The sequence below is a fragment of the Onychomys torridus genome, chromosome 8 (genome assembly GCF_903995425.1).
Source record: "Onychomys torridus chromosome 8, mOncTor1.1, whole genome shotgun sequence".
In the NCBI taxonomy this organism is placed as follows: Eukaryota; Metazoa; Chordata; class Mammalia; order Rodentia; family Cricetidae; genus Onychomys; species Onychomys torridus.
In genome coordinates, this window is record NC_050450.1 from 32,767,613 (window position 1) to 32,839,701 (window position 72,089).

General features: G+C 41.9%; 1 protein-coding gene and 2 pseudogenes across 1 annotated transcript; 2 read left to right on the plus strand and 1 right to left on the minus strand.

Moving 5' to 3' along the window:
* Nucleotides 1-21,739: 21,739 nt before the first annotated feature.
* Ublcp1 (ubiquitin like domain containing CTD phosphatase 1) lies at nucleotides 21,740-38,895 on the minus strand. Its single transcript, XM_036197024.1, has 11 exons — nucleotides 38,828-38,895; nucleotides 35,646-35,843; nucleotides 34,906-34,997; nucleotides 34,486-34,571; nucleotides 34,292-34,407; nucleotides 32,659-32,757; nucleotides 30,391-30,428; nucleotides 29,852-29,950; nucleotides 27,228-27,344; nucleotides 24,455-24,582; nucleotides 21,740-22,811 (listed from the first exon to the last, which is right to left on the minus strand). Exons 2-11 carry the CDS (start codon nucleotides 35,797-35,799, stop codon nucleotides 22,784-22,786), a joined length of 957 nt encoding a protein of 318 aa, XP_036052917.1. The 5' UTR covers nucleotides 35,800-35,843; nucleotides 38,828-38,895; the 3' UTR covers nucleotides 21,740-22,783.
* Nucleotides 38,896-53,403: 14,508 nt separating this feature from the next.
* On the plus strand, nucleotides 53,404-54,515 carry LOC118588628 (annotated as a pseudogene).
* Nucleotides 54,516-71,978: 17,463 nt separating this feature from the next.
* Nucleotides 71,979-72,089, plus strand: part of LOC118588629 — a 10,511-nt pseudogene continuing 10,400 nt past the window's right edge.

The window sequence follows — 72,089 nt, forward strand, 5'->3', positions numbered from 1 at the left end:
TCTCGGTGTTTTGCAGCATTCCTATCTCTGCCTCCATCTTAGATCTCAAGGCATCTCCTTGTATTCCAGCCTACATCCAAATTTCTACTTCTAATGAGGATACCAGGAGTACTGGATTAGGAGCATACCCTACTGCCACAGGACTACTTCATAATTATGTCTGCAGAAGCCTGATTCTAGCACTTGTGAAGACACCATTTTGCACTTCCTACATACAAATTTTATAAAAACATGTTCTGATCCTAACAGCTAGGCATTATGGCTTTTAATACTTTATTTTCATACTCACACCAGGTTATCAAGTAAAGATCTTTCTCTTTAACCTTTCAGTTTTAGTTTGAGGCTTTAAAATATTTGTTGTTATTACTGCTACCAAATTTTCCCTAATGTTAACATAATTGCACTATAATAATCTTCACCACTATTTAATATTCACACAATATTATTACCTTATTCTTACATCTTAATTCAGATCTGCCCCGACTAATGTCCTTATGGTGGTGTAGGACTGACTCCAGAATCGAATGTATTTAGTTTCCTATCATCACCTCAATCTAGGAAAGTTCCTTAGCCTTCCTTACTCACACATTGCCCTGATATTGTTGCGGTAGTGTCCGCACTACCACCACCCATTCACCATGTCCAAGCGAGGGGCTGTGGATCGAAAAACAGAGACAAAAGACAGCAGTCATTGTGCCAGGGGATGCCTTTATTAAAGAAGGGAGGGAACCTTAAATACAGGCATACAGCACAATGGAAGAACCTCTGGAGGGCAGAAGTTCGCTACTGAATGTTCTACATTCTTGCATCTAAGCTGTTTACACCAAATGCAGGATACACAGACAAAGAACATCAGTGAGCATAGGGAGGACACTAAGGTCAAGGTCGGCAAGCAGGGCGCAGTTACCCAACTTGGGAGTTCCAGGGCCCTACAGATATGTTTGAAGAGCAGTGGCTATTTATCATTATCTCTCAGATTTGTCTGCTGATCCCTCCCTCTCCCTCTCCCTCCCCCCCCAATAATCCCACACTGGTAATCTTACTTATTTATTTATCCACTTCTTTTTTCTGTATAGTTGGGGAGGGAGCTGTGCATGCCCCAGGAAGATGGAGAGGTCAGAGAACATGTTCCGGCAGAAGTCAGTTTCCTCCATGTGAATCCAGGGCATTTTACTTAGATTTTCAGGCTTGGTATAAGCACATTTAGCCCGTGGAGCCAGTCCTCAGGCCTTCACACCAGCCATCTTGTGCCCATCTCAGTGAAACCTATCAGGGGGTGACATTGTCAGGGTTGGTGATGTTAACATTGGCCACATGGTTTAGGTGTTTCCTTTAGGGATTCTCCACTGTGCAGTTACTCATTTTTCCCTGTGGGATGAATATACCTTCTGAAGATGCACCATGAGACTGTGTGAGACCCTGCTTCTAGGCTCACATTCACACACAACAGTTTGTCACACGTGGCTAATATTTGCTTGCAAGAATCATTGTCTAACACTTCCTATTTCCAGCTGTTATCAACCTGCATCCCATTGCAATTTGTATTATAATATGTAGGAAGAATACATACTCTTCCTATTATTATTGTTTTTGTTATTATTATTATTATTATTATTATTATTATTATTATTATTAGTTTTAACTAAAACCTCTCTCTAACTTTATACACTATCAGAGGACATTTTGTGGGCTCCCTAGGACTCAATCCTTGAGTCTTCCCACTTCTGAAATATCCTCCACACACTACACAAAGGGAAAAAAAAAATCCTTCTTTATTTTGCATTTAAACCTCATGACTTCCCATTAACAGAATCTTTGAAGGCCAAGTGTGCCAAATGCTTCTCCAGGCAAAGAGGATGTTTAAATTATTCAAGAGAACTGTTTTTATACAACTGGATGTACACATAAAAATTAATGCTAATTACATACAATTTCCAGCTATTCATTAAAACAAACCCCAAGGCATTCCAAAAGTCCTTCGTTAGTTAGCCTAATGTTATTCTAGGTGCTTGAAAACAAATCGGCCTTAAAAGGGAAACCCTGAGCTGTGCTTTGCAAAAATCACGTATCTACATTAGCCATGAGCAATTGTGCTCCTGTTGCCTAGATCCCCTTATCTCTTTCTCCTAGTCATCCATTCCATAGCCTTGTATGGAGAACCTACTGTGTGCCAGACAGTTCTCTAAATGCTGTCAAAAGCTGTAAGCAAAATAAAGCCCCAGACCTACAACTCCAGCTTCCAGTTTCATGGGAAGAGATGTCTGTAGTGGCTGCTTGGTAAAAAAAAATATCAAGCACAAAGGCACAGCAAGGTGATGGGGGAGGGAAAACTGCCATTTGGATAACACGGACAAGCAAGACGCCTTGGATGAGGTAGAAGAGATGGTGTGCAACAGAGGCCTGAAGAAGGAACCGGAAGTGCTGTGGCTTTAGGGGAAGGATAATCAGGAGAAGGGAGAGCCAGTTCAGGCCCCTTGCCAGGCAGTGATAAACAGCACTGGAAAATGGGCAGGGTGAGGGCGGGATTGTCCCTTGACAGCCCACTCAGCTTCTTTTGGCTAAGTTTTAAACTTCCTTCCTCCACTTGGTTTTTCTTAATAGTTTTTAATGTATTTCCTTGTCTAGAACATCACTAAATATGATATAGCTAGAGATAAGTGGAGAGTGATGAATATAATACTGCTTTATCTATATTTCTTTCATAGTATTCTTTAAATCATTATATTACATTTATTTGTGCACGAACACAGGTCAAGGGGCAACCTTCAGGAGTCAGTTCTCTTTTTTACCACAGGGATCAAACACAGGTCATTAGGTTTAACAGTAAGTTCCTTTACTTGATGAACCATCTCACTGAACCCTCTTTCTCTCATTCTGGGTTTGCTGACAATCCCACCACCCTCTTACCATTCTGCTTCACATTCCGAGCTGGACAAGCTGCTAAGAAAACCGAGATAGCTTTCCTGTGAATAACTGAATCCCAAGGTAAGAAAACTACAACCACATATGCTGACCTTCACAGACAGACACCAGCGCTTGACCTGGGTAAGATAGTAAAGTACACTTGGGTTAGTCTAAGAGAATGTAAAATGCCTCACTAATAATGCTTCCTATAATAATATGATTATAACATAATGCATATTATAATCGTATCTTTTTAATATTAAGTTAAAGTATTATTCACTTTTATTTCACTTTCCTGGTAAATGTAGGTACAAAATAATTTTAAAGTTATATATGATTCATATTTGTTGTTCACTTTGTACTTCTTTTGGACAGCATTAATCTATGCCAAAGTACTGATAGTGTTATGTCAGTTGTTTTTAATTTCTTCTTTGGGCATCTATAGTATTTTCAAGTATTATTTAAGATTATAAAGGAAGGGAAAATCAAAAGGATTTAACTGGGTATGTAAATTCTACTAAGGGGGCTGCAGAAGTGGCTCAGTGGGTCAGGTGCTTGCCGCACAAGCATGAGATGGTTTGGTGGTTAAGAGTATTACTTACTGCTCTTAAGAGGACCTGGGCGTGCACGTGGTGCATAGAGATGAGCAGTAACACATACATAAATGTAAATAAAAACAAATACATAATTTTCAAATTTGGAAGACACTTCCTGGAGCTGTTCAGCCAAGAAGAGACTGTCACCTGTCAAAAAGTTTACAAATTGAAAACAGTTTTCAATTAGCCATGATTCTAAAACTGATGCCCACCTCCAAATGACTGCTTAATTCAATTAAATTGAACAGAGATTGTACCCATCTCTTGAATCCCTACATAATGAACTCCAACCTATTTTAGGACTTTTTTTTTTTCAAACAGATAGCTGAGTCTCAGCCAATAAAGGCACCCATGCTTCAGGCTATCACACACACCCAGACCTTCAGTCTATACCCAAATAAGGCCAAAGTCCAGCTGCAGGGAGCTAAGCTCCTATGCCCCCACCCCCACCCCCACCTGCTTTCCTGTCCTTAAACTTTCCTTGTGCAAGCTGCAGCATAGTCACTGAAAGTCGCTAGGGCTGAGGGCTGCCTGGCTGGTGAATCGTTCTTCAGGAGCAACTAGTATCCATCAAACGTAATGTGTCTAAAGTTTCAGCAGCACCCATAGACCCCAAAGGTCAGCCAGCATGGAAAAAATAGCAGCAGTGGTGACAGAATTTGTAAGTGCATTGATGTGCCTTGGCCTGTAAGCCATGGCCCCACAGATCTCAGGGCTGACGCCGTAGGAAACCCAATGTGTGATGGGAAACCCAGTGTATAATGGGCTTTGACTTTCTTAGGTGATGCTGGAGTACACACTGTGGTCTTCTTTAATGCAGCCTTCAGTTTTGTAGAGCCTTGTCCATATATAAAGCAGGAGGGCTAAGCTTGTTGGGACAGGCATGGACCAGCCTGCTTTGCAGAGTGATGTTTTGAAGCCAACTGTACACATTCAATCGTGCAGAAACGTTACTGTATTGAAGAGGTTAGAATTCAGAACATCTGATTCAGCAATCGTGCTTAATTACTGTTGATTCTGGTGAGCAGAAAAGAATCCACCTCTGCTATTTAGGCAGTCAGCAATTTCTGCCAAAAGAATTGATGGTCCAAGAAGGCAGAGTATGAGGAAGGAAGGAAAAATCAAAAGGATTTAACTGGGTATGTAAATTCTACTAAGGGGGCCGGCAGAAGTGGCTCAGTGGGTCAGGTGCTTGCCGCACAAGCATGAGGACCTGAGTTCGGATCCCAGCCAGCCTGTGGAGAGCTACAGAGAGACCCTGCCTCAAACAAGTTAGAAGGCAAGGATTGACTCTCGAGGTTGTCTTCTGACTTTCTTGTGCTCTCGAGTGCCTACACACACACACACACACACACACACACACACACACACACACACACCAATAACAACAAAAATTTTAGCACTTTCCAGGGAAAAATCTAATGCCTTAAAATGATTTTTTTCTCTCTATGTAATTGTATTTTGAAATTTAAACCAGAGTAATTCTAATTCCACTAGGTAAGAAAATTATTAATTCCTAATTCTCCACAGACAAATATACACAAAAAAAAGCAAATCTATGAGTTTGTATTTAGCCCAAGATTCACAAGAAGAAAACATTTTACTTCTAAATAATAGAAAAATTACTCAAAATAGAAAAATCCTTACGTTTTATTTTACACTTCCAATTAAAAATTGAAACTGTCATTAAGTGCTACAATTTAAACTCAAAGCTATATTTTTAAGATTAATTTTTTGGTGGTGTGTGTGTATGTGTGTGTGCGCGCGCGCGCGCGAGCGCGCAAATATATGCCATGTGGGTGTACTCACAGAGGCCAGAAGAGGGTTGGATCCTCTGGAGCTGAAATTACAGGCAATTGTGAGCTGCCCATTGTGAGTGCTGAGAATTGAACTCTGGTCCCCTGGAGGAACAGTATGTGCTGTTAACTGCTGAGCCATCTCTCCAGCACTTAGTAAGAATCTTTGTAACAAACAATAGACATTAATTAATGTACTTTCTTGGGAGATATATGTAGAAAATGAGCAGTTCTCAAGAAGAAATCCCTTAGATGTATGCCTTGGTCTCTTTGGTACTGATATCACAGAATGACACAGACTTGGTAGTTCATAATGAACAGAAACTTGTCTCATCACTGTAAGGATTGCAAAGTCCAAGATCGAAGGCTCCATCTGGCAAGGTCCTTCTTGCCATATCATAACTCAGAGGCAGGCATCATCTGGTTGCAAGCAAGAAGGGGCTGAACTGGCTTTTATGATAAACCTACTCCCTCAATAAAAGTACTAGTAGAGGCAGAGACTGAGAACAACAGGTCTCACAGGTCCCTGCTCTCAAGCCCCCGTAGCATTTGGCCATTAGTTCTTCAAGACAGGGGCTTTGACAGACACATTGGAACCATAGCAACATGGCTTAAGTTTCATCCATTGTATGAATCAGGGTGTGGGGAAGATTTGATTTTTTGACACGATGGCGAGGAAAAGTGCCTGAAGCAAGGATAAAGTTTATTGCAGAAGTCAAGACATTCTCCATTGAGAAGCATTTTGTGTGATTATTTTATTTGACTCATTTGTTGGTACAGAAGTTAGAAATAAAGGTCTCTCACATACATGCTAGGTAAGTGTTGTATCTACCACTGAGCTATATCAGCTCTTCTGGTCACCCTGCTTTCTGGTACAGAGAAAGAGCCACCTTAAATATTGGTTCCTTTATTCACACAGGCAACTCCTACCATGTTTTTAGAATTTCTTTGTCATTCATCTAGTCAGCTCATAACCAGATGTGGTAACACATACCTGTAATAGCGCCATTCTGTAGGTTGAGGCAGAAGGATCAGATGTTCAAGGTTATCCTCATCCACATAGCAAGTTTGAGGCCAGCCTGAGCTATGTGAGACCGTTTTCCAAAGAAAAAATGGAAAAAAAGCTAAAAGTAATCCTTATGCCAAAGAGGTTTCACTATTAATGAATGGGAAGTAGTGTTTGTACTGGACAAGTAAGTTTTAAAATGTCAAACAATTTTTCTTCTGTGTGTGTGTGTGTGTGTGTGTGTGTGTGTGTGTGTGTGTGTGTGTTTGCATTTGCATGTTATGGTCCCCCACATTCTCACCCCTATTCAGTCATTCAGCCTAAAGGAATGGATCACTCAGAGTAAAGCAGAGAATAAAAAAATCAGAAAAGCCGGTGGTGGTGGTGCATGCCTTTAATTCCAGTACTCAGGAGGCAGAGGCAGGCAGATCTTTGTGAGTTCGAGGCCAGCCTGGTCTACAGAGTGAGTTCCAGGAAAGGCACAAAGCTACACAGAGAAACCCTGTCTCGGAAAACAAAAAAACAAAAACAAAAACAAAAACAAAACAAAAAAATCAGAAGAAAAAAAACAAACTAATTTTTGCATTTTGAATATCGGAAGCAAGGCAGTGGGTTTGAGTAGGTTTTGTGATTCAAGCAGAGCTTCCTGTCCATCTCCAACCAATGAAATTAAATTCTTCTGGTACTGAAGGACAGGGAATACAGGAGGAAAAGTAATCCTGGCTGTTAGTGTTGTGACTTGACTATAAAATGTCCCCTACAGGCTCCTGTGTCCCAACATTTGATCTCTAACTGATGGCACTATTTGGGAAGATTGTGGAACCTTTAAGAGGTAGAGCCTTGTTGGGGAAGTGGGTCACTGGGGATGGGCCTTAAGGCTTTATATCTCTGCCCCACTTCCTGTTTAGTCCTGGGTTCTATAAGAAAGTAATCTGAGCAAGCCTTGAAAAAGAAATCAGTAAGCAGCACTCCTCTGTAGCCTCTGCCTCAGCTGCTGCCTCCAGGTTCCTGCCCTGTTTGAGTTCCTGTCTTGGTTTCCCTCAACAGACTGTGACTTGGGATACACAAACCAAATAAACCCTTTCCTCCTTAAGTTGCTTTTGGTCATGGTGTTTTACCAAAGCAACAGTGATCCTGACTCAGACATATGGGAATAGAAATGTGTAAGGATGTTAAGTTCTTGACATCTATGCATGGAAATAGCCAGCCCAGTGTCTTCACTCCAAAACCCACGTTTACCAGGGTTATACCCTACCCTCCTGTTCCCAGACAGTACTTTTGTTTTAGGTCTCAGCTGTACTCTAATAACCAACTCAACTGAGTTCTCCAGATCAGTCACACAGAGGGACTTTCTCTGAGTTGGATCACATAGCATATCACAGTGTCTTTTCACATATACAGATCTGTCTTGGAAAACAGTGGCCATGTGGGTTCATCTTGGACACATGTAAAACATGGAATACCTAAGAGATATGTGATTCTTCCTACACTTGCTATACACACAGAGGAGCTGCATATATTGGCTCCTTAATGACCTGGGAGGCTGTAGGACAACTGTGCTTCACTTTCCACTTGCTGCTAGGTGGCATCAGTTGTAACACCTGTCATTGTCCTAGAAACCAGAAGGGACAGTCATGTAGTCTCGAGCTCCCAGAACTCTCTGGGAGCATCATTGTAAGAGAAATATTGGGGCATTTAGATACGGTGCTGTGCATGCCTACTCTTCTTTTATGAAGGCATTTGTAAATGATGTGCATCAATTTAATATAACACTAAAAGCAGGAGGCATTTAGGAGCTGGATGAAAATATCTATCATGCATTACAGAGACCGAAAACTCCGGTAGCAAACCCATCCAACACCTTCACATCAAGACCCGGAATTTGCAAATTTCTTCTTTTATGATAAGCTGTCATGAAAATATTTTTCTTATTTCAGTATCTCTCCCTGTAAAGGTAGATTGAAAAATCAGGGAGCAGGAATGCAATGGGGTGGAAATAATACATCTGTTGTGTTTGTCATTGCTCACATCATAGTTGGAAACACTTAAAGAAGGCAAGTGGTAAAAACAAATTGACATTGAACCAGTATGGCTTGTTTGTTACCTAGTCATATGCTGGGTGGAGGTGAACAGCTCAATACTAAAGGCACTTGCTGCACAAGCCTGGTGAATTCAGTTTGATCCCCAGAACCTGCATGAAAGTAGAAGGCATAAGCCAACTCCTCTGACCTCTACAATTGCATGTGTGTCCTAACACATGAATCATTCTCTCTCTCTCTCTCTCTCTCTCTCTCTCTCTCTCTCTCTCTCTCTCACTCACACACACACACACACACACACACACACACACCACTAACAACACTAATAATTATTTTTAAAAAATGAAAAAAAAAAAAAACCAGTCACATGTTAACTTGCATTTCCCAAGACCTACCAAGTTTGGAACCTTTCTGTATACTTGGGAAGAACACAAAGAAATAGACAGACGGTGTCTAACTTTGGGAGGTTACTCAAGCACAGAGAGTGAGATGGTTAATATTGTCAATTTGACAGGATCTGGAATCACCATGGAAACAAATTCATGGAAATATCTGTGGTGGATTATCTGGAATAGGTTAACGGATACACTTTAAATATGGGTGGGATACACTTTAAATATGGGTGGCACCATTCCCTTGGCTGGGACCCTGTTCTAAATTCAAATTGAATAAGAACATGCCTTGCTTTCTGCTTGCTAACTACAGGCACAAAGTGAGCAGGTGCCTCAAGCCCTGCTGCATACTTTCCCAGCATGGTGGGTTTTGTCTTCTGGAGCTGTGAGCCAAAATAAATCCCTCTCCTTAAGTCCTTTTGTCACAACAATGAGACAAGCAACCAATCAGAGCCACTAAGACCCATCTGATCATCCTCTTTTATTTGCAATGGCAAAACTTATTTAAAAGAAAATATCACAGATGAAAAGCTGATCTTGGTGTTTTGAAGTTAAGTGTATCTGAGAAAAGAATGCATTGTAGATGTAACCGTCTTGTTAAATAAGAAACACAGAGCCAATTGCAGAGTTAAAAGCCAAGAGGTCAGAGCAAGAGCTGAGAGCTGAAAACCTTACCCTCCACTGCTGCTCTGTCTTTCCTCTCCGCAAGAGACCTACTTCCTGTGTCCTGTCTTTTATATAGACTTTCTGTTCTGCCTTCTCATTGGTTGTAAACCCAGCCACATGACCTCCTTGTCACTGCCTGTCTGTACAGACCTCCAGGTCTTCTATGGTTGGTATTGAGATTAAAGGCGTGTGTCTCCATGTTGGCTGTATCCTTGAACTCACAGAGATCCTGCCTAGCTCTGCCTCCCAAGTGCTGGGATTAAAGGCATGTACCACCACCGCCCAGCTTCTGCTATGGCTTGCTCTGACCCCAAGGCAACTTTATTAGTATACAAATAAAATCACATTTCAGTACAAATAAAATATCAATGCAATGGATGGTTTAAATTGAATCCTAAGAAGTTCATTGACGTAACACCAAATCTAACAAATACTTTCTCACACATTATGACATATGCGTATACATAATATTCATGATGTCTTAGGCCAAACCTACAGTTTCTAATATTCTAAATATTTGTGGTGGTTCTGTGTGTTGTATAGGAGCTTGTCAATGCTGGTGTGCGTGTGTATGTGCATGTGTGAGGTATAGTGTTTGTTAACGCTGGTATGTGTAGGGGGCTGGTGCATGCTGAAACCCAACAATGACATTGGGAGTTTTCACTCAGTCACCCTCCATCTTTACTTTTTGAGATAGCGTCTCTCACTAAATCTCATGCACATAAATATTGCTAGGCAGGCTGGCCAACGAGCTCCAAGGTTCCAACTGTTTCCACTCCAGCCTACTCCCAGCCCTGGGATCACAGGTGCTGCTCACTGTCACATGTGGCTTTTATGTAAAGACTGGTGATCACAACCCAGATTCTCAAACTGGAGAGATGGCTGTTCTTCCAGAGGTCCTGAGTTCAATTCCCAGCAACCATGTGGTGGCTCACAACCATCTCTATTGAGATCTGGTGCCCTCTTCTGGCCTGCAGGGACATAATTAGGCAGAAAACTATATACATAATAAACAACCCAGATCCTCATACAATGCAGAAGACATTTTACTAACCAAGTTACCGCCCAACCTCTAGCAGAACATCTGTTTACCTATGTAGCTAGCTATCAATTCATCCCAATAGAAATTCCCTACTAGTGGTCAAATTTTTTGTGGCTCAGGATTAATTCTATAATGTCATGTCTGGGATAAATAATCTAAATAATTCAGTTAACAAAACATTAGTAGTTACAGTGGCTATTATTTACCATAACATGGACATTTTTGTTTTATTATTATAAGAATAATAAACTAGTTAGATTAGTGATAAGAAAACAAAGACTGAAGTTCACATCAGCGCTAATTTGGAAAATTATATATTTAAAAATAAAACGTCCAAAGTCTTAAGATATAATAAAGAAATGCCGCATATGGACCAGTGAGATGGGTAAAGACATTTGTCGCCTAGCCTGATGACCTAAGTTTGATCATGGGGCTCCACACGCTAAAATCAGAGAACAAACACTCAAACACACACACACACACACACACACACACACACACACACACACACAAATAAATAAATAAATAAATAAACAAATGTAACAAAAAAGAGCTCACATTTATGTCAAAGAAACTCAATCAAAAAGAACACTTCTGCCAGGTGGTGGTGGCACAGGCCTGTAATCCCAGCACTCGGGAGGCAGAGGCAGGTGGATCTCTGTGAGTTCAAGACCAGCCTGGTCTGCAGGGCTAGTCCAGGACAGGCTCCAAAGCTACAGAGAAACCCTGTCTAGAAAAACCAAAAGAAAAAAACAAAACAAAACAAAACAAATCCACTTCCTATATATCAAAGAGATACACAGTTTCTGCTGCTTTCTTCCCTGTTTTGTTGTTGTTGTTTGTTTTGTTTTGTTTTTTTCTTCCTGGCTGTCTTGGAATTCTCTTTGTAGACCAGGCTGGCCTCAAACTCACAGAGATCTGCCTGCTTCGGACTCCCAGGTGCTGGGATCAAAGGCGTGCACCACCATGCTGGGTCCTATTGCTACGTTTTCAATCTATCATATTTTGCATGATCTCATAATTTTGAAAACATTAAGATGGCTCATTCTTGTGAATAAATGTCATTGGAACACACATGTATTAAGAAAAAAGCCTGGAAGGATATTGCTATGGAGCTTCTACTCTGAGCATAACCTCTGGCCTCTTGACTACACCACCTGTTCCTGCCCTCGAGAAACCATCAAGACCAGGCTTGTGGACTGTTGACATTTCTAATAGAAGGAGGAGTGAGGAGACTCATCATATTCTCACCTTAGACTCTAGCTACTGCTCCCAGGCTTTTGTATGCAATTGTGCCCCGACCCCAGGTCCCAGAAGGTCTTGGAGTATACAGGCAGGAGCAGGGGAGATTAACTGAAGGAGGCTCCATGGATGCAGCCATGGATGGAGCTCCATGGATGTGGAAGCCAACATCCATGATGGGTGAATGCCCTCCAGTGCAGCTGTCCTGAGTTCTCCAATGCTCCCACAGTAGCCCTTCACCTGTGGTCTGTGAGTATGCCCAATTAACCCATTGGTTCTCTACCTTCCAGCTTCAGTGGACTCTTGCTGTGGTTGTTGTCGGGACTGTATGAGGAGTGGATAGACATCGTCTAGGCTCCCCGAGGGAGGAATTCTCACAATATATATACATCACACTGCCAACCCTGACCACAATGCAACTACGCCCTGGATACCTTGAGAGTACATGCAGTTTTTAAAAGTTATCTGTATTTCTTAAGCAAATAAAATGGCCCATAAAAGAAAAATAATCATGCTTAGTATAAACAATTTGGAGGACCAATACATTTAGAGATTAAGTCCATCAGAGAACAAACATGGACACTCTTAAAGCTGAATAAAAAGTCTGTATTGACATTTGGCCACTGCAAGGGGAGCTTGCCCAAATCATGCAGCCCAGAGCCTCACAGTTCTTTGTCTTTTATGCACAAAAACAATATCCTGGTTGACACACTTCAGTCAGCAGGAACAGGTTAGTGAGAATTGAAACTACAGAAACCAAAATGTAAGGTTAGTATGTCTAGGGACTTTCCTGGATCTTGGAACTATGGACTAAGTCTTTGATGGAGTAGGTCTTTGTTCCTGCTTCGGCAGGTACTGAGACCTGTGTGCTGGGTTCTAGGGTCAGAATGGTGCCTCCAACATGACATCAGTAGTGCTAAGGTCTGGGCCCTGTCACAAATACATGATGCCTCAAAGCAGTGCTTTATGATGTCCGGGAGTTTGAAGTGAAGAACCCTGGAGGAGTTTGAGAGGCATGGCCATACACCCTCTGTCTTCTACAGCCCCCATTTCTCCTCTGAAGAAGGGCATAGCTACAATAATTCATTTCCTTTGGAAGAGGAAGCGTCACGGAGACTAGAACTTGGCTTCATCAAAGCAAGCCATGAAACTCAGAGAAGTCCCTCTGTGATCTGCCAATCCTAGAAGCAGATCATAAGGCTCTCACTCCAGAGGGACCCTGCCCATATTCAGGGGCAGAGATATTACATGGAGAGGTGAGATGAATCTCAGCAAACAGCCTTGATGTGTTCACTCCAGTTCATTTCCATTAGATCATGGCTCACCTCTTTTTTTGCATTCCTTTTTTTTTTAAATTAAATTCTTTCATTTATTTTACATATCAACCAGTTTTCCCTCCCTCCTCTCCTTCCATTCCCTCCTTCCACCTTCCATCTACCCTACCCCCATCTACTTCTCCATCTCCATTCAGAAAGGGGAAGGCCTTCAGTGGGTGTCAACAAAGCATGGCACACCAAGCTGAGGCAGGACCAAGCTCCTCCCGCTGCATCAAGGCTGGGTGAGGTAATCCAGGATGGGGAATAGGTTCCCAAAAGCCAGCTCATGCTCCAGGGAGAGGTCTTGACCCCACTGCTAGGAGCCCCACCAACAGACCAAGCTACACAACTAACCCACACATGCAGAAGGCCTAGGTCAGTCCCATGCAGGCTCCCTAGCTGTCAGTCCAGAGTCCATGAGTTCCCACAAGCTCAGTTCACATAGCTTACCTCTTAGCCAATCATATTTCTACAAAGTTGTTCATTCTGTCATTTTTTTATACGTTTTCCCTGAGTCATTGAGTCTTTATTTCTGAAAGTTCCTGGCCATGTAAAATGTTAATTCATTTACACTCATAAAGTCTCACCAGCATGATTGCCTAAACACGACCTGAGCAAAGGACCACACCAGTAGACACGCTAACATATGTGGTGGGAAGCACAGGAGGCCTCAGCCCTAGTGAAGAAATACAGGAAACGAAGGGATGCTGAGAGCAGGGAAGAACACACCAAGTGTTCAATAGCAACAATCAGCCCTGAAAATACACATACAAGAAACAGTATATGGACTGAGCAGATTGTACTTATGTATTAGTGTGTGTGTTTGTGTGTGTGTCTGTGTCTGTTTGTGTGTGTATAAAACAAAAATTCATGAATAAAGAGACTATGAATTTGAAAGAGGGCAAGATGGTATATAAGATTTGGGTTTGGAGAGAGGAGAGGGAAGAGGGCAATGTAATAAATAAATATTACTCTCGCTGTTCTCTTTTGTTACAGAAGGGTCAGCTGCTGACTTTGAGATGAGTAAGGAGAAAGTATTACAGATTTTCACCCCTACAAGATCTTTATAGCCTTCAGTCTGCTGGGCATTCATGACTCTGTCATCCTAGCACGTGGGAGGCTGAGACAGGAGGATGGTTCAATGCCAGCCGACTACACAGTGAGGTCCTGCTCAAAACGAAAATTGTTAGTTATAAGAAGCAATTTAAAGAGGACAGGTTTTATTTTGGGCTCAGAGTTCTTAAGGATTCAGCCCATCATGACGGCCAGGGCTGGTGGTAGGCATATGAGATGACCAGTCACACAGCTCAGCAGTGAAGAAACAGAAACTGAAGTGGGGTAGAGCTTAGAAACCTCAAGGCCACCAGGCATCAGATGTCTCCTGCATCCTGCATGCACATATCATACACACACACAAGCAAACACTCAAACACACAAAATAAATATAAATATTTTCAAAGAGAAACGTTTATAATCCACATTCTTTTAAACATGTTATAACTTCTTCAAATTGAGCACTGCACTACTTTTTTCTTCTGTGGATATTTGAACTTATTTTTTATATTTGCTTTGACTAAAATTTCATAAACTTTATAGTAATTTATGACCTGAAGGCTCTGATTGTAATGAAGCACCTTTGAGTGTATTTGTAAGAGGTGAGCACCAGGGATGCTGAAGAGAGGGATCTTGAGGATTGGGGGTTAGCAGGATAATTGAGGCAGGATTAAGGGACACACTGTAGCTTCCATTAGCGTCTAGGCAGCACCAGTAAGATCAGTAAGAGAGGACGCATGCACAGTGCTCTGTGAACTGGCTGCTTGTTTCTCATCTTCTCATTCACGAATCACCTGGAGAGCAACATTCTGGCTTCAGTATTTTCATGGGAAGAAATAGCAGGGGACTTCTTTCTGAATTTGCTTTGTGACATGATGTCCGAACTCTGGGCAGAATGCTGATAGAGGTGGCAGATGGCTTTTCATTGTGGGGAAATGATGAGACTCTTTACATGCTGACTTGGATACACTGAGCTTTCTGCTCTCCACACTGAATCTCTTACAGAGTGAGGATCATGGGTAGAAATGTATGTCCCGTGCACATTCACGGCCACTTGCTTCTATAGCAGGGATCTCACCATCTTGTCGCACTGGATACTTGGCACCTCGCTCCATCGTGGTAGCTCAGTAGTAGTTGAGAAACTAAATAGTAGCATGAAGAAATGCACTGCCCTCTGCTTATACTGAAAGGCTTTCATCTTGGCATTTTAAAAAATGGTACTATTGATCAAGCTCAAAGCCTTGTACACACTAATCAAGGATTCGACACCTGACCTAAACCCCAGCTTGGTTCTAGTTTTCAAATCTGTTCTCTACACAAGAGCTGGAACTATTTTTTTAATTTTTAAAATTTTATTTAATTTTTTTTCATTCAATATACTTTGAACATATTCTTTCCTCTCCCTCAGCTTCTTCCAGATCCTCCCTGTCCACCCAACTTCATATTCTCCCTCTCTCTCTCTCTCTCTCTCTCTCTCTCAAAAAAAAAAATGAAAATCAAAACAGAAAAAAATTAAAGAAAAAAAAAAGCAGCAAAAAAAAAAAAAATCCACTAAAAACCATGGAGTCTGTTTGTGTTGGACAACTACTTCTGGGCAAAGGGCTTGCCCTTGAGTATGGCTGGTATATCCAGGGATACTCCATTGGAGAAAAATGATTTTCCCTTTCCCAGTTGGTGTCAACTGCAAATAGCTTCTTAGTTAGGGGTGGGACCCTGTGTCCACTTCCCCTCTCAGTGTTGGGATCTTGACTGGTTTGAACTTTGGCAGGTCTTATGCAAATTGTCACAGCCTCTGTATGTTCAGAATAATTTTTAAGGCCTTTTTAAAGATTTATTTTGATTTGCATGTATGTGTGCATCTGTGTATGAGTATGTGCACATGAAAGCAGATGCCTGCCAAGGCCAGAAGCATTAAATTCCCTGGAGTTGGAGTTACATGTGATTGTTAGCTGCCCAAAGTGGGATGGGTGGGAAGTGGACATTATGGGGATGGAGAGATAGCTCAGAGGTTAAGAGTACATACTGCTCTTGTAGAGGACTCAAATTTGGTTCCCAGCATCCATGTCAGGCAAATCAGAACCACCTGTAAATCCAATTCCAAGGTATCTGATGCCCTCTTCTGGCTTCCTCAGGCACCTACACTCTGGTGCACACACCACACGCGCGCGCGCGCGCGCGCACACACACACACACACACACACACACACACACACACAAATGTAAATCATTTTAATCCTCTTAAAAAACCAGGCTAATATTTGCAATGTATATGCCTAATCAATATTTTTCCTTTTAAAAGTACCTACACTCTTGGTGATGAGAATTCCAAGCATGATACGGCTTGGCTGGGGATGTAGGAGGTCAGGGGTAAAGAGAAGCCCCCAGTTCCATCCATACATAGCACTGGAAAAATAGAGAGAATGGCACAGCTCAGTAACAGATATGTGACCTGAACAACACGTAATAACATCTGACATTCAAGTCACTCCAGCCTCTGTGGCCCCCTTTGATCTTTGCCACAGCCTATGAGGACAGAGTAGTTTTCCTTTGAGTAGTCTGTAAGGAGCAAAGAGAAGTGAAGAGTGGAAGTAACTTGCTCAAGGACCTCCTGCCAGTAAAGAAGGATCCCTTCCTGACCAAACACGTGCACTTCCTTCTCAAAGCCTTGCTAGGAAACTTAGTAATTCTCCTTACAGATGATACAGCACAGAAGTGGCAGCAGCCAGAAGTGTGGGAACCAAGGGAGACTTGGATTCACTTAGAAATTGAACAGAATTTTCTCTGGGAGATGGTACAAAGGATAAAGTACTTGCTGCCCAGGCATGAGGATGCAAGTTCAGATGCCCAGTACCACTCAATGCCTTATGGGCATAGTGACCTGCCTTTAACTCCAGTGGTCTGAAGGCAGAGACAGAGGGTCCTCAGAGCAACTCACTGGCTAGGCTAGTCTGTGTCTAGGAGCTCTGAGTTTGACTGAAAAACAGTGTCTCTGTAAAAATACAATAATCAAGGAAGACATCCAATATTGACCTCCAGCCTACACACACACACACACACACACACACACACACACACACACACAGCACATGTGTGAGAGCAAACAAGCATTCATACCACAAGCACATATGCAAAAATAATTGTGTACCTCATTCTAATGGTCTACATACTTCTGAAAAATTACCAGTTTAATCTTTAGTATCTGGGTCTAGGGAGATGGCTCATCGGTTAAGAGCACCTGACTGCTGCCCTTCCAGAGGTTCTGAGTTCAATTCCCAATACCCACATGGTGGCTCACAACCATCTGTAATGGAATCACATTCAGATTCCGTCTGGTGTACATGAAGACAGACAAATCACAAACATAAAATACATGGATAATCTTTAGTACCCAAGTTACACACACTGGTTTGACAGGTTCTTGTTGTAGACATGTAGACTTAAAGGAATTTCTCTGATGCTTAGTAACTTTTGGTTTAGGCTTTGTATTATTATTTTTTTTTTTTTCCTGAGACAAGGTTTCTCTGTGTAACAGCCCTGGCTGTCCTGGAACTCACTCTGTAGACCACGATGGCCTCAAACTCAGAGATCCACTTGCCTCTGCCTCCCTGAGTGCTGGGTTTAAAGGCGTGCACCACCACCCGCATTCTTACTATTTATTAACCATGTTAAAAAAACCATAGGTCCCAGACAGCATAATACTGTATGTATACCATGATCCTGTAGAAAACAAGGATGTGACTTGCTTCAAGGTATGGTTGAAGGGAAGGTTTGTAGTTGGAAGTTCCAGCCAGGACATAAGACAAATTCCAACTACAAAGGTTTTTTTATTGTAGATATGAGGGAAGAAAAAGTACAGCCAGAGGCATCTGGAAAAGTCCAGAGCCAGGAGAGAAAGTAATAAACTGAACATGGTCAGAACACTGGACTGGGCCATGAGAGGAGAAAGAGAGAAGAAGAGAGGGAGGAAAAGGAAGACAAAAGAGAGGGCATGGCAGAAATGGCCAGGTTATATGGGAACAAGAAGCTGGGGGAAGCTGGGGGAAGCTGGGGGAAGGGAAGCCTGTGAGCTGAAGTTTAGGGTAAGGGGCGGGATAAGAAGAGCTGAGTAGTCACAGATACTGAGTGAGCCTGGAGGCCAGCATGCATTTTGTATGCTAACAGGTACCACAGACAAATAGCCATTGTCCCTTCTGACAGTGATGAGGGATGGCTCCTTTGGTAGAAGAAAATGGGTGTCAGAATTTTGTGGGGAATAGTATTTCCTTTGGACCTGACAGATCCCAACACTCAAGAGGTTAAGGTGGGAAGAGCTCAACTTTGGGGCCAGCCTGGGCTACCTATCAACATTGAATCAAAAAATAAAAAATAAAAAAATAGCCTTTTTTTTTTTTTTTTTTTTGAGACAGGGTTTCTCTGTGTAACTTTGCGCCTTTCCTGGAACTCACTTTGTAGACCAGGCTGACCTCGAACTCACAGAAATTAGCCTAGAATAGCCAATTTTTAATTCTTTTAAGAATTACATTTCTAGCCAGCGGTGGTGGTGCACTCCTTTAATCCTAGCACTCGGGAGGCAGAGTCAGGCTAATCTCTGTGAGTTCAAGGCCAGCCTGGTCTATAGAGCAAGATCTAGGACAGGCTCCAAAACTACACAGAGAAACCCTGTCTCGGAAAACCAAAAAAAAAAAGACTTATTTTCATTGATTTAAAGAGAGATCGTGTGCCATGGCATGCATGTGGAAGTCAGAGGATAACCTCTTGTTATCCTCTCCTCCCACCACTTGGGTCCCAGGCACTGAACTCAGGTTGTTAGGCTTGACGGCAAGCGCCTCAATTTCCTGAGTCATCTCATCAGCCCCCAAATCAGTATTTTAAACAAGTGAACAATTTATATCAGGAAACTTCTTTAAACTTTACATTTAAGAAGTGCTTGCTTACTTCCAGAGTCAACAGTGACAAGGCTACGTGGGGAAAGCACTGGTCCCACATATGAGTTTGCATCACCAACACCCAGGCAATGCCAGGCTAACATGGCAGCCCACTTATAATCCCAATGCTCAGGGAGGAGACTCCAGAACAGGCATACTAACACCACATTGTCATATCAAAAAAGGAGGAGGAGGAAGTGAATGAGAAAGAGAAGATAGCAGGAGTTAAGGGGCAAGTGGAAGAGAAACCGCTACCAATCAATATTGAAAGGCTTTCAAGTTCTGTGGGTTTGTTGGAGGAGTCTTGCTATTACCATGTTCTGCATAGGACCTCACTGGCACTTCTGGTAAGGTGCAGCTAGCTCACAGGTCTGTCCTTTCACTTCTAATGTTACTGACCTGGCACAAGTCTTAGATCTAGGGAAGATTCTCCAAGGAAGATCTCTCTCTTAAGTTCAAAACACTCCAAAACACTCCGCACTCATACTAAGACCTACATAGTATCCCCAAAGCTGTTCTAAAAATTAGATGTTGACAGAAGTAGCTAAGCACTTGCTCTTCATAGGCACTAGGTTTGGATGTACAAATACTTCGGCAGATACTTGTATTATCACAATCTGTACATCGGAGAGTTCTGTTGATGATTGATGACTTGTTCACGATTCACAGTTGTGTAAGTCAGTGTTCTGTCACTGAGACAAAATACCTGAGATAAACAACTTATAAGATGGGAGAGTTTAGTTTAACTGGAGGTTTCAGTTAATGGCCAGTTGCCTGTATTGCTTTTAGGCATTTGACAGAGATGTTGTGAAGAAAGCTACTTATCTGGGTAGGCAGGAGGCAAAACCCAGCTCCTGTGTCTAGCAACCAATAGATCCATCTATTTATGAGGTCAGTGCCCTTGTGGTCCACTTGCCTCCCCAAGACCTTACCTCTGAGCACTAGAATCCAAGTCTTCAACACATGAGTTTTGGGGGAAAGTTTGAGAACCACAATAATGTTTTATTAGTTTTGACAACTAAATGGCATTATCTAAGCAATTTTTTTTTTTTGCATAGCCTTTTTTAGTCTTACCTCTGCATAGCTCTACCACCACAGAAGACTAGTTTACCTTCCATGATTGAACATACTTCAGTTGCTACTCACCTGCTAATTCTTCATCTATTGGACTGTATGCTACTATAGATCCAAATAATTCAACATCCCAGTGCTTGTTATTGCAAACTCAAAGGGCTCCTGGGTCCCAAACCACTCTTTGAATGTGAGGTTTCATGATGCTATGTAGTTAGTTGTTGGGCTAAATATGCACCACTAGACATCAATAATTTTAAGCTTGGAATTATGCCTGGTAAGTGATCAGATACACCCTTGAATTGCCAGCTGTGTGTCAGAGATGTCCTTGCCATAAATCTCTAGAGTTAAAACGTTCTCATACCTTGTGAATGTATTCATCACAAAGCACATGATCCCAAACAGCCTTAGTGGTTAGTAACATACTGGCCAGTAAACCTTGGTTTGGGTGCCACCTACTGGTAGGAAACGTACGTTAAACGCCCACCTGGTTAAACATGTAGTTTAGCTTGTTTAAGAATGTTATTTTTTCTTGACCTATGTTAATAACTTCTCTTTCATGTTCAGCTCACTTAAAAAGATAAAGCCCTTCCCCATTCCTATTTGGAATAATAAACTCATTGCACAAGGAAAATGAAATGAACCAATGAAATGCTCTTAAATGTTCTCATCCAGGACTAGGGAGATAGCTCAGTGTGCAAAAGGGCCCACACAGGAACACAAGGACCGGAGTTCATATCCCCAGCACTCATGAAAGATTCAGGCAAAGCACTGGAGAGACAGAACAAGTAAAGAGCTTGCCATCTGAGCATAAGGACCAGAATTCAGATCCCTGGAACCTACACACAAAGCATGGCAAAGCCTGTAATCCCGGCACTCAGTAGATAGACAGGGAATCTCACTGGCAAACTGGTTAGCTTAGGTTTGTTGTACTTGGTAAACAAGAGTTCCTGCCTCGAGTAAATAAAGCAGAGCTACCAAGGGAAATGGCCAATGGCAACCTCTATCTAGCCTCCATATACATCCATGCATTCACACATAACATGACCACATCCCCATCAGGAAAAAGCTAAGCAACACAAGCAAGCCTGTAATGCTAGTACTGGGGAGGCAGACAGCCAGATCCTGTCCAATCAGTGGGATCCAGTCTCAACAAATAAGGTGGAAAGCAACTGAAGTCATAGGCACATGCATGCATAACTAAAAACTTTTAAAAAATTCTTCTGGCCAGACTGCAGTGGTGCACGCCTTTACTCCCAGCACTCGGGAGGCAGAGGCAGGCAGATCTCTATGAGTTCGAGGCCAACCTGGACTACAGAGCGACATTCAGATAAGGTGCAAAGCGCAAAGGTACACAGAAAAACCCTGTCTTGGGAAAAACAAACAAACAAACAAACAAACAAAAACAAAAATTCTACTGGCCCTTAATTACTTCTTAAAAATTATCATTTAAGAAGTATCATTATTTTCATTAAGCATTCTCATCTAGTTATCTGCTAAAACCATTCTGAATGGATAGTGATATACACACATTTATTCTGCAGCTCTCTCCAACTCTGATACTTCCTGCTTCTACCTCTGCCTCTGAACGCCAGGCTCACATTTAATTTTCAGAGGCCCTTGCTTAAACATGGTCAGTGATTTGACAAAGAGGAAAAACATATTTGAGACATTACAAAACAGTTAACCAGTATTTTAAGAAAAGATATTTATTATTTACACCACTGAAATAGTCCCATAAGAACAATGTACACCATGTTCATTTAAAAGGAGCAATTCCCTTCAAATACAAGAACTGTATAAAGCAATACTGTCAACACAAAACAGTGGTCACATTACATATTCGCAGGCTTAAGCATTGCAAGTAACAGGTCTTTTTAATCTCACGGCTAGATATGTTTGCTGCAATGGTGTTAGTAGTTAGCAGTGACACACAGCTGGAGTAGGCAGAAATACTATCCATGCTTCAGAGTGGAGTTGGTGAATGTGCCTTTGTACTACTGCGGTAAGCTGTGCTCATGACTACGTTTTTAGGGAGAAGAGCTTCTACTTAGCCACCAAGAAGCAGCATACTCTTGTCCTGTAGTGTTCTTTCAGTCCGCTTGTTGTCCTGCCACCTAAGGTATGCAGATGTCCTCCATTCTAAAGAACACTGACAGACAGCTCTGGCTTCCAGACCTCCCTGGGAAACTGCAGAACAGGAACTCTGTGACAAGGAAGAACAACTCTAGGGAGTTTTCAGCACAACAAACTTGTTGTTATTTAAAAGCTTGTTTGGGCTTTTTGGTTTTGCTTTTGGTTTCAAGGAGGAACACACTAGCTAGTTTCAAGATAGGTTTGGTCTCAGACTCAGGCAGCTGATTAGACAAGGAGACAAAAGCGTAAGATAAACTTGTTTCCAAAGTCACAAGGTCACACTGGTGGCTATATTTTTCTCCACCTTTCATTTTCTTTTCTGTTTTCTATTTTTTAGAGGGTTGGGAAAACACCTCAATAATCAATGCCAGAGAACACTGTCTTCAAGTGTAAATTAACAGAGAGGGAAGAGAACTCTTTCTTTAGCACTTTGTTATGATCTTCAAAAAAATACAAAATTAAATTTACAAAGCATTGGAAGACCAGAGCTAGGCAGCCTGGCATCTGCATCAGAGTCCAGCACAATCACAGTAATGCCTAGCGAGGAAACAAATGCCCCTGGGTCTCGAGGATCTTCGACTTGTGAGTGTAACTGGTGACTACTGTCCTTGCTTCTTTGAGAGATACCTGCAAGAAGTGGGGTAAACACGTTAAAGCTGGACCAGGCAAACTCAAGAAAACAATCTACCTCTCCTGCCAATTTCAGTAACAGGCCTTTCAAGATGAGTAGTTAGTAGCTACCAAAAACTGCTGAGTGCTCTGTGCCAAGGGCTGTTGTAAGCACATGTGTTGACTTTAACCTTCACAGCAGCCGCAGAATGCAGAATGAATTTCTGCTAGAACTTCCTCCTATTTCTCAGGTACAAAGGTTAATTTGCCAATTCAGGCAGCTCAGATTCACAATTTGCCTTTGGAAGTTGCAAACATTACTTACTACATCATACTGCCTTTTCCAATGTTAAATACTATTGTGATTTCTAATTAACTTAGACTTCATCTAAACATCTTACTTTTTCCTGCATAAAAATAAGGTAGTAGAATAAACGATACTAAAGATGGCAGGGCATACATACACATGCACACACAAAATATGTTTTTAAAAAAGGACTGGGCTCAAGAGTGTAAAGGAGAGAGCTGGGGATGTAGCTCAGAGGCACAGTGGCTACACAACATACATATGGCCCCAGATTCAATGCCCAGCACTACAAAAAGAAAAGACTATAAAGGTTTTACCAAGTGATCCACTGTTTCCTAATATTATTTAATAGGATCTGCTGCTAAATTAAAATTTCCAACCCTTTCTCGCACTTAGAAACTACCATCATTAGTTATATGCCAAAGTAACGTAAAAGGCCAAAAGTGGACTTTGAAGGAGCAAAGTGTCCAGCAGAGGTTTCCTTTGGTGTTTACACCAGGACCAGATCTTTTGGGGTCTGATTTCAAGATAGCCTTCCTTGGAGGACACATAACGCTCCCATGCCTCCTGGTTTCCTGGCTATGACATCTTGATGTTGATTGCGATCTGTAGTGGACTTTTCCATCGCTGTTCTTAGAGAAAGAGTCTTCTGGAAGACTCTACACCAATATGGGAATCCTTAGAACGAAGAGTCATAAGCAGCTGTTTTCTTTTCTGTTTCTGCTGCTATCCACTGAAGTTCCTTGCAGTTCTAAACAATGTCATGCTGACATAACTCACAGCATGATACTAGTGGTCAACTCCTAGTCAGTCCCATGTGCTGGCATGTGTTTCTAGGCCCAGCTGCTGGGAGGCTGAGGCAGGAGGACCAAGAATTTGAAGCCAGCATAGGCTGCACAGAGACCCTGCCTTAAAGAACCATGGTGAGAGAAGCGGGGAATTCAGAAGGTAGCCTGCTTGCAAAGCAATTCACCAGCCTCTCAAGTTCCTACTACTGCAATATTAAAGACCTGAAGGAATGTGGGTTTATGAGTAAGTTAGGGGCTGGAAGAAATACATTTGAGGAAATGCCAGTAGAAAAAAATATTTTCCCACTTTCTATAAAAAATTAAGAGTACAGCTGGGCAGTGGTGGCACATGCCTTTAATTCCAGCACTCAGGAGGCCAAGGCAGGTGAATGTCTGTGAGTTCGAGGCCAACGTGGTCTACAAAGTGAGTTCCAGGACTGCCAGGGATACACACAGAAACCCTGTCTCAAAAACAAACATAAAAAACCTTAAGGGTACAGTTTGGCATTGCCAACATGTTTCCAGTCTTGGTGTAAAGAGACATTTAAATGATGGTTAGCACTTACCTTTCCCAGTACTTGTGATTCAGGTCCAGGAAGTCATCAAGCTTGGCTATCTCCTTGAGATACTGAGTGAGCTTCATGAGTTCTTTGTCTTTATCTCGATTCAGATGTGCTTTCATGAAAGGCCTTATCTGTCAACAAAGGAACAAACCTCACGGTGTGGCAGGAAAGTTAACAAAAGCTTGGGCTACTCCATCATTTCAGTCTGGTACTGACGCTAAAATGCCAATGCAAACGACTTTCCTAACCCCTGTTTACAGAAGTCTCAGGTACTGTTTAAGCTCTACCTTCAGCCCAAGGCGGACACCACAGCCTCCTCCTCCAGCACTGGGATCTGCGCAGCCACTCCTGTCTTGCAGTCAACGCTCCTCACATTTCCTTGTGTCATTGAGTGATCTCCCTACCCGATTGCATTTACACTAGCTACTCTGTACAGAGTCAGCCCAGATAGGAGCTTGACCTGAGCACAGTGGGGTTATCTCTACTGCAGAACTCCTCTATGCTGTCTACACGTGTCTCCGTTTGCTGTGTGCCTGTGTGTGCCATGTGCACACGCAGAAGCCAGAAAACACTTCCAGGAGCCAGTTCTCTCCCTCCAACATGTGCTTCCCAGGGATGGGACTGACATCACTATGCACTCCTATACAGCTGAGATTATTACACATTAATGCCAGTTTTCTACCACATTTTGCCATAAACATTTCACTTTGTCATTTATGTATAAAGAACAGTTTCCATAAAAAGGGCAGTCATGTTCTCCCAAATTGTAACACTTCACTTAAAAAGCATTACTTCAAACTATAAAAGTCAGGAAAGCAGAATTGAGAGACTGAATCTTGACTTACACAGTTAGAGAATGAATGAGTTATTTTTATAGTTTGTTCAACCATTAATTTGATATACGCTTCCATATTAATTCCCTAATAGTTTTGTCTTTTCTTACGATCAGTTGAGATATGTTTATACAACACAAGATAGCCTTTCACATTTTAAAATTAATTAAAATTAACTTTAAATAAAATACATATTTGGAATTTGTTTTAGAATATTAAAAGATCGAAGATAGGGTACCGAGTGCACACACTTGCTTCTCTCCCAAGGCAACAGGCTAAATCTGTGCTACAATCTAGGCTTTTATCACCATTCTGGCAGCTCTGCACTACACTCAGTATGCACTAACACCGAGTCAACTCAAAACTTTATAAAGGCCTTAAGGATCTACTTTCTACAAGTTCTCATCCCTTGTCCTTATCAAGAACCTAGCTGGCTAAGACATTCAGGACAGAGAAAGAACCTCTTAGTAACAGGATTTCCACTTCACATGGAGACATCCTCACTATTGTCATGGAGAATCTCTGTTTTCATACTGTACAGATGTGTTAGCGGCCATGGGCATGAGAAGCATTCTAGCCTCAATGTTCTCTGTTGCCAGCATGAGATGCCTCTGAGGTTCCTACACAGATTTCATGTGACTCATGCTAAGATTATCACTGGCTCAGAACCAAGTCACACAGACTCGGTCCAAATGCTGTCAAACACCCATTATATACATTATTTTGAGTAAGTCTTGACTTTTCATCCTAGAATTAAGAAAGGGTACAAGATACATGTGGCTCCTTCTATCTCTGGTGCCTGATAATTCTAAGATCTGCACTTGACTTATAAGAATCACAATACCCGCCAGGCGGTGGTGGCACACACCTTTAATCCCAGCACTCAGGAGGCACAGCTAGGTGGATCTCTGTGAGTTCGAGGCCAGTCTTGTCTACAAAGTGAGATCCAGGACAGGCACCAAAACTATACAGAGAAACCCTGTCTCAAAACAAAACAAAACAAAAAGAATCACAAAACCCTTGTTAGTTTCAGTTTAAAAGAAAAAAAAGAAAAAGAAAAGGTGCTACTAGAGGCAGCTGGCCAGAACATCAGGTTGCTCCCACAGAGCAAGTGGGCTGGCTAACCAAAGACAATGCAAAAGGCAACACTCATTTTCACTTGAACTTCCCCAAATACTCAAACTCTCTTGCTGTGACCATAAGAATATAAGCACAGGGGGCTGGAGAGATTGCTCAGTAGTTAAGAACACTAGCCATTCTTGCAGAGGACCCATGTTTGGCTTCCAGCACCCACAAGGTTGCTCACAACCATCTGCAACTCCAGTTCAGTGATCTGATACTGTCTTCTGGAATCTGTGGGTACTAGGTACACAAGTGACAAGCATAAATTCATTCTAGCAAACACACACACACACACACAAACAAAACAAAACACAACAAAACAAAACAAGTAAATTGATAAACTGTGGGATTGTGGGTGAGGTGGTGTGTATGTGCGTGAGTGCGTGCGTGCGCGCACGCGCGTGTGTGTGTGTGTGTGTGTGTGTGTGTGTGTGTGTATGTGTGTGTGTGTACACAAGTCATGCATCACTTAACATTTCCTTTCCTGAGATACATGAAATGGATTTCACCAATGTTTGAACATCACAGAATACACTCTATCTTACTGCATACCTAAGCCCAATGGGAAAGGCTACTGCTCCCTAGCCACAAAACCACAGCATATTACTGTACTAAATACTGTAGGCAACTGTAACACAATGTTTAAGTGTTTACACAAAGACAGGGCACAGTAAAAATATTAGGCAACAGGAAATTTTCTGCTCTGTTATCTTACAGGGCCCATGCTAACATTCACTGTACATTAACTGAAAGATCATCCAAAACTTCATGACACTCCACACTCAGGGTACATTAGCCTAAAGCAAGTAAAACTGTCTTACCTTCAGCCCGTTTTGTGGATTCATTAGAAAATTTCTTCCTATGTCATCAAACATAATGGTGTTTTTTTTGCTGTAGAACTCAGAAAACTTTCCCCAAATGACTCCAAGAGGCTTCACCTTAAAATAAAAGTTTATATTTAACTCAGTATGAATTAACAGCTCACCCCACCCTAAAAGTACAGCAAGCTCCTTCCTGTCTGCAGGACTGCACGGGCTGACCATCAGGCACCACACGAAGCTACAATGTCCAACAGCTTGTGCATGTGTAACTCACCCAACCCTACCAAAACACTTTACAGTTTTCACATGGAGACTTCACACAGGCAAAGACACAGGCATTTCCTGGGGACATCTTAGTGAGGAAAACTAAACTGGGCTCTTTCAATTAAGAAATTAGGCATCTTATTGCAAATATATACATGAGGTTTTTTGTGATGTTTCTTTGTTTTTGCCGCGTCAGAGCCTCACTCTGCAGCTCAGGGGAGCCTTGAACTCCTATTTCTCTAGTCTCAGCCTCCTGAGTTCTGGAACAGAGGTAGATATCACTGTGCCCAGGAGATTTTGTCTTGAAACCGCTGGCACTGGTGCCTGATTTCTCGTGCATTTGATCCACCAAGTTCAAAGGCACCAGAATTTAATTACTGGTTTTGTTTCAGAATTCCTAATCCAGGACTACTAAAGAACAAATCTCTCTACAGACCTACCTGCTAACACTCACAGTTTATAAAAACCCGAACGTGACACTGCTTCCCTACCGAAGAGTCACAAGTCATCATCTCTGCATGGGGGAGGAATGGCTTCCTAGAGCGGTGGTTCTCAACCTCCTGATGCTGCGACCTTTATACAGGTTCTCACGCTGTGCTGACCCCACCATAACATTGTTTTCATTGCTACTTCATAACTGTAGTTTTGCTAGTTATGAACCATAATATAAATGTGTGTTCTCTGATGGTCTTAGGCGACCTGTGAAAGGGTCATTTCACACACCACAGGGTTGCAACCATTGTTCTAGGAGAAAGAGTTCACCAACCATGAACTTTTTATTTTGGAGAATAAACATGAATGAACAAAACATTCAGAAACTGCCTTAAATACATCAATTTTTAAAAAGCAGATTCTTCTAAGTTAGTGACAGGAACTCCACTCAGTGATGTGAGATAAATAGGCAGCAAGGAGAAAAATGCTTGGAGTGCCTTGGGTCCTCCTCAGCTTAACGTGAGGATGACGTTTTCTTCCTTCGGAATACGATTTTAACATTTTTTTTCACCTAAATTATTTCTACTATGTGTTTATTCCTAAAACAAAACTGCCCAATTCTTGGGCCAAGAACATAGGAACTAACACAGTAATCCAGACTCTAGGGGTTTGCAGGGAACTTGTCTCAGGTTTGATGAGGAGCTTGTTCAGACACCAGGACATCTACATCCTACATCTTAAATCTAACACACTGTGTTCTCCCAAACATGGACTACTTCTTTAAAATTAGTATACTAATATTCCTGACCACAGAATACTCTGAAACATAGGAAAGCACAAAGGAAATTTTCAAACCATGGTGTCAATATGATAGGTAGCAACTAGACAGTCTGAATCATTTACCTCCAGGCTTGGTTTTTGTTTTTTAAATAAAAAACAGCCTCAGAAAGTTCACTGCTAAGTTAAGGGGAATCCTAGAGTACACGAAGGCTAAGAACCATTCTCACTGGCCTGCAAACTTCATTAAGACTGCCTTGACGTGAAGTCCTTAACCATTCTATTACATCCGAGGAGGAAGTGGACTGCACCACCCCCAGCTCTCCACGCCTAACCACCAGCAGTTAGTTGTCCTTTGATTCCCCACTGCTGCATCCCTGCTGTGCTTCGTGTTTCCTGAGCTAACTAACACTTGGATACAGAAGGCAAGCACCAGGTCGTATTTCCTGGTGTGTGCAATAGTTCTTGCACTGAGCAAGTCCTCATGCACTTAGGCCACTGTTTACACTCTACTCCTGGCTCTCTTCATTGCTATTACATGTTTTCAAAAGGCACAGACATCTCCCTCATCTTTATTACTAACTGTCTGTTGTAAGGCCTGGAGAGCAGTCACTTGAGTAAAATTCCTCATTTTTAAAGCCCGGTCCTCTTCCCGAGGTCCTGTTGCTGTTTACTAGGCCTTAACCTGGTCCATGTATTATAATACATCAGCTTCTTCTAGAGGAGGGTGAGCACACTTTGGTTTCTTTCCAGCACACATCAGTTTTTCTCTCCCGCCCTGTGGCAGCACTTCACCACCACGATCACGGCTAGCCTCGACACAGTTCCTTTCTAGCTAGTCCTTCAACAGCCTTGCTTGCATCATTATCATTTACTTAAACTTTTAAAAAGTCATTCATTCATTTTTTTTTTGAGAAGGGGTCCTACTATTTAGCCCTCACTGGCCTGGAATCAGGCTTGGCCTTGAACTCAGAAAGATCCACCTGCCTCCTGAGAGCTGTCAATCTTTAAAATACAATGTCTTGTCAAAACCCAGCTACCGCTTTACTACCTGTTCCGATGAAATTCTAAATTCTTTCTAGTTTTTTCTTTTTTGTCAGTTTAAATACAAGAAGTTCATCACTTTTAACAAGACTAACAGGAGCTCTTACATCGATGAGCCCTCTCCTTGGAGTGTGCACAGTGATCATAGCAGCACTGTCCAGCATGAAGGTGATCTTATAATTGGCATTCGTGCTCACTCCCAGTTCCTGGAACACAAATGTTCAGGAGGTTAAAATACAAGTGTGCAAAACCCCAGGCTTTCTGAACATTCTATCTGCAATATCTCAAAATGCTAGTTTTCTACAGCAATGGTGCGGCACAACTGGATGCCAGTGACTACCGAGAAGTGGATTCATTCCTAACTGGCCATTTGAGAATGAACCACCTCATCAGTATCACACACCAGAGAAGGGCAAAGCAAACAGTACTAGAGTATAAGGAAGGTTAAAAGGGGTTTAGCTTTTTCTTGGAACCAGCTTAGGCATTCAGATCAATCCATCATTAAGCAGGCTCACACACACCTCTACTCCCAATACTGGCAATTTGTAGCTACAGCCAGTAAAAATGAAATTATTCAGTTCTAGAATCTTTGATCTGTCAAATGTGATTTCAAAACATTGTGAAATGGCTTGTTTCTAACACTTACTTTCATTTTAGCTTCAATCCACTTCATATTTGTTGCAGCTAAAACATGAGGAATAATACAATACATATGAAAAGTTTGAGTTTCATTTTTTAAATTTCTTCTGAATAAATAAGTTTTTAAAGCAAGACCACAACTTTAAAAACATCATAAATAATGGTCCCTAATAAACTTACTTTCGTGTGTCTTCTAATAGGAATACGTAAACCACTTTTATTTGTATAACAGAGGTAACCATGATCAATGAAACCCCAAACTCCTTTTAAATCAGCCCTGTCACTATTCCTCATTCATTCCAAATTAAGTTTGAGATGTGCAGATCTCGACTTTCTCCGGCAGCGGATCCAGGCCGTGCAGAGGCACACACGGTGCCAGTGTAAACACACTAATGGTGTGTGTCAAGTGTCTATGTGGGAGACTAGCTGGACTTTGTCAGGCTCAGCAGACTAAGTTCATTAAACCTAGCACCTTGTTTGGTTCCCCCCCCCCCCCCCAAACAGGGTTCCTCTATAGCTTTGGAGCCTGTCCTGGAACTCACTCTATAGACCAGGCTAGTCTCGAACTCACAGAGATCCACCTGTCTCCTGCCTCCAGAGTGCTGGGATTAAAGGTGTACAACACCACCACCCGGGGAAACCCACCACCTTAAAAACAAACCTGAGACAAATGAGTGAAGTCCCCTAGGTTACATTATATGTCCGCGCCAAGACATTAGCCGACGCAATCACTGCCACAAAATTTAATCCTCATCTTTACATGCCCTTCCTGGTTTCAACTTACACTTTACATGCAGAATTGGTCCATAAAACTAGAAGTTTAGAGTGTCATATTTACAATGAAACAATCGTAAGAAAAAAGTTAACTAAGTACCTCTTCTATGTATGTAATTTCCAGAAGAAAAACAAGGAGACACATAAAGTGAAACAAGAAAAAAGTTAACTAAGTACCTCTTCTATGTATGTAATTTCCAGAAGAAAAACAAGGAGACACATAAAGTGAAACAATCATTCATTGGTAAGGCATGATTGTATGTTAGCGATGGTGCTAGTTACTACACTGGTATATCTATTCTTACCTCAATCTAAAATATAGGTCAACTTACTACTTCTAGGTGAAGAAAGGACGGTTCATAGAGAGTTAATGACCTGCCTGATTTCACAAAGAACACATATCCCAGTATATTTAGCTCTAAAGTAAGTATCGCTTTTCAACTTACAACCATAAAATAATTTACCAATAACTTATTTTAAATATATAACTATAAAGGTTCTCTAAATGTTTAAGTTCTTACTTAACAACATTTAGAGGATTTTTTCTTTTCTCTGATGTCATGTCAGAGGTGCTCACCGAAAACTTTGCTTCAGTGAGCTCTCTTTCCCAAGCTGAACACTGAAATGACCATACTTTCACCATGTTCAGTGTCAGTGAACAGGGACACACTGTGAATCAGAAGGAAAGTACAAAGGAAGCTTACAGGCTGCAACCAACTCTCTGGCTTCTCATCAAATACCTACTACAATTACATGGGAAATCTTTATACTTGATGGGATCTTATTCCCATGGTAACTCTGTTATGAAACTGCCAAGAAGTAACTTCAAATGTCTGCAAGGGGGATGGGAGGCCAACCAATGCATTGCCTCACTTATCAAGAAAAGGGAAGACAAATGTCAGGTGAACTCAAAGCGTGACCTTACTGAGACAGCAAAGTCATCATCTATCACAGGTCTACACGCCCATCAAAGTCCACAGACCTCAGCAGCAGGAGCACTCTTCCGACGTGTATCAATTTTTCCTTAAGCAACTCACACTGTTCTTTATTTGTGTCTAGTTACATCGCTAAGATTTAAGAAAGAAAAAGAAAAAAAAAAGTCTGTCTCCAAATATCTATCCAAAAACTAGAGTAAGGAAAAATGGGAGCAATATTTAAGGATTAAGGGCTGGAGATAAAGCTCAGTGGCAGAGTGTTTCTCTAGCCTGCACAAGGTTCCTATTTCAGTTCCCAGCACTGCAAAAACAAATAAATAAGAACTTTTATTCTAACACCGTGATCTATTCTTGTCCTATATTCAACTATCTTCTTACTACTAAGAAAATATACATGTACTTCATATAATGACGTAAGAAAGTCAAACATCATTTTAGAAATTTACTTTAAAAAAGAAAGCTTTCACATTTAAATAGGTCTTTTTAAGTCATGCTTTGTACAGTAGAATAATATAAATAACAACCTTATTTCCATGGAAATCTGATTTAAAAAAAAGTAAGCTTACACCAAATAACAATGTCATAATCTTCATATGCAGATGTTAGAAATTCATGAAGATATGGTCTCATTAACTCTACCCCAGTCTCTGCACAAGACCTATGATCTAAAAGAAAATGGATCATAAAAACAATTATTAGTTTATTATCAGGGACAAGTACTGGGTAGAATGAAGCCATTATAAAAAGCAATCAACTGCAAACAGCTTGAGACTGAAGGACACTGAGGATGAGTGGATGTTCTGCAAAGCACAGAATTTAATGCCCTTGAACTGCAGTTTCAGTGGATCAATTCTGTATAACATGCAAAGAGTAACATTAAAAATTCAGGCTTACATGGACCACTGTATATTTTTTTTTCTCATCTAGTTTAAATATTATTCACAATAATGAAGAATAAGCAAGGCCCCCATACTCACATATATTCATCATTCTGAGAAAAATCAACTTCACTGTACAAGTACAATTAGTTCATTAATTCTTCAGCAAAGTATACATTAAGTTATAACACATTCAACGTTTAGGATTACAAGCAAGAAAACTTTACTAGCAGAAAGTATTTATTTATTGCCAATACTAGAAGATGAAATGAATGTCTTCCTTTTTCAATTGACGTGACTAATTTTAAATTTAAGAAAGGTGCCTCAATATATTTAAACAGAAAACAAGGGTAAAATACAAAACACTATTTTAACAATAGTCCTCATAAAAGTGTCAGTCAGGACTGAGTTGGTTAAAGTATGACACATTCATATCCTAAGCCCCCACAAATAACTTAGATTCCATGCTCCTACAAATATTGTTAGGTATGTCCCTTGGTTGGGGTTTCTAGTGCTTTGATAAACCACTCTGACCAAAAAGCTCTCCGGCTCTCCGATATGGAGAGAAGTCGGGACAGGAACTCAAGGCAGAAGTGAAGCAGAAGCCATGGAAGACCACCTACTGCCTTGCTCCCACGGCTTATTCAGCCTGCCTGTTATAGCACCCAGAACCACCAGCCCAGGGGAGGCACCCCTTCCCTATCAATCATCCATCAAGAAAATGCACCAAAGACAGGGTTGCCGACAGGCCAGCTGTTGTATGGAGGCATTTTTTTAAATTAAGATTCCTTCTCCCAGATAATCCTGGCTTGAGTTAAGTTGGCATAAACTAGCCAGCACAATATGTATTTAATTCATAGCAAATAACAACAAAAAAAGGAGATGAAACACACTTAAAAAAAAAAATCAAAATATTAAAAGTGGTCATCTTTGGTTCTTTTTTTTTTTTTTTGGTTTTTCGAGACAGGGTTTCTCTGTGTAGCTTTGAGCCTTTCCTGGAACTCTCTTTGGAGACCAGGCTGGCCTTGAACTCACAGAGATCAGCCTGCCTCTGCCTCCCAAGATCTGGGATTAAAGGCGTGTGCCACCACCGCCCGGCTTTTTTTTTTTTTTTTTTGGTTGTCATATTTGGTTCTTAAAATTATAGGTAATGCCTTCATTTGCTTATCTGTATTTCCTAAACGAATGGTTTATTTTTGTAACAATAAGAGAAACTTTCAAGTACTTCATGTAAACACGGAGTTGCTGGGTGGGGGGTGGGGGAGGGGTGAATAGAAACTGTTACAGGTAAAAGACCCGCAGAGTACCTTAACAGACTCACCAAATAATGTATAATCAACATCCAGTACCAGAAGCTTCTTCCCTTCCCTGGGAGGGTTCAGCACTTCCACTTTATACTCCTTGACTCTGCGAGAGACCTTCATTAAGTTTTCTTCCCTAACAGAAAAGGTAAGATCAGATGAAAATCCCCTCTCTTCTCACATGACAACATCTTTGAAGGCCAAGAGCACTTACCTATTTTCTACTTCAACTATTTCATCCTCAATGTCAAAGTCATTGATGACATCATCATTGTCAGGAGGAGGACATAAGACATCTTCCTATTAAGACAGGAAAAGTGGTGTTTCACCATAACAAACACAAGTGGGCAATCTGAGCTCAAACACACACCAGGGGAAAAGCTCCCCTGTTAATTACTGTCCCCTAGGCATATCTGACATGTTAAATTTTACTACACAGGCTACATTATACTTACAACTAACTATATACTCAAAAGGCCCCCATTACTTGGCTCTGCTGAGTTAATACCACATCCGTTGTGCAGTTACTTTTCACTGGATGGAAAGTTTTACCACATTAAAACTATGCTATAACAGTACAGTGTGTATCAGAACACCTTCCAAGGAACATATGGTAACAAAAGTAAACATTTACCAAGCTCTCCTCACGGGTTCCCATCATCATGATTTTAGTATTTGGTTTCAGTTTGAGAGCTCCAAGCTTAACATCATTTTCTGCAGGTTTGCCTACAACACAAGCAAATGACTGTTTTCTCACTAAAGTCGAGATGCTAGTTCCACTCTCCCATCACATAACAGCCAAACATCAACAGCTCTGATAGTCTGGGGGTTCTTTTGTTTTTTTCTTACAGAAAAAGGGTTGTCCCCCTGAGTCCCATCTGGCCTGGTAGTGGACTACCCAAGCAAAACCAACTCATGCTCAAGAGAAAGATGGCACTGCCCTACAAGTCTTGAAGCCTGAGACTAAATTATAGATTCTCTATTACTTCAAACTCACCTATCAATGACATAAAAGATACAAGTAAGCTAAACAGAACAGTGCCAATAAACTAAGTATCATCTCCACTTCTGAAACGAGGCAATTTGAGCAGAAAACAAGGCCCAAGAAATAATGAAAGGTACATCACAGATGCCAGCACTCTCACCTGGGATTTCTATGTCAAAGCCTTAACAAGCAAATACCAACTGTCAGGGGAACTAAGTCATCCAAACAGTACTGTTATTTTCAAGTAACTGTTCATTATTCTTATTTTTATCACTGAAACAAGTTTAGGGGACTCAAAAAAGGTTTCTTTAAAAAACAACAACAATCCATAATAGCAAATAGGAAAACCCATAAGCACCAGTGGAGAAATGTCGAAGTGGCGAGATCACCTTTAACTTTGAGCCCCAGTAATTTCTGGCGCTCCGGGAGCACTCCCGTAAGGGTCTTGAGGAACTGCTTGAGATCCAGCACTGTATCATCTTCTGAAAGTGTGGTCACTGCATACTCCTGCCCACCCCATTTCACAATGATGGGGAGTGCCATTCTTCAAGCATATGAAGTGGGAGCTTTCAGTCAGAACAAAACACCTAGGAGACAGGCACATACAAGAGGAAGAAATTAAAATTGACAGATGAAACAGTAAGTGCTTGCAGCCTAAACTCTACTATACAGCCTTCTCAGAAAGCTACTCCCAGAATCCTACAAGTTACAATTTCCTTACTTGTTTTGGCTTAGTTAGTATTTCCTACACTCTTTCAGATTTTTCCTCTTGTTCAACTAGAGAATGATGAGCTGCCTACCCATCCTGCTTTGTTTGGTTGGGTTTATGGGGGAGAGGCAAACCCCTCCACAACAGATATCCATATTCATTATATGTTAGAGAGGCATTCATTGGGAGCACTGAACCCAAAACAAACCACCTGGGCTCGGACCTGAGATTTCCCACTATTTGACTCCTGAAGTTATCTTGCTTAGCACATAGCTTTTCTCATCTGGAGAACACAGGAACACTATTTGCATCTAAGGGTTCTTATGATGATTAAATGAGTTAACATTTCTAACTCACATAGGTCCTGGTAAGCACTATGTAAGTCTTAGTTAAATAAATTTAAAGCCAAAAGTTTATTATGTTTCAGGCAGGCCCAGATAATATACCATTATGTGTTTTATATTTTATGAATTGACAAAGATCATCTCGTCTAACAAGTGTCTGATAAAAAATTCCCTTTTTCCATTAAGGAAATAGTTACATACTCTACCCATTAGCACCTAATTGGTGTGAGTTTTCTGACTAAATCTCTACACACTCTATACACATTATATCAAAACTGTCTATGTCAAAGTGGACCTACAGGAGTTAAACATCAAGTTCCAGTTAAAACAAACCTGCTTATACAGATCCAACCACAAAAATGTTACATGGCAGCTGCTATTCTCTCCAACTTTATAAATGCAGATTTCTTGTCCCATAAAGCTTTCAACATTTATAAACTTATTTCCTTCATAGATCAAGGAATGGAGTTTCCTAATCTCAGCATATTGGCATTTTGCAAACCTTCACATATGTGATGAAGTATTTGGTCTCACTATTCATGCAACCATCATCACCAACTGCTAGAGAAGGTAAAATTTGAGTGACAATCTGCAAAAACTTAACTTGGAAAGTCTGTTATTGTGTTCACGATAAAAGATTAACAAATCCCTACTCATACTGGCTTTATGTGCTTCCCTTTATAATCACATTTATATTTACTCTTATGTTAATAATGTTCTACAGAAAATTTGCAGCAAGCCTACTAATTAGAGCAATAAATGCCACTTTAGGCAGAATCTGCCCCCAAAAGTGTTATGACTGTGAATAAAAAGGCATGTGGGTCAAACTGGAAAGTTACATGTTCTTTTTCTGTACTGCACAGAAATGGGAAGGACTGTTCGTAAGAGTTTGGAAGGCGGCCGGGTGTTGGTGGCGCACACCTTTAAATCCCAGCACTCAGGAGGCAGAGGCAGGTGGATCTTTGTGAGTTCGAGGCCAGCTTGGTCTACAGCATGAGATCCAGGAAAGGCGCAAAGCTACAGAGAAACCCTGTCTTGAAAAACTAAAAAAAAAGAAAAAGAAAAAAAAAAAAAAGGTTAGGAAGGTATCTAGCACTAATTTGTGCTCTCATGGGCAGAGTAGAGCTTCGAGACCCTGAGAGTGTTCTCAACTAAAGGTTCCCAACCAAGAGCAGGGACCTAACTGGAAAGACTTCGTGGAAGTGCCATCAGAAGTAAAGGGACCAAATAATGGACTTTTTAACCAGTCTTATTCTTCCATCTCGGAAGCATGGAAGCGTGCTGGCATGCCGTTCCTCTAGCCTCTTCCATGTTACCTGCTTTAGAAAAATCTTGTCAATGGCATTGGCTCCATGTGCTTAACAAAACAGAGGAATACTTCATAGAGAACTTCTCCCACAAATGGTAACTACAAATTCGTAAATGCCCTAAAAAGCCGGGCATAGAAAAATAATAATAATAAAAATAAAGGTTATACAAACTTTTACTGCTTAGTTCTTCAAATTTTTTTTTTTTTAAATCTTACTTATATCACTACTGAGACTCATGCAGGACATAAAAGCATGAACATTTTTATACTTTTTTCTTATACAATTCTAATAGCTTATTACATAAGTCCCCCCCAAATGGGAGTGGGAGGTGAGTAATGGCAATCAAACTCAGAAGCACATTTTTATGAAATACGTAAAGAACATATTCTTTAATTTAAATAATTTAAATTGGAGTTCTGCCTAACATCCTGTGTTGGCTTTGCCTAGTCAGTTCTTACCTCTGGCCCTCAGCCTACTAAACCCTAAGATGAGTCAATTCGAAATTCCGTGTTTTGCCAAGCGATAACACCTGAAAGCACTATCTGAGGTACAAGGAGCTAGATGAACTTTAGAAGTGAGAGAAGAGCACGCTAAGTATCGTAATCATCTCAATTAATCTTCGCAAGCCTGAACTAACAACTGACCTCACTGTACAGATTAGAACCCTGCAAAATCAGCCACGGCGACTCGCCCAACACCGCATAACTAAAAGCAGCTTAAAGGCGGCAATTTCAAAAGTAACACTGTGAACTTTCATTAAGCCTGGGAAAAGTGAGTGTGGTGATGGCCTCAGGGCCGGAGAACCAGCCAGCAGCAGCGCCGCGGGGGTGTAGCTGGGACTGGCCCGGGAGAGCATCCGAAGGTAGGCAGAGACCCAGAAACGAGCTGCCTGGGATGCCGTCGACAACCACCTTGAGGGGAGGGTGAGACAGACTCAGCAAAAGGGAGGAACGGGGCCTGGGGGACGCAGAACATTCTAGGATGTGGGAAGCCTTGGGATCAGGTGAGAAGGCCGGATACGAAGGCGGCGGCCACGACCCGCAGCGCGCCGGGACAGGGGCCTCTGGGTGCCGGGCGGGACAGCCGCGGTTCCAGCCCGCGCGGCCCGCAGCGAAACAAACCACGAGGCGCATGCAGTTCAGTGGCATCCCCCAGCCGCAGCGTCGCCTTCACAGGCAGGCGTGCCGGCGAATCCCGCGTCCCCTCACCTGGAGCGCGGCGGAACCAGCCACAGCGGACGCAAAAGCCGGCCGCAGCGGAACCTAAGGAGACCGGAAGTAAGGGGCGGGGCCGGAACCGGCGAGCGGACCGGAAGTGTGTGGTTGGAACCGGAAATTTGCTGTAGGGGGACATGGCAACAGTTTGGTTTCTCTTCAAATGCTAAGCTCGGGGAGCACGGGCCAAGCACTCTCCACGGAGTGACAAGAAAGCCGAGTCTTTTCCAGACTGGGACCTCTGTAAAAGGGACCGCGGTTCCTGGGTGGCCCTCGGCCATTCTGCGCATGCTCCGAGTCCGCGGTGGGCTCCTCGGCCTTATGACGTATTCTTTTTCGCCAAAACCGAGTGAAGACAAGCAGGTGGCCCTTGAGAACGGAGGACGAGACCTCTCTGTAGACGCAAGGAAGCCAGTAATAATAATTTCGAGGCCTTCGGATTTTACCTATTCGGGTGGAAAACTGGGTGTCCGGAAAGAGAAAGGGCAGGTCAAAGTGACCCAGACACTCAAGCAACAAATGTCTGTGTGACACCTGTGGTCCAGATCGGTGCATTGGCTCAGAACCCCGCCCACTCATACCTGCTTTGCCTCTTCCTTAAATGCAAAAAAAAGCTAATTTCTCGTTCCAAAATGGAAATACATGTTACGGAGTTTGAAAACACCGAGAGACCAGACTCGATTTAAATTAAAATCAGCCGAATGTTTATTTTTAAGCTGCCGCTGTCCTTAGTTCCCATTGAGCTAAAAGGGAACTTTAAAGGCAGGTTATAATTATTTCATTCCTACTGAATTTACAGCTATATGAGGAACTGCCTCATTCCCCGTGGACATAACCATAAGCAGAGTTTACAGAAACCAGAGCAAGTGGTTAATCATAGCAGTTTTACAAGTTTAGGGAAGGGGCAAGGAGTCAGGGTTGCTAGGAGCCTATCTTTTAGGAACTTAGAATGGGTGCCTCCCTTAAAAGACAGTTTTCCTTAGCCTCCACGTACAAGTACAAAGTAGTCTGAGCCCGGCAGGTGGCTCGTGCTGTAATCCCAGCATTTAGGAGGCTGAGGCAGTAGATTAGTCTGTAAATTTGAAGCCAGCCTAGGGATAGAAAATTCTAGTTCTAGCCCTAGGGTACAAAATGAAACTGCCTCAGACAGATAGAAACCTCAACAGGGCAGATTCCTCAACAGGGCAGAACCCTTCTGGTCCATTCAAGAAGTTCCCAGTATCACCTGTTAAACAACAAGAACAACAGAAAAAAAAAAAAAAAAACTTAAAAAATAAATTGAAGAATGTTTAAATCATTGGTACTTAGATTGGTGTATATGTAACTTTATAAAACTTCAATTTTAAAGTCCATCCCAGAGACCCACAAGGTGGAGCCAATTCTCAAAAAGTTGTCCTCTGACTTCATGTGCCATAGCTCACACACAAAAATTAATGTAATTTTAAACTGATAAAACACAAAACCAAAATGTTTTTTAAACCAGTTTCTTTAAAAGGTGAAGAGGGATTAAAAAAATTAATACAGGTCCTATGTGTGTCTTTTAATCAATAGAGATGTAATTATTTTCATTGCTTGGATTTGTTAGAAATAACTAAATTTTCTTGTCTTAGTGATTTTTTTGTGTGTGTGGCGGGGGAGGGGGCTGGGAGGTGGTGGCGCACGCCTGTAATCCCAGCACTCGGGAGGCAGAGGCAGATGGATCTCTGTGAGTTGGAGGCCAGCCCGGTCTACAGAGCTAGTCCAGGACAGGCTCCAAAGCTACAGAGAAACCCTGTCTGGGGGGGGGGGGGAGATATTTTTTTTATGTGTCTAAGTGATTTGCCTTTGTGTATGTATGTTCATCACATTCATGCCTAGGTAAGAAGAATATTTCATATTCCCAAGAATGGGAGTTAAGGATGGTGGAGACTCCTCAAATGAATGGCAGGAACCAAACCTGAGTCTTCTGCAAGAGTCATGGCTCCAGTCCCATCTCAAGGGTTTTGGCCCAGCATCTTGTCCTTGCTTTGTTCGCCCACTCAGTAGATGCTTGGTGTGGCCTAGTGCTGTTTTGACCACAACTAGTGGATGAGTTTGTTAATCAAGATGAACTAAAATACAAGAAAGCTCACTACCATTGTCATAGCAACACTTTGTAAAGAGGCTCTGTTCTGATGTTAGAAAAACCATGTTACAAGAGGTCTAACAATTTAGCTGTTAGCAGAATATAAATAATAGTAGCCAAGTATTTAATGGTAGTTCTCAAAAAAAAAAAAAGTATTTTAGCAGAACAATTTTTGGACAATCTAAAAGAAGATTTCAATTATCTTTTGCTTATTTTCTTTCTTGTTTTTGCTGTTGTTTGTTTGTTTGTTTTTCTGGAGGTGGGTATCAAACCCAGACATTACATATGCTAAACAAGTGCTCTACCATGGAACAACCCTTAGTTTGAGATAGGCGTGCCATGTTTATAGCCCTGCTGGCCTGAAACTCTTCATTCTTTTGCCTTGGCCTTCCAAGTTCTTGGATTACAGGCACACATCAACATGGCAGGCCATCCAAATTTATTTCTATTTAGCTAAACCTTCATGAAATAAATAATAATAATAATAATAATAATAATAATAATAATAAAGTTAAAACAAATGGAGGGCCAGCCAGCCAGCTCAGGGATCAAAGAGACTGCCACCAAGCCTGACAACCTGAATTCCATCTCTGTGTCCCAATCCTGCCACCAAGCCTGACAACCTGAATTCCATCTCTGTGTCCCAATCCTGCCACCAAGCCTGACAACCTGAATTCCATCTCTGTGTCCCAATCCTGCCACCAAGCCTGACAACCTGAATTCCATCTCTATGTCCCATATGGTGGAGAGAACCGAACCCTGCAAGTCCTCCGACCTCCACTCCTGTGTGTGAGAGTTATGCCCTCACACACAACAAAATTAAATAAACACTTTTTAAAAACACTTGCTGTGAATTGAAATGCATTATTATTCCTTTATCATAATAAAGGAAGTAAACTCTTGGTGACCAGGAATGATAGCAGAGTAGATCTAGAAAAGGGCTCACAGCAGCTTACAACAGCCAAGAAGAGAGAGTGTCCATCATGGCTCCCTGGAGCCTCTCCTAACACAGAGAGTAAGTGATTCTTGGTCCCTCCTAGTGTCTTTGCAGTGATGAAAGGTCTATAGAAGGCCTGGTAGATGGTGAGTTTCCAGGTCTAAAAGACTTAAAAGAAATAGCCAGTTTTACAAAATTAGATGCTAAGTTGCAGACAGCACTATGGCCATGATTATTTTGGAAGACCAAAGAACATTTCCTAAATCCAGTATCATTGCTTTCCTGGTTTATCTCAGCCTTTTCTAAGAACTGTTGATGACTTTTCCCTCTTAAGTGACTGCCTTCTCTTCCCTCATAAGGCTCTGGAACACACACACACACACACACACAGGTATTCCTGCCTCCTTGATTTTTTTTTTTTTACTTCAATCAACATGCTAAAAAAAATGCCTAGAATCTTCCCAATAGGACAGATTCTACAGGCTCTCACCCAAGCCTCTCACCCAAGCCTGGCAAATTACATCTCTTCTCTATTCTGCTTGCTTTCCCACAACAACCACTTAAAACTTCCATTCCCTCAGACTTCAGATCTTCAGTTACTCCCTTGTTCTAGGCAGGTGGCATTGTCCCAGATTTTTGGAGTTCCTCTTCAAACCTTTTGGAATCTATAAACTAAGCTGTCTGCCTTCATCTTCACTTCTTCTGCTTCTGAATGAATTGAGACAGATCCCTTCTACCCAAAGCCAGCCCTCGTCCTTGTGTTCTGGCTCCATCCTTCTCACGAAAACTTCTGTAAATCCAGTGTCCTCCTTCACCATATTTTTAACTTCTCTTATAGGCTGTTTCCTTTCAGTAATCAGTATGTCTCAGTGTCTTGCCGTCATCATTAGCAGCCTTTATGTCACACGTTAGTACTTCAAAGCACTGGTTTATTGCTTATTACTAAGTGTAACCTCGAGCATTTCTTTGGGACATTATGAAAGTAACAGCTTCACCCACTGTTCTGTAACCCTGTGAGGAAACAGACGATGCTCTATTTATTTACAATTTTAGTCTTAGAGCCTAGCTATATGATGAACTAGTAAATAACAAATGTTAAATAACATTGTGTATATAATAATACATAGGCATGTAATACTGTATATCAATGAATGATTAAATGAGTATAAGACTCAGTGTTTGGAATTTTCTAAAATATGATGTTGGCAGGTTCTAGCATTTATGTGATTCAGTTTTCCATTACTGTAACAAAATACCCAAGACAATCAATTTGAAAACAGGAAAGGTTCATTTGTGTTCAGTTTCAGAGGTTCACTGCATGATGGCTTGTCCCCATTGACTTGAGCCACTGGTAGCACACAGGGTGTAAGAGAAGGTGGTCTCTTCACCTGGTGGAAGAAGTAAAAAAGGCTGGAAGGAATAAAGGTCTTAATATTTCTTTCAGGGGTACATCTCTAATAACCTGATTTCCTCCCACATGGCCTCACCTCCTGAGTTTCTATGACCTTCCTGTAGTGCCAGAGGCTATGGAGAGAATAAACTTCACATAAAATAAATAAACTTCACATGACCTGGGGGTTGACTTTCTAGATCCAAACTAGCAGCCTTTAAAAAACATATTCAAGGGGTTGGGGATTTAGCTCAGTGGTAGAGCACTTGCCTAGCAAGTGTAAGGCCCTGGGTTTGATCATCAGCTCTGAAAAAAAAAAACATAATCAAGTCACATAGATAGGTTCTTAGCAGTTACCTTTAGTGAGTATGACTGAAAATACCTTATATGCTTCATATAATATTTGTACGTATATACAGTTTATACATGCTGTTTTTAAGAACAAAGGTTTGTTTTGTTTTAGAAAAGATCTCACTATGTATATCAGGCTGTCCTGGAACTTATAAACTCCCTGCCCCACCTCCTAAGGGTTGCAATTACAGGCATGTGCCATCATGTCTGTGTACATTTTAAAAACAAACAGACAATAATATACTCACAAGAGGTTGCAAAAAGGTCAGGTGCATTCCTTACTTTTTTTTCTTATTAATTACATCTACTCTACATGCAGTACATTGCTTATGCATATACTTCTATATCACTTTATCCTATGTAGGGTTATACAGTCACAACTTGAGTCAAGATCCAGAACCTGTCCCTTCATCATCCATGTCACCTGTGCTAGTCCTTTACACTTGAAGCCCCCTCATTCCTTCTGAGTCCCTGGCTGGGATGTTCAGACATGAGAGCATCCAATATAAGTCTTCTGAAACTGTAACAGGGCCCTAGACCTTAGTAGGTATCAGACCTTAACAAAACTGGTATCATTATGGAAGTTCTATTCAGGCCATAAGACTCAGCATGTAGACAGTACCACTACCAAAACAAAAATGAAGACCTAATCCATTAAAGTCCATTGTTCTAGGAAAGTCTCCAAATGTACTAACTTTGCTTTGGGGCCTTTACAGTTCTGCTTCTGGCTAACTGTTCTTGCTAACTGAAGTGTGTCAACCCAGGGATCCCAAATACCTACTGTAGTTGAGGGTGGGCTAAAAAAGACTACTGACTTAAAACCAGGTCTGAGTAGTCTTCTCTGCTGGATAGTCCACACAAAAAGTCATTTTTATTACACATAAGATCTTGAGATCCATTGTAAACAGTGAATCCCTGGTAGCGATTTATCACAATTAACCAATTTAACCATTCTTCATGGGAAATTTTGGTTATTTCCAGTTGTATGGCTTTTAGAAGTGAAGTAGAACATTTGGATGTGATTGTTGATATGTTAAGGCTTTATTGCTCATATTGTTTTCAGCCTCTGTTGTTTCTGTTTTTTTCCCTTATCTTTCTGTTTTTTATTTAAATATTGTTTGGGATTTCAATGTGATTTGTTCATGGAGCATTTGAATGTTAGTGTACATTTTCTAGTGTACAAAATATAAATTTTGTTCTTCTGTTGGGTTTTGTTTGTTTGTTTGTTTTTGGTTATTCAAGACAGAGTTTCTTTGTCCTAGAACTAGCTCTATAGACAAGGCTGGCTTTGAACTCATGGAGATCCACCTGCCTCTTCCTCCCAAGTTCTGGGATTAAAGGCGAGTACAAACCACTGCCCTGCTATGTACATACATTTTTACAGCTGCTACTCTAGTGTTGCATGTACATGACTCACCACAGTGACAAGATTATTCTGGTACAAATGAACCCTAAGAAACTGAGCTCTCTCTTTGAGTTTCTTTACTCTCCCTGGTTTGCGGTCATTGAAACTGTCTCTTTTATGTGCATCAGTAACTATATGGGACGGTGTTATGATCCTTGCTTCTATCACCACACACAATTTAGAAATTTCCAGAGAAGTCTATTGTATCTATTCACATTTTGCTCTTTCCCTTGTTTTTTTCTTCACTTCTAATGTTCAGGATTCTCTTTATCTCCTTAGTTACTTTCTTTCTCTCTCTCTTTTTTTTATCAACACAATTGTTTTATTGATCCTTTGGGAATTTCACATCATGCACCCCAACAGCACACATTTCCAAGTCCTCCCATGTCTGCCCTCACCCTGGTAGCCTCCATCACCAGAGAAAATTAAAAAATAATAAAAAACAATTTAAGAAACCACACTTCACTCCTCTGTCTTTTCTGCCTCTTTATCACATATTCATTTGTTTGCAGTGGTGAGCTGTGGTGTGTCAGGCAGTACACCCTCTTGTCCAAACAGCTTTACTTGCAAATGTTCATTGCAATGAGCTTTTGATCTGGTTCAAGGCCTCTGGCTTCTGGTACATCATCAATACTGGACCCTCACCAAAACATCAATATCCTGCTCTTGTCCTGAGTCATGGAGATCCAGCAGCTATGGTTCCACAGGACCAGTCACTTCACATGTCCCAGCAGATCATAGATGGGGTAGATGTTGGGGTGGGCCAATTCAAAGCCCTGGATATGGGCATGGGTTGTAGCTGAGTTGGTCAGTCTGGGTCTCTACCAGGACCACCCCCCTCAGGCAAGGGTCAGAGCCATCCTTCCTGTTGAAGCTGGGGTGGGGGGGGCAGTTCAGGACAGTTCTCTAAGGGCCATCAGGGGGGAGTCAGCTCTCCTGCACCCTCGCCACTGGAGCCAGTTCTCCCAGGATGGGGGCAGGCAGCTCTCCCGCTAAGGCACCTGGCAAGGAGAGGGACCAGCTCTCCAGTGTCTAGGCCACTGGGGCCACAGACATCAACACAGACCCAAGCATGGTAGGACCACAGGCCCAGACATGACCCTTGGTTGCAGATCAGGCCTGGACATCACCATGGCCCTGTCTGGCAAGGCAGCCCACTCAATTGGTATGGCCTAGTGGCAGCATAGCCCTCAGACACCAATGTGGCCTCAGGTGGCAGCCCAGATGCCGGGCATCCACACAGATTTTCGTGATAACACTGTATGGACACCATCACAGAACCTGACTGCCATAGGGCCACTGACTCAGACATGGCCCTTGGCTGCAGATTGGGCCTGATTGTCACCATGGCCTCAGGTGTCAGTGCAGGCTACTCAGATTAGTATGGTCCCAGCCGCAGCATGGCTCTCAGACATCAATATGGCCTCAGGTGGTGGCCCAGACCACAAGCATCTATGTATAGCCTTCTGTGGTAACACAGTCCCTGACATCAACACAGACCCTGGCTGCAGTGGGGCTACAGACCCAAACATGGCAGCACAGGCCTGGATATGAAATGGCCCCAGGTGGCAGAGTAGGCTACCCATATTAGACAGTTCTTCACTGCCATCACATGTTGTAGAATATTATTTTAAGGTTACTTTTGTTTATGTTGCATTTGTTTAATTCTGTGAAGCTGTGTTTAACTCTGTGAAGGTGTCTAAAACACCTGATGGTCTAATAAAGAGCTGAATGACCAATAGTGAGGCAGGATAAAGGATAGGTAGGGCAGGCTGGAAGAAAGAATTAATAGAAGGGAAAATCTGGAAGGAGAGATAGAGGAGTAAGAAAAAAAAGGGGCCAGCCATCCAGCTACACAGCCAGCCATGGAGTAAGAGTGAAAGAAATGTTACAGAAGTAAGAAAAGGAAAAACCCAGAGGCAAGAAGTAGATGGGATAACTTAAAGTTAAGAAAAGCTAGCAAGAAACAAGCCAAACTAAGGCCGGGCATTTATAAATAATAGTACATCTCTGTGTGTGATTTATTTGGGACCTGGGTGGCAGCCCCCCCAAAAGAGTAAAGAATAATAAAACAAACAATCATGTCTTCAGTCCAATTCTCTCCACAGGGCATGAATCACTCCACTTCTCTACCATTTCTCCACCACATACCTGTTCATTGTAGTGGCATCCACCTTTCCAGGCCTGTCTTCCAGTTGCCTTCTGTCAACATGGACCATGGGGGCACCAGGCTTATCTTTTCTTTGTTAGAGTACTTTGGAAGCCATTTTCTTGGTAGTTAACCATGGCAAGGTAGGCACATCAATAGAAAATACATGACAGCAGAAGCAAAGGAGTAGATTGATCACATTTTCATTCACACATAGGAGGCAGACAGAGAAAGAACAGGAAGTGGTACAAAGCTATAGCCCCCTCCAAAGCCTCCCCAAATAATGTATTCCCTCCACAAAGAATGCACTCCCTAAAGGTTCCATAACTTCTCTAAACAGCCCCACCCACTGGGATCAAGTGTTCAAATATACTATCGTGTTGGGAATATTTGTTGTTCAAACTCCACAACATCTACTGGTTATTTGGGTTTTGTTGTTGTTGTTGTTGTTGTTGTTTCATTCATGTGGAAATTATCCAAATTGCTGAGTGCTGAATCCCATCCTCGTATAGCCTGAACATTTTGGAGACTCTGGATCATACTAAAGCAGGTATGGGTCTTATTTCTTCTATGACTCTGAGTTGGTAGGCAAAGGCAAATGCTATACTATGACTGTCTCCATGGACAATACAGGTTTGGGGGAGGGAGGGTAGATATTTCATTCCTGTTGGACAGAGCAAGGAGAGCAAGTTCATTTTCTTTATTAGGCCTCAACTGATACCTTCTTGGCTGGAAATGAGAAAGACACCTCTTTACAGCATGTCCCTTGGCTCTACTGAAACTTTTCAGTGTATAGAGGATAGCTGGTAGTGGTGGAATGTAGTTGGAAGTTTTCCTGTGTCTTGCCTGGTCCTGTAGCTGCTCAAACCCAAACAAACACACAGAGGCTTATATTATTTTCAAACTATGGCCATGGCAGGCTTCTTGCTAGCTAGCTCTTATATCTTAAATTAACCCATTTCTATAAATCTATACCTTGCCACATGGCTTGTGGCTTGCCAGTATCTTTACATCTTGCTTCTCCCAGCAGCAGCTAGCAGTGTCTGCCCCACTCTCCTTTCTTCTCCCTCATCTCTCTTGGATTTTCCTGCCTGGCTCCATCCTGCCCTGTCATAGGCCAATGTAGCTTTATTCATCAACCAAATCAGAGCAACACATATTCACAGCATACAGAAAGACACCCCACAGCAGCAGAATATTGGTGAGATTCTGACTTCCCCATTTGACCTTCTCTGAAACCATGCTGGAGACAGGATTGGGCACCTTAAAGCCTATATATATGAAGGGCTAGCCTTCCCCGCTTAACACATACTGACACAGTAGGGACAGGACTGCTTGCTGCCTTCACTGTGATGGCTGAAGTGTGACTGTGTGCCACAGTTCCAAGAACACCCCCATGTTGAGTTGTTTTCTAAGGACACACTTAGACTCAGGATATACTCATGGATAATATTTATTCCAGTAAAAGGTTACAAATAAAAATCAGTGAAAGGAAAATACTCATGAAATACAAAGTGACCAAGCCCAAGACTCTAAGGATTCTCTACTAGTTGCTTTCATCACGGTGATGAATGGGCCAAGCAAATATGATGAGAGCCTGCCCTAATAACTCAGTTAAGAACTAGGCCTGGGTCCTTGCTTCTTGGAACTGCAGTTTCAGAAAGGCAGTTTCTGAAAGAGCCAAAAACAAAGGGCAATCAATCTCCAACATCCCCAACAGCAAGGACAAGGAGGCCTGGTGTAGTGGATAGCCATCCCAGCATTGGCCTGGAAGTTCCAACCCCCATTGAGGCTTCGGTAATGGTCACACCCACAAGGCGGGGTGGAGGAGGAATCGGAAGACCCAAGACCGAGAGGAGGGCTCTCTCTCTTGGTTCTGGGATGCTGGACACAGGAGATAGACTGAGCAGAGTTCTCCAGAGAACACCGCCAGACTGCGCCATACCTTTGCGAGACCCTACAACCTATCCCATCATTTATAAGTTACCCCACAAAATAAACCTCCCTTTTAACAACGTGGAGTGGCCTTAATAATTTCACCAATATCTGGCACCCAATGTGGGGTACGAACCCACGACCCTGAGATTAAAAGTCTCATGCTCTACCGACTGACAAATACAGAACTATGTTTGTTATATTGTACACATATTTTTACTCTTATTTGAAATATTTGTATATTGATACAAATGTAAATTTATATCTGTCATACTGTATGTATGTTCTACTTCTGTTTAAGATATTCCGTATACTGATATATATTTAGGATTATTATCATATTGCATATTGCACTATACATTCCTACCTCTGTTAAAGATATTTTGTGTATTGTCACAATTTAAAGTCATTGTCCTTTTACTGTACATTTGCTTACAGACTGTTTGCCTTATTTATAGGAAGCCTTAGTCCTTAGGTTGTTTAGGTAGATAAGACTTATAGAGTTATTGTCACCTATGCTTGTCATCTCTATAATTATGTTAGTTAGGTTATCCAGATTTATAAATACATAGGTCAGATGGACAGGTAATCTTCAAACACTTCATGGACCTAGAGAACATGGCATTTAAATAACTTAGAATTCTGTTGACGTGAGACACAGTTGCTCCTGGCAGCACCAATTTGATCCCGAGAGAATGTTGGGCTTCTAAGACATTTCCATTTGGAAGTTTGTCTTCTTGGCACAAAATGGCCTATTGGGCAAAGAACTGCCCTTGCCTCAACTGCTGACAGTACAAATGCTGTCCTTTCTGGACAAGCGGGACACAAGGAAAGTGACCACTATACTTTGCCAAGACAGGGTAAGATGGTCTTTCAGAATTCCTGCTTCTGAAAATGGTCTGTCAGATACTCTAGGCCTGTAGCCAATTTGAATGCACCAACGATGCTGAGAAACATTAGGTGACTGTCCAGACTGCCAGCTGTCTCTGTCTACTCTTGCAAGACTCCCGAAAGTTGCTTGCGTCCTTCTCCCATTTCTCAGGTATTATTATATTCCTTCTCGGGTCTTTGATGAGGTTGAAGATTAGCAGTTATAGTTACAACTTAGTATATATACATATATAATATCTTAGATAGAATATATTAAGTATTAGACTCAGGTTCTTTAGGATAGAACACCTTTTGGAATGATCTTTGTAACATGCCACCTACCCATGCTCTAGACTTCCCTGGATTTCACTATGTGTTTTTTGCTTGATATTGTTTGCACTTATTGTAATTCCAACTTATCTAGGTCATTATCCCTCATTACTCCTGGACAATATTTGCTAATCATCTCTTTGTATATAGTCTTGCATTAGGTTAGAACTTTCTTATTTAGACAAAAGGGGGAGATGTAGTGGATAGCCATCCCAGCATTGGCCTGGAAGTTCTAACCCCCATTGAGGCTTCAGTAATGATCACACCCACAAGGCGGGGCGGAGGAGGAAGCAGAAGACCCAAGACCGAGAGGAGGGCTCTCTCTCTTGGTTCTGGGATGCTGGACGCAGGAGGTGGACTGAGCAGAGTTCTCCAGAGAACACCGCCAGACTGCGCCATACCTTTGCGAGACCCTACAACCTATCCCTTCATTTGTAAGTTACCCCACAAAATAAACCTCCCTTTTAACTACATGGAGTGGCCTTAATAATTTCACCAATAGCCTGGTGTATTAATAACAGAACAGGCCAGGCCTGAGCCACAGTCAGCAAGCTCGAGGTGATAACCAAATAAGGACAAAGCTTGGGACTTGTCCAGGCCTACCCCAAAACAGAAGACTGAAGACTTAGCCAACCCCTATTAGCCCTGGCTAGTTAGAATGTACTAATATGATTACTACATGCTTAGGCCAATCATATCTAAAGTGACCTAACTGCCCTAGGAACTCCCCTTGGCTATGCTTAAAAGGAGCCTGTGAATTCCTCTCAGGGTCCTTGCCATTTTGCCTTTGTGTGGGATGGCCAGCTACAGCATACCAGAATAAAGAACACTCTTGCTAATTGCATACTTGGATGGTGGTCTTTTGTGGGACTTCTCCAGGACCCTAACAGTGACAAAGTACCAGACATAAGCAGTCTTAAGGAAGGAAGGATTTCTGTGGGCCTACAGTTTCATGGGATTCCACCTGTAGTCTTTAGCCCTATTGATTTGGGGGGCAATGGCAGGACAAAGCATTGTGGCAGAGAGCATGTAGCAGAAGAGATGCCCGGGCCAGAGGGGTTTCAAGGGGCGAACCACCTGTGAGAGCAAATGAAAGAGATGGGACAAAAGAGACGGACAGCAAGACAAGATTCTGATCAAGCTGCCAATCTTTATTTTATATAAGCAAAGCTTATATAGCATAGGAGGGGAAGGGGCAGGAAGGAGGGAAGGGGAAAAAGGGGCATGTAGAACATGGAAGGGGTGCAAGACGTGTGAGGCAGATCATGCAACTGTGAGATGTTGGCTAAGGTCACTGGTCAGGGGCAGTTTATTCTGTTGCTAGGCTACCTGACCATGGAATGCTCTTTACGTTCATTCGGTTGTCATGGTGCCTGACTGTGGGATGTTCTCTTATCTTTGGGGGCCTCTGGTTACTGCTCTGGGAAAGGGCTTATGACTTGTTCTCTGGTCTAGCTAGTATTTTCCATGGTTCATGTTTGGTTCCTGACATCTTGGTCCCTAACACAGAAGCTCCTCAGAGAAGAAGCACAGGGATAGAATGGTACACAAGTTAACAGGTATAACCTCAAAAGGCACACATCTCCAGTGCTCTATTCCAGCCAGGCTCCCACTCTTAAAAGTTTCAAGAACTTTCCAAAATACCACTGCCAGCTGGGAACCAAGCATTTCACAGAGATCCTGTGGGGAACATTTCCTGTTGAGGCTGTGGCAATGCCAGTGGAACCATATGGGAAGTTGTTTTCTTCTAGTTACAACAGGTATAAGGTGTGTCTACTGGGAAGTTTGTTAGAGACTCCTGCCTAAAGGGCTTGGGGAAGAGTAGGTAATCCTGAGGAGTTTTTGTTGTTACTTGTTTCTGTTTGCCAATTTGATACAAACTTGAGTTTTCTGGGAATAGGAACCTCAAATGAGAAAATGCCTCCATCAGATCGGCCTGTACACAAGGTTGTAGGTCATCAATCTTGACCGATGATTGATATGGGGGGGGGGTTGCCCACTGTGGGCAGTACCACCCCTGAGCAGGTAGGTGGTCCTGGGGTATATAAGAAAGTAAGCTGAGCAAGCCACAGAGAGCAAGTTAGTGAGCAGCACTCCTGCATCCTCTCTGCTTTAGTTCCTGCCTCCAGGGTCTCTCTTGAGTTCCTGTCCTGTCTTCCCTCAATGATACACTGTCACATGAAGTGTAAGTCACACAACCCTTTCCTACACGAGTTACTTTTGGCCATGGTGTTACTTTGGCAATTGAAAAGCTAACTGAGACATAGATCGTACAGGTACCACTGACTACCACATGCTCCAAATCCCAAACTCTCAAAAAAAAACACAGGTGTGCCGTATAAGGAGCACTGTTTGCCAAGGCTGGTATGGTAAGTCCCTCTTACCATGAAGGGGAAGTTCCATATCTACAGAGGAAGTTTCCAGGTGTCAACAAAGGACCAACCTTGCAAACAGGACTTCAAACTGAAAATGAAATATATATCTTAGTATATAAACACATGTGCAAATATAGGGTCAAAAGTTACTTATTCTAAAGAAATGCATTTTCCCTAGATCTACAAAAAAAAATACTTCATTATAAAAAATAAGTTCACTTTTCTGGCTTAACATTCCAGGGACGTGTGTGTGTGTGTGTGTGTGTGTGTGTGTGTGTGTGTGTGTATGTGTGTGTGTGTAAATAAAATGGGAATTTCAAAGTTAAAATGATTGCAGAGTAGACGGTCTATACTCACTCAATCTCACTGTTGGATTGTGTTTTCAAGAAGAGAAGCATAAAAAACGGTAGCAGCTGAAAAGGAGCCGAAGCCTGAAGTATTGTAAGTGGCGTGAAAAGACTCTCTTTGGGATAGGGAGCTCTATTCTCGATGGCCCAGCCTTAGTGGGCAAAGATTGCCTTGACATGTACTCTCTAAAACCAAATGACAAAATCTTGGCTGAGTGTGAGCACCAGGGACTTTGTTGAGAAACTTGTGAGAACAAAATTCCAAGTTGAGTATCATGTTGGTGGCTTGAAAGTGAGCTTGGTGGAGGACTCAGCAGACTCACAGCAACAGCCTTCTTTGATTGCATCAGGATGGATGGATGGATGGATTCATGTAAATCCTCAAGAAGAAAGCTGCCAGGGCCCCTCTGGATGCTCCATACTATGGAGAAGGAGCAGCCATCAGGAACTTGTGTTGCACAAGTCGCTGGTGGCAACAGGTCCCTTACAGCTAATCTTACTGCTCCCAATTGTCATCTGTGGTGATATTGTGCTCCCCAAAATATTGTGTACCCTAATAAACTTGTCTGGAGTCAGAGAACAGAACAGCCACTAGATATAGAGGTCAGAAAATGGTGGCACACGCCTTTAATCCTAGCATTCTGAAGGTAGAGATCTGTCTGGATCTCCGTGAGTTCAAAGCCATACTGGAAACAGCCAGGCATGGTGACACACGCCTTTAATTTCAGGAAGTGATGGCAGGAAGCAGAAAGGTATATAAGGCATGAGGACAAGGAACTAGAGCCTGGTTAAGCTTTTAGGCTTTTAGCAGCAGTTCAGCTGAGATCCATTCTGAGGAAACAGGATCAGCTGAGGAATTGGCAAGGTGAGGTGGCTGTGGCTTGTTCTGCTTCTCTGGTCTTCCAGCATTCACCCCAATACCTGGCTCTGGGTTTGTTTTTATTAATAAGACCTTTTAAGATTCCTGTTACAGTCATCAAAATGAAAAGCATATGGATTTAGGGGAAATCTGGATTTTGGTGGGAAAAGCAAGAGTTTATTAATGCAGGATTTTTTTTCTTGTAATCTTCCCAAAGACAGTGTTGAAGGTGGCTTACTATGCTCATAAGAACAACAGGCTCTCCATTCTAAATCTGTCTGCACCAGGTAGGAGCCAGTCCTGCATGGAATCCTTGATGAAAGTTAGACCTTATGTGCTTAACCTTTTTGGAAATGGAAGCTGCCAGTTTTGCTAGAGAGCAAGGGTTTGAGACTGCAGACTTTAAAGGGATAGAAATACACAAGCTCTTCCAAAGGTGAACTCCAAGAGGCAGTGAATGGTGGTGATCTACACCCATTGCAGAGATGGCATGCTAATGGCTACACAACACTCATTGCTTTTTGCTGTCTTGACTTAAAACCAGAAAGAACTGTTGACATGGACGAAGCCAGAGATGTATTTGTGGGACAGTTTCTCTCTCTGCTGTTCTCTGACAAGCCCCTGACTTAATGATGCACCTGTGCTGGGAACTACACACAGCAAGCATCATAGATGCCTGGCTGTATGTTTCCTGAGGAGCCAGGCCTCTGATGTTGAAAGAACTCAGAGAACTCAGTCTGGGAAACACAGACACTGCTGTGCCTGCCTCCTGACAGTTCCCACAGTCCAAAAGAAGGAAATCATATGCCATCTTTCCTCACTGTAATTCCATTCTTAGTTCAGAGGGCACAGAACTGCTCCCAGAATCTTCAGTCTCTCCAAAACCTGTAAAAAATATTTATTTCTAGTTTGTTAGTGCCTCTTAAATGTCAATCAGGAATATAACATTTCAATAGAAATTTTTATTTAAAGTTTGATTCCTTTGTGAATTCATCTGATTTAGTAAACTGGTCAATTTTTTATATTTCTGCTTTAAATGCAGGATCAATTTAATGTAAGACTTTTTAAGAGGATTAAGAACAATGCAGCTGGGTTGTGGTGGCACACGCTTGTAATCCCAGCACTGGGGAGGCAGAGGCAGGTGGATCTCTGTGAGTTCAAGGCCAGCCTGGTCTACAAAGCAAGTTCCAGGACATCCTCCAAAGCTACAGAGAAACCCTGTCTCAAAAAAACAAAAAAACAAAAAACAAAAAACAACAACAACAACAACAAAAAACCCAAAGAATAATGCATCAATATTTAGCATTTTATGTAAGTATATTTAATTTAGAGGTATGTGTCACACACATTGGGAAGTTACATATGTATATATTCACACACCTGATGATTTTTCAAATAAGACACAGATGTGTTTGTTGTGCCAAATTATTTCAAATATGCTTCTCAATGTGCATTCAGAAATGGAGAACTTTGTATAATCAAGCAATTCTCCATTATATTACAATATTAAAATCATAATCTGGCACTTGCTTATGGTACTCTGTAATTTGACACAAATAAAAACTTGTCATAAAGCAGTGGAGAAAAAGAGTAGAAATTTCCCTGTGGTTGAAGTCTAGATGCAGCGTGGGCCCCACCCTTTGATGGGCTGCTAGGCTATTTCCCATGCTCAGTGTTAGTAATAACAGTAAAATATGTGGTCTTGTTTCCATCTACAACCATGTGCCCAGGAGATCGTTTCTTCCTAATCATGGGAGTAATCATTTCAGATATCCCTACCCATAAATTCCAGACTAATGAAACTAAGATAAATTTTAGCATAATATATCGGTGCCTAATCAACAACCAATTGGAGGTGGTGAACATCAAATTGTTATGATGTGGCGGTACTTCCCATTATGAGAGCAATTTAATTTATTTGCTTTTCCTATCTTCAGTGACTCAGAAGTGGATAAATGAATGTCTCCCATGCTTCAGTAAATATTGATGAAATGTCTAGACACTTCTAGTCTAAGTGTTCACAACCAGACAAGCAAGTTTGATCACCAGTCAGACTGAGTAATGGATGAGCTATCAATTGCTCTATTCATTATGGTCTATGGGAGACCTTTCTTTAACAGTGTGCTTATTTTCAAAGAACCTGAAATGTTGAGAAGCAGTTTTGTCTAAAATTATCCTCCTAACCTGGAAAAAAAAATCAATTTCCCCTGACCTCCACTACCTCATTTGTTAAAGCAAACATACTGCATAACAAAAAGATTTTTTTAAAAAAAGTCGTAACTTCAGAACCATAGTGGTTTAAGTAACTCTCGGATAACAGCCTGTGATCATGGGCCAGCTTCTGATAACACTTCTATCAAACTTTCATTTGCTAAATGGAAAAAAATATATAAGAACCCTTGAAGTATGGAAGTAAACTTCATATTGAAATAAACTACATACTGACCAGAGAATTTAGGTTTATCACTTAGAATTTTATTGATAACACTAGTGTGGTAACACTTACCTTGATATTTTGTAAATATTGTGTATAGTAGTTTTGGAGGGGTTCTTTTTTTTTTTTTTTTAAATATTTTGGTTTTGAGCCCAGCCTTTAACAGCTGAGCCATAACTCCAGTCCAAGTGAATTTCTATTTTAAATAAAAGCAAGCTCTGAGCTCAGTGTGGTGACACACGCCTATAAATCTCTGCACTTAGGTAGTAAGACAGGAGGATCAAGGATTCAATGTCAGCTTCAGCTACTTAGTAAGTTTAAGACCATCATGGGTTATGTGAGACCCTCCATCAAACAGAACAAAGCCACCTCCCTCATAAAGGCAGAGGAGAGCCCAAGCTCTGGTGACTGTTTAAAACAACAACAACTTTTGCTTTATTCACTTATTACCAGTCCATTCTGGCATGCCTCCAATGCTATCAGAACACTCTGGTGTTTTGCAAACTTTTCCCAATTCAATATTAATGGCACCGTTTGACAGACACACTGGGACTAATGTGGCATTATACAATTATTTCTCATTTCCTTACAGGCATACTGTTGCCAAGAAGGATGGCTAGTTGGACCCCCTTGCTCTGTACAATCCTCTTTAGAGTATGCTCTGTCCCTGGGTGCATTTCCTATGGTTTTTGTTGTTGAGACAAGGTTCTGCTTGCAGCTCAAGAACTCCCTGCCTCAGCCCCTTCTGTTCTAGAATTACAGGGGTATGCCAGCATGCCCTGCTTTTTTCTCCCTACTTTTCATAATCAGTTGGAGCCTGGAGCTGACTGAATCCAATGAACAGTTTGATGTTTTTTGTTGCTATCTTTCTGTCTTAGTTAGGGTTTCTATTGCTTCAACAAAACACCATGACCAAAAGGCAAGTTGGGGAGGAAAGGGTGTTTATCTGGCTTACACTTCAGCATTGCTATTTATCACTCAAGGGAGTCAGGACAGGAACTCAAACATGGCAGGATCCCGGAGGCAGGGGCTGATGCAGAGGCTATGGAGGGGAGCTGCTTACAGAGCTTCTTATTAGCTTGCTTTCCCTGGCTTGCTCAGCCCACCTTCTTATAGAACTCAGGGATGGCACGACCCACCATGGCCGGGGTCCTTCCCTATTGATCACAAAAAGAGAAAAATGCCTTATAGCTGGATCCCAAGGAGGCATTTCCTCACCTGAGGCTGCTTCCTCTGATGACTCTAGTTTGTATCAAGTTGACACACAAAACCACCCAGTAGTTTACAAGATGAGATGTCCCTTAATTAGTAGCAACTACCATGATGGCCCAGACGGAATAAAGGACTTCCCACAATGCTAGGCTCTTTAAGCTAGAATAAGGAGCTCTAAATATTATTTCTGGTTTTAAAACAACAAACTAAATCAGGCTAGCTTGAGCCTGAAAGGTGTGGGTGAAGGATATAGAGAGATATTAGCCTGGCATAGAACTTACCACAGGGCATGAGTTGAATATCATTGATGTAAGAACCAAGGCAAGTTTAAGGTCCTCAACAACAAATCCACAGGTCTCATCCCTAGGATCCTACTATCTATATGACTTTGGCTCTGAGTCTCTGTGGTGCTTAGCTCCAAAGCCTTAATTCTTATTGACTTAACTCATCACATGTCTATTTCTAAACCAATCAATTGACTGAGGAACCAACATCTCTCAGGGATGGGGGCTTATTCGAAGGTTGAACAGCCATTCTGACTACACAGCTAGGTACAATTACAGCGTTGATTCTTTTCCTAATAGGTTCCAGTATTTATTTTCTTTCCTTTGCCTTCTGGTTAATTCACTATTCATTCATCCATTCTATAATGGTTGTCATGTTTTATCCATAAGCAAATAATTAATTTTCTGTATCCATATCTCAGGTCTTAGGATTTGCATAAATTTTAAGTTCTCCCTCTTGAAAATGTATTTTCAGGCATCACATCACCATTTCATGGATACATAAGAAGTATTGAAGAGTTCCAAATTATTCATGGTTCTCAAATCATGAAGTGTTTCACATTTTAAATTAGCACAGCTACCCACATTAATTTCTTCTTAGAATTGCTTTCTCCAAATTTGATACATTTTAATAATTCCAATTTTGACATGGCTCACAGTTACTCTCTTTTTGACATGGTGAATCAAATCTATAACTCTCCTCTTTGTCACTCCCTCATAATATCACACATTAATATTCATAAGCACTAATACCACAGATACATTTCATTCAATTATTTAAAAATATTTATGTATATGTGTGAGTGCCTGGTTATCTGTATGTGTACCACATGTGTGGAGGTGTGGCCAGCCATAAGAACATGATACAGGGAGTATCTATAATAAGCTATACCTGGACCAACCAAGAGTCCTTCAAGTGGGAAGCCATTTACCATGGAATATTTGGTGTTATTCAGCTTTAATATTTAGCTGTTCCTTGTTATGAATTTCTTGTGCATAATGGCCCATAGAACGTGTGTGTGAGTATCCTGTTCTGGATGGTACTTAGATAAGGTCATGCAGGCAGGACCTTCTGCCTCTGAGCTCCCTGCTCCCTTTTAGCAAGGGCCAGCCCCAAACAAAGCACTGAAGGACTAGGAGGGAACAGAACAGCTGAAGCCAACCCTTTCCTTCAGGCTTAGTGACATTCCAGAGCAACTGGCTGAGAAAAAAGGGGGGTTTTGCATTATCCAGGTGGAGTGAAAGATGGAACAGATGGAACAGGATTCCTGAGAGACAGAACTGCGTGGCCAGAGAGAAGCGAGGAAGACAGGGACTCTGTAGAGGGGAGAGCCAGGAGTAAGGAGCTAGGAAGGAGAGATGGAGGATGAAGGAACAGAGCAGGAAGATGAGGTCAAAAGCATAGAAGCTTATTAAAACTATGAAAATTAGGCACAGAGAGGAGCTGAGTGTGATGATGGAGCTAAAGCTGTGTAGATAGGATTTTGTCATAGAGGAATAAAGTAAATGGACAAAGAGCTTGGTGTACTTAGATTCTTTCCCCAAAAACAATTCGTAGTTTCTCTTCTGGGACCCTTGGAAGAATATTATTAAGGCTGGTGCTATAATAATATTCGAGATGCAGGTACCTCTGGAGGCTAGAAGAGTGTGTCAGTTTACCTGGAAGCAGTTACGGAGGTTTTGAACCACTCCATGTAGGTCCTGGGAATCCACGTCCTCTGAGAGCAGTAAGTGCTCTTAATCTCTGAGCCACCTCTCCAGTCCCTTCACTCCATTCTTTTTTTCATTTTATAAGTAGCAAAATCATTTTAATTGTCCCCAAAGAGAAGCGATGGGCAAACTGTATATTCAGGATTTTGCTTGAGGTTTGAGATTACCCCAAGATTGATAGCAGTCTCTTTAAAATAAGAATTGGTTGCCTCCGAGTTTGATTTGATTTAGTTTCTGCATCTTCAATAGTGCAGAAAGGAAGCCTTAAGGCCAGTTAATAGCCACAGATGTGTCACCATCCTTCCTTGGTGAATGTTATGTTAGTTTCCATGACTACAACAGAATCCCCAAGACATGGTAAACTATGAAGAAATGGGGTTTATAACAGTGCTTCTCAACCTTCCTAATGCTCTGGCCCTCTGATACAGTTCCTCATGCCTTGGTGACCCCCGACATAAAATGATTTTTGCTGCTACTTCATAACTGTAATTGTGCTACTGTTATGAATTGTAATGTAAATATCTGATATGCAGATGATCTTCAGTGCTACCTGTGAAAGGGTCGTTTGACTCCAAAGGGGTTGCAAGCCACAGATTGAGAAGTGCTGTCAGAATGAATGGCATGGTGCCTGCCGGGGCTCGGTACCGGTAAGAGGCCTCTGAGCTGCAGCATGTCATGGCTATGGTGAGAGCATGTTCAGGAGCAAGTGTTCAGAGCATCAAACTAACAGAAAGTTGGAGAGAGACCTCATTCCCAAGGCCCCTTTCAAGAATATATCCACTAGCCTCTACTTCCTGGTGACCCATACCTCAACAACACCACATTGCTTAAATCAACCCCAAATCATAGATGTGTTTATTTTTGTTGCCAAGTAAAGTTTACTATACGTGATATCTGCTACTATCTGCAGCCTATTTTCTCTGTAGTGCTGGGCATGGCCAAGAGGAAGAAACCTCCAAACATTAACCAGCAGCCTGCTTGATTTTCACTGCAGAGGGTGGAGAAACAGAGAGAGAGAGAGGAGGGGGCAATCAACTGCTCTAGCGGGCCTTCCATTTTCTTAGTTATATCCTGTCCTAGTTTGCTTCCTGTTGCTAAGATGTGCTAACAATGTGACCAAAAGCAATTTGGGGAAGAAAAGGTTTACTTTGGCTCACACTTCTAGGTCACAATCCATTACTGGGGGAAGTCAAAGCAGGAACCATGGAGGAATATGCTTACTGGCTTACCCTCTAGCTCACTGGTTCTTTCTCAACTACTTTTCTTTTCTTTTCTTTCTTTTTCTTTTTCTTTTTTTGTTGTTGTTGTTGTTGTTTTTTGAGACAGGGTTTCTCTGTGTAGCTTTGGAACCTGTCCTGGAACTCGCTCCGTAGCCCAGGCTGGCCTCGAACTCATAGGGATCCGCCTGCCTCTACCTCCTGAGTGCTGGGATTAAAGGCATGTGCCACCACCACCTAGTCAGATACCTTTCTTATATAGCTCATACCCACTGGCATAGGGACGGTACCACCCATAGTGGGCTGTTCCTTCATACATTCATTAGCAATCAAGAAAATACCTTGGCCAGGCAGTGTTGGCACATGCCTTTAATCCCAGCACTCAGGAGGCAGAGGCAGGCAGATCTCTGTAAATTCGAAGCCAGCCTGGTCTACACAGTGTGTTCCAGGACAGCTAGGACGGTTACACAGAGAAACCCTGTCTCGAAAAAAAGAAAGAAAGAAAGAAAGAAAAAGAAAGAAAGAAAGAAAGAAAGAAAGAAAGAAAGAAAGAAAGAAAGAAAGAAAAGAAAGAAAATACCTCACAGACATAAGCACAGGCCAATCTGATGCAGGCAGTTCCTCAATGGAGGGTCCCTCTTCCCAGAGGGCTGTAGTTTGTGTCAAGTTGACAATAAAAATTACCCAGGACACAACCCACTCCCAAATCTGTGCACTCTAAGGATGAACTTACTCTTTGATCATCCCACTGGTTATCTTACTATTAAGTTAGTGATTGCCTAACATTTTCCAAGATCAATATATGCAAAATAAATACTTCTCAGTCAGGTTGAATATTATCACTACACCCTCTGAGCAGATAACAAAACTAAGATATCGTATGTTAAGTGCTTAAGGTTATACCTTAAGTCAGTGGAGGATTATACTATATTATATACTATATTATATTATAAGTTCATACTCCAGTAGTTTGGTTTTAAAACAGCATTCTTCCAACAGAATAATAAATGTATAATATCAAGTTTTCCAGTAGCCAACCCTGAGTAAACAGTAACAGAAAAAATTAATAAGATATGTTATTCAAACCAATGTATCTAAAACAGTCAGTATCTGATTAATATAAAAAGGAATGTGGTTCATATGAAGCTAAATCTAGTCTTGCTGTATGATGTAGCAATCTCATTAGTATTTATCCAGTGGAATTAAAAACATGTCTACACAAGAATCTGCATCATGGATATTTATAGGGACTTTGGGACCCACAGGCCCCTCCCATGCTGCATTCAGCCTGTCCATCACCCAGATACTTGCACATCCTTCTCCTGAGTCTAGCTGGAGGAGTCTGCCTGGTCCCCTCTCCACAAGCCCCTCCCAATATCCATATCTACCCTGACACTCCAGGCTTGGACCAGGAAGCACATCCCAGTCCTCTGTGTCCACCTGACTTCATTCCATCTAAGCCATATCCAGCCTCCGGGCCCAACCTGACCTGCACATCTACTTTCTGCCCCAACATGATCTGTCCATATCAGACACCTAACTAAAAAAAGAAGTTCACATGTCCAGATTTCATCACAAAAGTACAGGAGCTTCATTATACATTTTGAAAGGAACCAAAATGTCCTTCAGACGGCAATAGACAAATAACATTGGTGCATCTAGACAGTGGTCAACTAATACCCTGAGGCGATTGCTGTGTCTTCTAATACCTCTCTGAACCCTCCAGCCACACTTCTGCACTCAAGCTAGCCTAAGTAAATTTCTGTTTTTTAACACCAGAAATAAGGGACTGGAGAGATGCCTCTGCAGTTAAAGGCACTGGCTGCTCTTCCATAGGAACAGGGTTCGATTCCCAGCACCTACACGGTGGCTCAACCACCATTTGTAACTCCAGTTCCAGGAGACCCAACACCCTCTTCTGGCTTCTGTGGGCACCAGGCATGTGGAGGTATATGTGGTGCACATACATACATATATGCAGACAAAACACTCACACGCGTAAAATAATAAAATTAAAATAAATAAATGAATAAAACCAGTAATGATATCTCAAACATGGGGGGTCCAGGCATCCTAGCTCTGCTATGAAAAGATCAGTATTGTGTGAATTGTGTGTAGTCCTTCTTTTCTTGATTCTGGGTATTGTGGCAATTATACATACACACACACACACACACACACACACACACACACACACTCATGTACCTATGCATACACACAGAGAGGTACACACACATATATACAGGTATATTTAAACATCCATGTCTATGCATTTCAGAGGCCAAAGGTAAAACTTTGGGTGTCATCCTTCCTCAGATGCTGTCCACATCAAATCTTTTTTTTTTCGGAGAAAGGGTCTCTCACTGGCTGGGAGTTTGCTATTTACACTAGGCTGGTTGACCAGTGAGCCCCGGAAATCTACCTTCCCAGCAGTGAGATTACAAGCATGTGCCAACACAAACAGGTTTTTTTTTTTTTAAACATGGATTCTGTGGGTATCAATCAGGTCCCCATGCTTGCACATGTAAGCAGTTTACCACAGAGCACAGCCTCACAAAGGTTCTTTTTCTCTGGCAGTACATAGACACGGACCTCACATTCACATGAGACTTGTTTCTGTTCTGTGGTCTGTGTATTCTACAGCTCCTGCAGCTGCGATCCTTTTCAGATATCAACAAACTGAACCTTGATGCTTTCTCCCAGTACTTCAGTGGACGAACTTCTCTGGGGGCAGGTGGGTAGCCTGCAAGATGAACGGCCAGCTTGTTCTGAGTTTCTACATGGTGGGCATAAAATAAAATCAAGACATTTGCATATCTGAAACTACCTTTTTTTTCTGTTTTGGTTTTTTGTTGTTTGTTTATTTCCAGAGCTGAGGACCAAACCCAGGGCCTTGTGCTTGCTAGGCAAGTACTCTACCACTGAGCTAAATCCCCAACCCCTGGAACTGTCTTTCAAAGGCTGAAGACTAGAGACAGAGTGAAGAACCGTTTGTGTACCATGCCATTGCTTCACTATTCCTAAAGGTATTCCTTTGGACATATTCCTTCAGCCCCTTTTGCTTTAGTTCTCAAATAAGTAAAATTGACATAATGGTATTTATCTCACAGACTAATCGCTTGGCATGTGGTGACTGCTCTGTAAATACTGTCTTTTCAATGTGTCTATTTTACAAAGATTTATAAAGCAGCCCTCTACACCTACCACTAACTGAATAAAATGCTATAGATTATCTTTCAGATAGGTACATGAAGGGGGAATTAAGCATGCTCAAATGTAATGACATACAATTTCTGAAAGAAAAAAAAAGCCCTCCAAATGGAATAATTTCCAGTAATTATATGACAGTGCATGAGTCCAGGAAAATGTCAGCCACAGGAAAGTTGAGAATGGGGAATCGTTTAAAGTGCAGGCTATCCCTGCTCTTTTTTTGTGGTTAATCAAAGTTTGTATTTTTATTTCCACTTTTTAATTTATTTTTCTATTATCAGCTTGATACAGTATAAGTTCTTATTCTAATTGTAAAATGTTTCATTGAGGCTTACCCAGTAATTGAGTAAAACCAAAACTTATTATAAGCCACAGTCATCCTAGGGTTCCCCCTGCTATATATATAGTCTCCCTGGTTCTGTGGGTTGCAGTTTGATTGTTCTTTGCTTTATATCTAGAATCCACTTGTGAGTGAGTACATACCATGTTTGTCCTTCTGGGTTTGGGTTTCCTCACTCAGGATGATTTTTTCTAGTTCCATCCATTTGCCTGCAAATTTCATGCTGTTATTGTCCAGCACCTGCTCTTTATTCCTTCTTGAAGACAGAAGGTTTGTACTATCGTCCATCCCCTTCTTCTTAGACCTTTCTGAATGACCTTTCTGGCAGTGCTCACGTTCATTCAGGTCTTGCCAAGAGCCTGCTCCCAACATGCTCAAAGCATGAGGCAATCCTGCATCTGGGAATACAGAAGTACAGGCAACTTCGAAGGAGAGGAGAGAGTCCAGATAATTTTCTTCTTACTAAGTTAGACTGACTCTATTGTGCACATCACACTCAAAGCTTTTTTAGTTCATATTGGCCACATTTCAAGTTCTCCATAGCACATGTGGCTGGTGGCTACTGTTCTGAACAGTATACTTCTACAACACTCTTTAAGACTTAATCTTCCTCCTGTTACTTTTTCTAGCCTATATATCCCTCCATTATGATTATTTTATATTTCTTTAACTTATATATGCAACAATGAAATTGAAATAAATCACTGGGAGCTAGAGAGATAGCCCAGCAGTTAAGATGACATAGTGTTCTTGCAGAGGACTCAGGCTTGATTTCCAGTATCCATGTCTGGTGGCTCACAAGTGCCTGTAACTTTACCTCCAGGAGGATCAGACACCTCTAGCCTCTATGGGCACCTGTACTCACCTACACACACACACACACACACACACACACACACACACACACACACACACACTTAAAACTAATAAAAATAAATCTTTAAAGAAATAATTCATATCATGACCCTGGAAAAGATTTAAACTATGCTACACAAAAGGATAGATTCAAGCACTCCAAACTCTCAGAAAACTAACATGAAAATCATACTTCATTTGTGAAGAAATTAGTATGTCTTTGTCATTAGCATATTTTTATCTTTAAAAAAAATCTATTAATGAGTAGATCAGTTACTATTTAATGTTCACTGTTAGCCAGACTGGATTTGGAATCTCCTAGGAGACACCCCCCCCCCCCGAGAGTCTGAGTGGGCCTTAGCTGGTATTTTTAACTGAGGAAGAAAGACTGGACCTGAACAGGCAGTCCATCAGCTCCAGCTGAGGTGAGTGGGGTGTGAGGCAACCAGTCACATTGCAGCTGCAGTCAGGAAGCAGAAAGAGATGAATGTTGTACTCAGTTCACTGCTTCCCTTTCCCGTTTTTATCCAGTCTGGGACATCAGCCCACAGAATGGTGCACTCACATTAAGGTTTGGTCTTCCTCCTCAGGGACACGTTCCCTCCAGGCTGCAGATGCAATGTGACAGCTGCCCCACACTCCAGCCCTCGACGTCTTCCCTACAATGATAGGCTGCTTCCTCTAATAGGAGCCAGAATAAATCCTTGCTTCCTTAAGTTCTTCTTAGTGGTGGATTTGTCACAGCGACAAAAATGTAACTAACACAGTGTCTGTGTGTGGGCAAACTGCTTACTCTGCATTAGTTGACATGCTAGGTGGTACACATTGTACTAGTTGCCAGGAGCTAGACAAGGACCTCTTCTCCTAAAGGGGAAGTGAGATCTCCAAATTAATGATAGTTTGACTTAAAATTTTCCAACTTTAAGAGAAAAACTTAAGTGTGCCATTATTATGTGTGGATGGGTGGGCATATGGTGCGTACATGTGAGTGTGGGTAGCCCCTCCCTCAATCCCTCCCCATCCCTAATGTCCCCCCTTACCCCCCCCAATGTGGAGGAGGGGTCTCGGGAGGCAGTTGTCTCCTCTCACCTCTACATGGCTTACAGGGATCAAATTCAGGGTGCCAGGTCTGCACAGTGAAGTGCTTTTATCCACTAAGCCACCTCTCTGGCTTTGTTTGTTTTTTGAGACAGGGTTTCTCTGTGTAGCTTTGCTCCTTTCTTGGGACTCACTCTGTAGCCCAGGCTGGCCTCGAACTCACAGAGATCTGCCTGCCTCTGCCTCCTGAGAGCTGGGATTAAAGGCGTGCCTCACCACCGCCCAGCTAATTCTAACTCTTTTTTTTTTTTTTTTTTTTTTTGGTTTTTCAAGACAGGGTTTCTCTGTAGCTTTGGATCCTGTCCTGGACTAGTTCTGTAGACCAGGCTAGCCTCGAACTCAAAGAGATACACCTGCCTCTGCCTCCCGAGTGCTGGGATTACAGGCGTGTGCCACCTCCGCCCTGGCTTTTAACTTCGTAACTTTTTGAATTTTTATTTTTCCTCCAGGTCTAGTAAAAGGTGGTCTTGTGATGCAGGATAGCAGAGCGAGCCAAAGCTGCTGGCCAGCCATGCCGTCAGGAGAGGAAACATATCATCTGCCGCTGACTGTTGGCTAAGCTGTGATGCCCAGTGTGTATTAAATGCACTTTTGACTTACAGTGAGTTTACTGATAAGGAAAGCCATTGTGAAACGAACAATTAACTCTAAATCTCAGCACCTGTTACAACTGCTTGGATAAAATTCGGAATTCAGCTGCTGTTTTTCTTACTGTGGCCTTGTTAAATGTCAACAATTGAAGCCCCATCATTATGTGATCTAGAGATCTAAGGAAATTAATTTAGGTTCATATCTGAACGCTCTCCTAAAACTTTTAGTTCTACTGATTGCCCATTTGAGCAACTGTGTAATCAAATAACCACTCCAGGAGAGCTGGAGATGAAAAACTGCAAAACACTCCAGGAGGTAAAAATTATTGCCATCTTCTGAATCAATACAATAGAAGTCTTGTTAAGCAGCAGCACCAAAATGCTATGCTTTGTGGTGATATTTTATTTGTACTGAAATGTGATTTTATTTGTATATTAATAAAGTTGCCTTGGGGTCAGAGCAAGCCATAGCAGAAGCTGGGCGGTGGTGGTGCACGCCTTTAATCCCAGCACTTGGGAGGCAGAGCCAGGTGGATCTCTGTGAGTTCAAGGATACAGCCAGCATGGAGACACACGCCTTAAATCTCAATACCAACCATAGAAGACCTGGAGGTCTGTACAGACAGGCAGTGACGAGGAGGTCATGTGGTTGGGTTTACAACCAATGAGAAGGCAGAACAGAAAGTCAATAAAAAAGAAAAAACACACAGAAGTAGGTCTCTTGCGGAGAGGAAAGAACAACAGTGAAGGGTAAGGTTTTCAGTTCTCAGCAATTGCTCTGACCTCTTGGCTTTTAACTCTGCAATTGGCTCTGTGTTTCTTATTTAACAAGACAGTTACATCTACAACGCTTTGTGTAGAAACTAAATGAAATGGAATCAATTTACTGATAAAAACCTCACTTATACAATGTGTATTTGTGAAACTCTACCCTGAGATCTATAATTACAATTCCCTCTGCTGTGTTTCCATCTGAGCCCTTGCCTGATCACTTAGATAGAAGCAGTGAAGCCAGCAGGAAATATTGACATTTATTTGGGAAAAAAAAATCTTGATTCTAGACTATTTTAGTGAACACATCAAGTTGTTTTGTTGTTTTCAGTAGCAAAAATAAAAAGTATTGTAATTGTCCTACCTCAAAGTGGAATGAAATGGTAACAATTTACTCTGGAAATTTTACATTTAAGTAATCGACGGTTACAAAACAGTATCTTAAGAATTTCTATTCCATCTACTTTTCCTTTCAAGCATGAGCGCTCACTTAATGACAAACTAAGATAGAATGTGAGAATTACATTAGCGGAGAGGGAAAGAAATATGTTCTAATCTTCAGAAATGGACCCACCAAAGGCTGGGTCAGCTTGGAAGGTACACAGCTCCTCTTTTCATACTGTGTGGACCAGGGGAACAAAAGGCAGTACCTGCAAAAGATGCACTGTGGAAAGAAGTTTGGGGGTGATCTATATTGGCTTGTTAGGACATAACAGGAGGGCCTCTGTCTGAAACCTTCTCCAGGACAGAACAACATTTGATTTCTAGCAGGTGACTAAAGAACGGCAGAGCCAGGGAAGTTGCTTCCTTTTTCCGGTGGGAGAATTGAATCTGTTATGTTGCAATGCCCAGGGATCTCCTGTGATGCTCCTGATGACCTCCATTCTGAAGAAGTGTGCCTTTTAATGTACTCAAAACAAGGTCCTGACCTGACAAGTTCCAGGAGTCCCTGGAGAAGCTCTGTCTTGCCACCATGCAGGCACTGATGGGTAAGGATGGAGGGGACCTGACCAAAGCATCTGGTCTACACCAAATGCAGAGTGGGATCCTGAAGCCATCCCCACCGCAGGTTCCTCTTGCTTGGGATTCCGGTCCCTCTGAAGCTTTGCCAAATGTCCTTTTGGAATATGACTGGCATAAAGATGGTATTTCGTTTTTTTTTTCTTTTCTTTCTTTCTTTCTTTCTTTTTTTTTTTTTTAAATGGTTGTGAGCCACCATATATTGCTGGGAATTGAAATCAGGACCTCTGGAAGAACAGTCAGTGCTCTTAACCTCTGAGCCATCTCTCCAGCCCCAAGATGGTATTTCTAAGGAGTTGGAATTTAAGGCCTCCTTAATCACTTTTCTCAAGTATGGATTTTATCTCCTTGAAGGGTCAAAGTTTTTCTTAGCAGTGTAACTCTCAACTAATTGTGTGTGTGTGTGTGTAAATGAATCTGAACCAAAATGATCTTTTTCTCATTTTTCTGAAGATGTCAGCTCTTCACATGCATACACAACTCTTTTATGTATTTAGGAATTATCTTCTTTTTCTGTTGTAAATCATTTTAGAGTACAGTGTGATCACTTTGATTGATGCAGGTTAGTAGTAACTTTGAGTTCTGATAATGTTCTGGGATCTCACTTTCAAACTGGGTTTTCCTGACTGCAACAAAGCTGGTGTATTTTTGGGATTCTTAATGTTATCCATAAGGTCATTTGTTATTATGAATTCTTCAATAATTTAGTGTATATTTTGTCTCCCACCACCACCCAGGTGTTATTTTTTTAAGATGCAGTTACCCCAGCCACTAATTTCACTGAAGCTCTACGTCAGGAGGCTGGAGAGATGGCTCAGCAGTTAAGAGCACTGGCTGCTCTTCCAGAGGACCTGGGTTCAATTCCCAGCACTGACATGACAACTCCCACACAACCTTCTAACTCTAGTCCCAGGCGATATGACGCCCTCTTCCTGCCTCTATGGGCATTACATGCATGTGGTACACATGCAGGCAGGCAAAATACCCATACATATAAAATGAATAATTTAAAAACAAAATAACACCATTTTAATCACTGAGATGTAAATCTTCATGAGCATGGTTTTGGGACTGCATTCTTAAATGAGACACATGGGGGACAGAAGCAACAGAAGAAGAATGGTAAGTAGGTATTCATCAAAAGTGAAAATGTGTGCGCGTTGAAGGATGCTACTACCAACAGGAAAAGATAACCTGCAGAGTGGGGATAAAAGTGACAAATCAGCATATAGCTAATAATGGTCTAATGCCAAAGGAGTCAAATCCCCATTACAACTGAATAGCACAAAGGTGACCTTCGGAGGTAAGCAAGGAGATGATGAAATGTCTCCAAAGAAAGTATATGAATGGCCAGTAAACACAGAAAAAGATTCTCCTCTCAGATGTCACTGGGGAAATGCACATCTAAACCTCAGTAAGACTGCCTTAGGCCCAGTGTGATGGCTTAAGAGGCATTACTTTAGATAGTGAAATACAGCAAATATTAGCAAGAGGGTGAACAAATAGAGTCCACCAGCGGGCAATGTTAAATAATGCAGTCATTGTAGAAAGGAGTTGTGTCCTCAGCATTTTGTGTCCTCAAAACATTGAGGCCAGAGCTGCTATGGGACTCAATAATTCCATTCCTAAGACTGTACCCAAGAGGACTGAAAGCATCTTCAAGCAAAACCATACATGATGGTTTGAAAAAAGTGTTATTTTAATAGGCAAAAAGTTGAAATAAGCCAAATGCACATACATGGAGGACTGTGGAAGACAAATATGTGCAGATGTGTAGAGGGCAATGCTACTCAGCCATGAATGGAAAGGAGTATAAGACTTACTACATACAACACCATACACCTTGAAAACAAAAGCCACACAATGAGACTCCTTCAGTGCAACAGGACCTTTCATCGTCCTGTTGTGCATGGCCAGCCCATGGACCTAAGAGGCCAAGATCAAACACCTATGGTCATGGATGATTGACTGGGGACAGTGGCTTGAAATTTCTTGTCTCACTCCAAAGATTAATGATGTGGACTCCCATGGGAGTATGCAGAGCAGAATCAGGTTTTCTTATTTATTACAGAATGTGAGGAATTGAGAGAAAGTGAGAAAATTCCCAGGGGAGGAAAGGGTTCCCAGGGGAGGAAGAAGCTATAGGGCTCTCTTTGTCTAAGCACTTTACAGCTCAATGGCAGAAGTGGGACAAAGACTGATGTAACCACTACTGAGATTGGCTAATTCATTGGGCGGTGGTGGTTGGAGTCAATGAAGGGCCCACACACTTTTGTACCTGTTCCCCTGGCCCAATCAGAGAGATGGTCGTGCACTGTTCATATGCTGCCCGCCAAGTTGGGAGGCATGGGATTTCCTGTCTCCCATCTCCCACTCTGGCTTTGTTAGTCTTGACCTGAACTATTAGCTGCCATTAGTTAGTGTGTGTATCAAATGCTGTGTGTTCTTGAATTTACATGATCAACTTGTAGCTTTATCATGACAAAGGTATTAGTCACGGACACCAAGAAGTAGCTGTTGACTTTGTTGGTTACCTCATATTTAGTTTCTTGCCTATAGAGTGGTCTGAGTGGGCTCCTAAGTGGAAGCTTGGCTTGAGGAGCCTTCCTTCCTTACAATTAAGTCTTACAATTAGCTGCCTTAGAAGCAAGGATATGTGAAAGTTCAGTAGTGCCTTACATATGTTTCTCTATGTCCTAGAGTCTAGGACTTCCAGGTGTGGGGACACCATCCTGTTATCATTGACCTCAAGCATTGTTCCTTCTCCTATCTGACTGGTGTAGCTGAAGTTTTCTCCAGTCCTGCCTGGCCCATGGTCAGGAAAAATCTCTCTCACCCACCAGTCCCGCAGCTGCTCAGACCCAACCAAGTACACACAGAGAGACTTATATTGCTTACAAACTGTATGGCTGTGGCAGGCTTCTTGCTATCTAGTTCTTCTATCTTAAATCAACTCATTTCTATTCATCTATAAATTGCCACATGGCTCATGGCTTACCGGTATCTTACATCATGCTTCTCCTTGTGGCAGCTGGCAGCATCTCCTCCTCAGCCTTCTTCCACCCAGCATTCTCCTCTCCTCTTGTCCCACCTACACTATCCTTCCTGCCTGGCTACTGGCCAATCAGTGTTTTATTTATCAATCAATCATAGCAACATATATTCACAGGATACAGGATATCCCATAGCATTCTGCTTTTCACTTCTTCTAAATTCCTTTGCCAATATTACACATGCACCTTTCTCCATTAATAAATCATGGAGTATGAAGAAGGCAACTACATTTTCTGAAAATGGTGGTGCTGGTGGTAGCTGCTGCTGCTGGTGTTGGTGGTGCTTGTGGTGGGGTCTGATGGTGGTGCTGGTGCTGGTGGTAGTAGTTCTGGTGCTAATGGTTCTGGTGTTGGTAGTTCTGGTTCTGATGCTGGTACTAATGGTGGTGGTGATAGTGGTGCTGGTGGTC

Coding starts and splice junctions, on each gene's coding strand:
- Ublcp1 (XM_036197024.1), bottom strand. CDS start 35,799: ATGGCACTCCCCATCATTGTGAAATGGGGTGGGCAGGAGTATGCAGTG. Junction 34,998..35,645: donor ACTGGGGCTCAAAGTTAAAG/GTGATCTCGCCA, acceptor CTTGTGTTGTAG/GCAAACCTGCAGAAAATGAT. Junction 34,572..34,905: donor GAACCCGTGAGGAGAGCTTG/GTAAATGTTTAC, acceptor CTGTCTTAATAG/GAAGATGTCTTATGTCCTCC.